Genomic DNA, 72,089 nt, shown 5'->3' with positions numbered 1-72,089 from the left:
ATGAGAATAGTACTACAGAAAATACCACTCATATTGGGTGTGACAGTAAATTGCACGGCGCAGACGCAGTGACCGTGGATCCAAACAAAGGGGAGGGAGCCAGCGTTTTTTTAACCATCTTCCCGTTCGAGAAATCAATTAAATTCACCTTTCGGGGACCCTTAGTGTTGTACGTGGCTGGGTGGAGGAAGAAACCTTCAATGACATCAACGGGACATGGCTAGCTTGGTATCCAACCTTGTGCAAATGGGAAGTTTGCGGTTGGGAAAATGGACTGTTTGCGGTGCATTAAAAGGGGAGTTTGATCTGTCAATGTCTGAGAAGCGGGCGTAACCCTTACACTACCTAATCGATACAACATCATATCTGATCGTATACACACACTGGATGTTTTAAACCACGTTGTTCAAAAAAATTTAGGATTCTTAGGTGATTTATGTCCTTTATGGATTAAAATCCAACTCTGCGTCAACTATGTAATTTTCCATGGGAGTTTTGCCATGGATCCCCCTCCGGCATGCCACAGTCCAGGTGTTAGTCCCCTTGAAACAACTTTTCCATCACTATTGTGGCCAGAAAGAGTCCCTGTGGGGACTCCCCTATTTCTAGGTTCATCAGGGGGTGTTAACAGTCATGGGTAAACCGTCATATTCAAATAGATATACTCATGATACAGAGGATGACACAGGACCAGAAACGCAGACATTAATGTGCATAGGACCGAGGGGACCATTGGATATACCCCACCTGTGAATGGAAGGTAGAAAGACATCAGGGTGGGAGCTTAATAAAAATTTACAGTTCCACCCCCTAGGTCTCTTTACTTACTTAATTTCCTAGGCAGTTAGATAACTCAAAGGCCCATTCAGATAAAGGCCAACACCTTTTCCAAGAAGCTGTAAAAAATATAGTATAAGGCTCCATTGATGCCAAGGTTATAACCTGCCAATTAGGATCACAAGGTCCTTACTCACGTTTAGTTGCGTTTTGGTATCATCCCGTGCCTCCTACTGATCACACACACTACATTACCTGCTTCCCTAAATACCCCATCGCCAGCTGTTCAAACTTAGCGCTGAAAAGGGCGCCGGGCAGGTCACTTCCTGTAGCGGAACGCATCCACATGCGTCACTTTCGGTCTATGGACCGCATGTGTATCCTGCATCCGGTCTTTGAAGCACAAGCAGTCGTCATATCCGTTTGATGTATCGCAGTCTCTGCTCACTGGTTCTAGCTGTTACTAGTGATGTCCCGAACTATTCGCCGGCGAACATAGCTTGTTCGCCGCTGCGGGCGAACATATGCGATGTTCGGTCCGCCCCCTATACATCATCATTGAGTAAACTTTGACCCTCTACCTCACAGTCAGCAGACACATTCCAGCCAATCAGCAGCAGACCCTCCCTCTCAGACCCTCCCACCTCCAGGACAGCATCCATTTTAGATTAATTCGGAATCTGCTTTCACAGTGAGAGGAGGGAGAGTGTAGCTGCTGCTGATTTAATAGGGAAAGCGTTAGCTAGGGCATTGTTCTGTGTCCACAGACTCATCTGCTGTAAGGACAGCGTCCTGACAGCACCCCAAAAAGCCCTTTTCAGGGCTGGTACATCAGTCTGTTTTTTTTTTTTTTTTTTCTCATATATATATATTGCAGTTGCCTGGCTGCCCGTGTGTGAGAGGCTGCAGGCTCAGTCATAGACAGCACTGTGTGCACAGTGCACACCATTCATACAGGGTGTGACAGAAAATACCTTGCAGATAAAAAAAATTATATTTAATATTTTTCTGTGATCTAATCACATTTGCAAGCCCGTGTGTCAGGCACCCACACATACTCTATTGTGTCCACTGGCTAGTGGCTGGCTAGGCCTGCACTCATACCGTTACAGGGTGTCATTCACCCAAATACCTTTCAGGAAAAAAAATTATATTTAAAATTTAACTGTGATCTAATCACATTAGCAAGCCCGTTTGTGGTGGGCAAACTTTTTTGTCAACTGAGCCAAATATCGCCAAAACCACGATTTAAATTTATTTCGAGAGCCACGTTTTTAAAACCTAAAATATTGTGTCAACAGTACCAGTGAGGACTATTGCCATATTGCAGGCCGCATATGGCGGGTCCGCAATACACGGGCACTGGCCGTGTGCAGCCCGCATCAAGGACCCATTCACTTCAATGGGTCCAGGATCCGGGATATGAGTGCTACAGTGTGCTTCCGTGGTGCTTCTGGCTGTGCCTACGCCCCGCAAAAAAGTAGCGCATGGGGGATATCTGTGGATGACGCACTTATGGGAGATATCTGTGGATGACACACTTATGGGGGATATCTGTGGATGACACACTTTATGGGAGATATCTGTGGAGGGCACCTATGGGGGATATCTGTGGATGACACATATATAGCATAAGATGCTATATAAGTGCCCTCCACAGATATCCCCCATAAGTGCGCTCCACAGATATCCCCCATAAGTGCCCTCCAGTAAGTAAAGTAATGTATTGGGGGGAAGGGAGGAGGCAGGGACACTTGCGGTGGGGCCGGTGCACACACCGGGGGCAGCTCCTACCTTTCTGCTGCAGGACATTTCGCTCCTCCTGGACCTGAGCGGCGGCCTCTTCACCACTCCCCACATGGCCGGTGTTCTGCTGAAAGTCCGCCGCTGCCCGCCCTTCTGCTGCTGTGCGCAGCGTGACATCTCACCCTCCGTCATGTGCCTCCTGCCCCGCCTGCCTGCTTCATTCATAAAGTGGAAGGAGCAGACAGACGGGGCAGGAGGCACATGACGGACATTTTGAAAGCTTGATATTTTGCAAGAAAGGCCGCCCACCCGCCAGCCCGAACCAAAGAGCCGCATCTAAGGATCAAAAGAGCCGCATGTGGCTCGCGAGCCGCGGGTTGCCGACCACTGCTCTATAGTGTCCACTGGCTAGGCCTGCACTCATACCATTACAGGGTGTCATTCACCCAAATACCTTTCAGGAAAAAAAAAATCTATTTTAAATTTAACTGTGATCTAATTACATTTGCAAGCCCGTGTGTGTCAGCCAGGCCCACACAGACTGTACTGTGCCCACTGCCCACCACTTATATAGAGTGGCACAGTACCTTGCACGCATAGTAACACTTATCTAATAAAAAATGACAGGCAGAGACAGGCCACTCCGCAGGGGCCGTCGTGTTCGTGGTGCTGTGATTTCCACTGGCCCTGGAATAATGCCCAGTGTACAGAGGCCACGTACCCTGAACCCCAAAAATTCGGAGAAAATAGTTGACTGGCTTCCGCTAAGAACCTTGACGCACCATCCTCCTCCAGCTCAGCTTTGGTCACCACTCTCCCGTCCGCCGCAACCACCACTACTACCGTTTCACTGGATCCCTCAGAGGAGTTATTTGCACATCAGTTGGATAAAATTAGTGATGCGCAACCATTATTGCCAGGGGATGTAGATAACAGGGATATGTTTCAGTCAGGCAGCATTACACATATGGACGTACAGTGTGATGATGATGATGATGTTGTACCCACTGCTGCTTCCTTTGCTGGGGTGTCAGATACAAGTGAAGTGGTTGATGATGACGATGTGTCCGTGGATGCCACATGGGTGCCTGCTCGAAGAGAAGAAGAAGAGGGGGAAAGTTCAGAAGGGGAGACAGAGAGAAGGAGCAGACGAGTTGGAAGCAGGGGGAGGTCGTCGCAAGGAGCTAGTGGCACAGTCAGACAGCATGTATCGGCACCCGGGGTCAGCCAGACAGCACGCCAATCAACGCATGCTGTTGCCACCACCAGAATGCCGTCATTGCAAAGCTCAGCAGTGTGGCATTTTTTTTGTGTGTCTGCCTCTGACAACAGCGATGCCATTTGCAACCTGTGCCAAAAGAAACTGAGTCGCGGGAAATCCAACACCCACCTAGGTACAACTGCTTTGCGAAGGCACATGATGGCACATTACAAACGCCTATGGGATCAACACATGATGACGAGTAGAAGCAGCACATAAGCTCAAAGCCACCATCCTCCTCCTGGTCCAGCATCTTCAGCCACGTCAACTACTGCTGTCCTCCTTGCCCCCTCTCAACCACCCGCCACTCCGCCTCTCACCTTGAGCAGTTCCATCTCATCTGCCCACAGTCAGGTGTCTGTCTCTGCAGCGGAGTTGGTGACACCGCCACGACTTGCAGGCAGGCCTACTGCCACCTCCTCTACTCCTCCTACTCCATCCTCTTCCATAACCTCCTCGGCTGAGTCCCCTTCTGCTGCGGCGTCTGACTGCACATCAACTGAACCCCCCCAGCTCCCCAGGGGCTATTCCACATCCCGGATACGACAGTGTCACGCTGTCTTGGGGTTGACTTGCTTAAAAACAGAGAGCCACACCGGACCAGCACTCCTGTCCGCCCTGAACGCACAGGTGGATCAGTGGCTGACCCCGCACCAACTGGAGATCTGCAAAGTGGTGTGTGACAATGGAAGCAATTTGTTGGCGGCATTGAATTTGGGCAAGTTGTCACATGTGCCGTGCATGGCACATGTGTTGAATCTCATCGTACAACGCTTTGTGTCTAAGTACCCAGGCTTACAGGACGTCCTCAAGCAGGCCAGGAAGGTGTGTGGCCATTTCAGGCGTTCCTACTCGGCCATGGCGCACTTTGCAGACATTCAGCGCCGAAACAACATGCCAGTGAGGCGCTTGATTTGCGCCAGCACGATACGTTGGAATTCAACACTCCTAATGTTTGACCGCCTGCTCCAACAAGAAAAAGCCGTCAACGAGTATTTGTATGACCGGGGTGCTAGGACAGCCTCTGCGGAGCTGGGATTTTTTTGCCACGTTGCTGGACGCTCCTGCGCAATGCCTGTAGGCTCATGCGTCCTTTTGAGGAGGTGACAAACCTAGTCAGCCGCACCGAAAGCACCATCAGCGACCTCATCCCATTTGTTTTCTTCCTGGAGCGTGCCCTGCGAAGAGTGCTGGATCAGGCTTTAGATGAGCAGAAAGAGGAAGAGTTGTGGTCACAATCACCACCAGAAACAGCCTTGTCATCATCGCTTGCCGGACCTGCGGCAACGCTGCAAGAGGAGTATGAGGAAGAGGAGTCAGAGGAGGAATGTGGCTTTGAGGAGGAGGAAGACCAACCACAGCAGGCATCCCAGGGTGCTCGTTGTTGTCACCTATCTGGGACCCGTGTTCTTGTACGTGGCTGGGGGGGAAGAACAGACCATCAATGACATCAGTGAGGAGGAGGAATGGGAAATGAGTAGCTCGGCATCCAACCTTGTGCAAATGGGGTCTTTCATGCTGTCATGTCTGTTGAGGGACCCTCGTATAAAAAGGATGAAGGAGAACGACCTGTACTGGGTGGCCACGCTACTAGACCCCCGGTATAAGCAGAAAGTGGCGGAAATGTTACCAAATTACCGGAAGCCAAAAAGGATGCGGCAGTTCAAAACCAAACTAAAGAATATGCTTTACACAGCTCATAAGGGGGATGTCACAGCACAACAGGAATCTAACTGGGGAAGAGGTCAAAGTAATCCTCCTCCTACCAAGGACAGAACGCTTTACAGATGTGGTGTTGATGGAGGACATTCAGAGCTTTTTCAGTCCTACACATCGCCACAGCCCTTCGGGATCCAGCCTTAGAGAACGACTCGACCGACAGGTGGCAGACTACCTCAGCTTAACTGCAGATATCGACACTCTGAGGAGCGATGAACCCCTTGACTACTGGGTGTGCAGGCTTGACCTGTGGCCTGAGCTATCCCAGTTTGCGATAGAACTTCTGGCCTGCCCCGCTTCAAGTGTCCTGTCAGAAAGGACCTTCAGTGCAGCAGGAGGCAGTCACTGACAAAAGAAGTCGCCTTGGTCAAAAAAGTGTTGATTACCTCACCTTTATTAAGATGAATGAGGCATGGATCCCAAAGGGACTGACAGTAGGGGATACGTTTAACTAACAAAAGGCCTGACATGCCTTGGCCTCAAAATGGTCCCCACGCTGCTGTATTTAATGTCTGCATACCGGATGACTTTCGTGAATTCTCCGCCACCAACTAGGGTTCAAGCCGCAATGTTTTAGTCACCTTTCTGCCTTGAAAACATAAATTTTTCCGTCCGCTGCTACAACAGTGGCTGCAACAATAACATTGTTTTTCAGGCATGTGTACATGCCAAATTTTTCTGGCCTTTGGTGCTGCACTATGGCTGCAAAAAACAAAACAAAAAAAAAGGCACATACAAGTGTCAATTCCCCTTTCGTGATCGTTACCTTGTTGTGGTGAAGGGGCTTGCGTATCACAATGAAGCGATCATCACCTCTATGAGTGTGTTGGCAATGTTGCCACACCCCAGATGATAAGGCCGTTGCTTCATTATGATCAGACCAAAAGCGATCCGGACGGCTGGATGTTTTTTTTATAGAAAAAACTAAAAAAAAAAATATTTTTTTTTTTTTAAGTTGTATGGGTGGGTTTTTAATACATAAAATAAAAAAATCATAATAAAGTCTCTTAATAGTTTATTAGAAATAATGCAGACAATTTAAAAAAATCCCCAACAATTCCAATACAAATCAAGTACAAAGCTCAGAACTAAATTATTCCAGGATGTCGTAATGATTCGTTAATTCGAAAATGGTTAATCAATTCGACACACTTCCCCGGATAGGGGACGTAACAGGGATTAAACTGATAGGAATAGGACTAGTTAAGACACCACTCAAACAGGGTGTCACCGTACATTGCTCCGTGCACGCGCAGTGCCCCAACTTGGGAGTAAGAGGACCGACCAAGCTGCTTTTCCTAAAATCAATTCAGTTTGGTGTATCAGAGTTTGGTCTGTCACTGTGAAGGCAGTCGAAGATACCCGGCCTAATTTTTTTTTCACAAAAGGCAATCCCACCCTGATATGGGAAGTAACAGGGATTAGACTGATGAGAACAGTACTACAAAAAAAAAGCACTCATATCCGGTGTGACAGTAAATTGCAGGCGCAGTGACCGTGGCGTGGATTCAAACAAAGGGGAGGGAGCCAGCAATATTTTAACCATCTCCCCGTTCGAAAAATCTATTTAATAAATGGACCCCAGATTGGGGACGTAACAGGGATTAAACTGATGAGAAGAGAGAACTATAGAAAATAGCACTCATATCGGGTGGGACAGTAAATTGCATGGCACAGACGCAGTGACCGTGGATTCAAACAAAGGGGAGGGAGCCAGCGTTTTTTTAACCATCTCCCCATTCGAAAAATCAATTCAATTCACCTTTCCGGGACCCTTGGTGTTGTACGTGGCTGGGTGGAGGAAGAAACCTTCAATGACATCAACGGGACATGGCTAGCTTGGCATCCAACCTTGTGCAAATGGGAAGTTTGCGGTGCATTAAAAGGGGAGTTTGGTCTGTCAATGTCTGTGAAGCGGGCGTAACCCTTACACTACCTGATCGATACAACATCATACCTGATCGTATACACACACTGGATGTTTTAAACCACGTTGTTCAAAAAAAATATTGGATTGTTAGGTGACTTATGCCCTTTATGGATTAAAATCCAACTCTGCGTCAACTATGTAATTTTCCATGGGAGTTTTGCCATGGATCCCCCTCCGGCATGCCACAGTCCAGGTGTTAGTCCCCTTGAAACAACTTTTCCATCACTATTGTGGCCAGAAAGAGTCCCTGGGGGTTTTTTCAAAAATTGCCCATTGAAGTCAATGGCGGTTCGCCCGTTCGCGAACATTTGCGTTCTCTGTTTGCGAACGGAAAATTTTATGTTAGCGACATCTCTAGCTGTTACTGGGGAACATTGCAATGCGTCACCTCCGTACCTTGGACCGCAGACATCGGCCACATCCGGTCCTTTGGAATGCATTGCGATGTCACATCCGGTCTGTAAGCCACATCGTTCTTGATCTGTCAAGTCTATTATCAAGGAAGGCAGCCCCGCAGCCCACACGATCCCAAACATTGATGCATGTTGCCCTCAGGCAATAAATGAAGATAAAAATATGGTGTGTTGAGGTCCATATTGATCGGAACATCAAACACACATTAGCACGATGTATAACACACACCAATGGCCATCCTTAGGAGGCAATGTTAAAAGGGGGTAACACATGGCTGGCTAGCTAGCATCCATGAGACAATAGTCGCAAAACCCTATGATACATATAGGTATATCATGTACCTGGGTATATAGCTAATGGCTTTTGTATCATGGAATTCCCTATTGTGTTAGCATGTCATTATTGCCCCCAGAGATAATATAACGATGAGATGACAAGTCAAATGTGTCACCATCCTGTGCCGAGGCTTCAACAATATTGCCACAGCAGTCAAGTATGGAGAAAGATCGCAGATTTATAGTCCAACGTACCCCCATAGAGGCGACAGACTCTGTGTGGCCATTAGACACAACACTATGTTAGTCACATAGCAGGGGGAGAGGGGTGTATATAGGGAAGGTAAGTGTGAATCATACAAGATAAACAAAAACATGTTTCTACAAATGGTGACTAATGACCTGGAACAACTTGAACATGTGTCTCAGGCCCTTGAAAATGATAAATCAATTACAATCAAACCGTCAGACAAGGGCGGTAACCTGGTAATCCTTGATCATGTGGCTTACCAGGTTATGTGTCTTGACCTCCTTAAGGATAAAGAAGGCTACAGGGTGCTGCCTGCGAACCCCTCGACTTTATTCTGTGATGATCTAAAAGACATCCTGACTGGAGCCCTTGTAGAGATGGTTATCTCCACGGCGGAGTATGATTTTCTCCTCCCGGTCCACTCCACCATAGCCACCTTCTATGGACTGCCCAAGGTCCATAAGGGCATCACACCGCTAAAAAGCCGCCTGATCGTCTCTAGGGTTAACTCGTTAACCCAGAACTGCGGCATATACATCGACCAGGTGCTGAGGCAGTTCGTTGTGTCCCTACCATCATACACGAGGGACACAATGGACTTCCTCAGCAAGATCAAGACGATCAGTGTGGACGTCGAATCCCTCTACAATCCCGCATAACAAGGGTCTCTATGCTGTAGATTACTTTCTGAAGACGAGGGATATTCACTGTAGAACTCATAATACCTTCATTCTCAGACTTCTCGAGTTCACTCTGACCCACAACTTCTTCCTTTTCAACTCACTTTTCTACCACCAGCTCAGGGGGACGGCAATGGGGAGCCCTTGTGCCCCCACTTATGCCAACCTCTTCCTGGGATGGTGGGAGGATGCATACGTGTTTCCAGATGCTGCTACCTGGTGGTCTGATAAGATCATCTTCTGAACACGCTATATTGATGATATTTTTGTAGTCTGGAAGGGTGGGTCAGAGGAACTCCGAGATTTTGTAAAGGTTCTAAATAGCAACGATATTGGTTTGCGGTTAACCTTTGAATTTGACCTATACACCATTCCCTTCCTTGATGTCCGCATAACAAAAGAGGGAGAGAGACTTACTGCGGGTATGTATAGGAAGGAAACCGCAACCAATTCGCTGCTACATTGGGAAAGTCATCATCCCACACCACTTAAGCGTGGTATACCGAGGGGCCAATACCTCTGTACCCGGAGAAATTGTTCTGAGAATGAGACATTCTATGGTGAAGCTAAGAAACTCCAGATGAGATTTAAGTAGAGGGGTTACCCCCAAACGGTTCTCGGGGGCGCTTTTCAGAATGCCCTGGACAGAGAGCGCACTTAACTTCTTGTTCCTAAACCAAGGACACAAAGTAGACAACAGCCAGTACGTCTCATATCGACTTTTGATTCAGCAAATACACAGGTGGTCTCGATTCTTAAAAGATATTGGCCTATCCTACACATGGACCCTGACCTTAGGGATGTGCTTACTGCACAACCAAGTGTCACATATAGGCGAGGGAGGAGTCTTAAAGACCGTCTGGTCCACAGCCACTATACAACACCAAGTAGGGATTGTAGCTGGATCGCAAGCCATGCGGCAGGTTTAGATGCGGCTCTTGCAAGGCATGCACTTTTATCTCTACTGCGAAGTCGATTACATGCTCGGTAACTGGGCACATCTATAAAATCAGGGGCTTCTATAATTGTAGGAGTAAGGGTGTGGTATACATATGTCAATGTCCATGTCCTATGGATTACATAGGAAAAATGATCAGAGAAGTCAGGCGGTGGCTATGCGAGCATGTGAACAATGTGGCCAAAAAGAATATCACTCCGGTCGCGTCACACGATAACGATGTCCATGGTGGCAACCCTAACTGTCTGAAGTTTTCGGTCCTGGAGACCATTCCCCTATCACCAAGGGGTGGCGACTAGGATCGAAAAATTCTCTAGAAGGAATGCGTTTGGATCCACTGGTTCAAATCCCAGGCACCCCTTGGTATTAACGAGAGACTTACTTTCTCGTGTTTTTTATGATCTGTGGGGGAGGATGTGCTCTCTCTTGATCTCTCTGATCATGAACAGACCTGCTCGGTGAAATATTGTAGCCAGGATAAAATAACTGGATACGAGAAGTATCCAAATACTGACTGTACAGCGTTAATTATCAAACACGTGCTCGGTGCTGCCCACCATCTAGAGCATGCATGTAGGTGAAATACTGTGTAACATGTTTTTGTTTATCTTGTATGATTCACACTTACCTTCCCTATATACACCCCTCTCCCCCTGCTATGTGACTAACATAGTGTTGTGTCTAATGGCCACACAGAGTCTGTCGCCTCTATGGGCCCACTATAATAGGGGGTACGTTGGACTATACATCTGCGATCTTTCTCCATACTTGACTGCTGCGGCGATATTGTTGAAGCACAGGATGGGGACACTTTTGATGCAGCACTTGTTATCTCGTCGTTATATTATCCCTGGGGGCAATAATGACATGCTAACACAATAGGGAATTCCATGATACAATAGCCATTAGCTATATACCCAGGTACATGATATACCTATATGTATCATAGGGTTTTGCGACTATTGTCTCATGGATGCTAGCTAGCCAGCCATGTGTTACCCCCTTTTAACATTGCCTCCTAAGGATGGCCATTGGTGTGTGTTATACATCGTGCTAATGTCTGTTTGATGTTCCGATCAATATGGACCTCAACACACCATATTTTTATCTTCATTTATTGCCGGCTGTCCGGCAACATACATCAATGTTTGGGATGGTGTGGGCTGCGGGGCTGCCTTCCTTGGTAATAGACTTGACAGATCAAGAACGATGTGGCTTAGACCGGATGTGACATCGCAATGCATTCCAAAGGACCGGATGTGGCCGATGTCTGCGGTCCAAGGTACGGAGGTGACGCATTGCAATGTTCCCCAGTAACAGCTAGAACCGGTGAGCAGAGACTGCGATACATCAAAAGGATATGACGACTGCTTGTGCTTCAAAGACCGGATGCAGGATACACATGCGGTCCATAGACCGGAAGTGACGCATGTGGATGCGTTCCGCTACCGGAAGTGACCTGCCCGGTGCCCTTTTCAGCTCTAAGTTTGAACAGCTGGCGATGGGGTATTTAGGGAAGCAGGTAATGTAGTGTGTGTGATCAGTAGGAGGCACGGGATGATACCAAAACGCAACTAAACGTGAGTAAGGACCATAGGCGTGCGCACGGGGTGTGCCTGGGCACACCCTAATAGGTTCGAATCGTCACCCCCGTGCTGCACGCTGCAGTTTCCCTGATTCTCCTGTGGCTCTGTGTGTCTTAATTGAATTCATTCATTTCGATTTCAAATACATTAAATTTACCCTGTCCCTGGGCTGCCTGCGGCCGGGGGCGGAGCTCTGACTTCCGGATCCAGCGGAGGCGGTGCACGCTGTGCGGCGCAGGCTGACGTCACACTAAGTGCCCTGCGCGCCTGTTTAGGTGAGGGCCTGGCGGCTGGCTGGATAGATTGGTATTCGCCTGAAGAATTCAGTTTCTGATTTTCTGGTGGTGGTGCCACCCTGCCACTGCCCAGCTGATCCAGTGACCTCCGGGAGTCGGGACCAAACAGTAGCAGCTGCAGCAGTGTGTATGTTTAAAAATGTAAAAAGTATGTTTACCAGTCCAGAGACACCAATAGGGTAGCAAACTAGAAAACATTAAAAACGTATATAAAAAGAAGTATGTTACAACTGTATGTCTACCTCCCCCCTCTCTGACAGTCTGTCCCACAGTGCTACCCCTCTGGCTCTGTTGTCCCATCCCTGTAACAGTATTAGGGTACTTTCACACTTGCGGCAGGACAAATCCGGCAGGCTATTCAGCCTGCCGGATCCGTCCTGCCGCAAGTGCCCGTGCACTGCCGTGCTACAGCTCCGTCCCCGTTGACTATCATGGGGTGGGGGTGGAGCTACGGCGCAGCACGGCAAAGATCGCAGGACTGAAAAGTCGGACATGCAGGACTTTTAGTCCGGCGATCTCCGGCCGCGCACTGCCGTGCTGCGCCGTAGCTCTGCCCGCCCCATTATAGTCAATGGGGACGGAGCGGCAGTGCACGGGCACTTTCAGCCTGCCGGATCCGTCCTGCCGCAAGTGTGAAAGTACCCTTACCCTGATTGATACCCTACCCCTCAGTTTAGTCAGAATATATATGATTATCTGAACCTTCTGAGGGGTATCAGGGAATTATACAGGGGGGTAGGGGGCATATAACTATGGAGGGCTATGCTATTATCCGATTTTATACAGGGGTAATAACTAATATATTACTCCTAGCCCCTGTATTATGTCCCTGATGGCCCTCCTCAGTTATATTACCCCTGTATAATGTACCCTGATACCCCTCAGTTTAGTTATATAATATAACTTAGGGGTATTGTGGTAAATTATACAGGGCGGCTTAATATAACTAAGGGGTATCAGATGGGTCGCGGGTACATTATTATACAGGGGTAATATAACTAAGGGGTATTAGAGTACATTATACAAGGGTAATATAACTTATATTACCCATGTATAATGTCCTTGATATCCCTCCTCACTAGTTATATTACCCTTGTATAATATATCCTGATACCCCTTAGTTATATTACCCCCTGTATAATTTCCCCGGATAGCCCTCCTCAGTCATATGTCATCCACAGACAGATCTCCCATAACAGTGTCATCCACAGATCCCCCATAACAGTGTCATCCACAGATCATCCATAACAGTGTCATCCATAGATCATCCATAACAGTTTCATCCACAGATCCCCCATAACAGTGCCATCCACAGATCCCCCATAACAGTGCCATCCACAGATCCCCCATAACAGTGCCATCCACAGATCCCCATAACAGTGTCATCCACAGATCCCCCATAACAGTGTCATCCACAGATCCCCCATAACAGTGCCATCCACAGATCCTCCATAACAGTGTCATCCACAGATCCTCCATAAGTGTCATCCCAAGATCCCCCATAACAGTGTGTCATCCACAGATCCCCCATAACAGTGTTATCCATATATCCCCCATAACAGTGCCATCCACAGATCCTCCATAACTGTGTTATCCATATATCCCCCATAACAGTGCCATCCACAGATCCTCCATAACTGTGTGTCATCCACAGATCCCCCATAACTGTGTGCACTTAGGAGAGACTGAAAGGAGACTAAAAGGAGGGGAAGATCCTTGAAAGCAAGCAGAGGGCGCATAGCAGACGACTGAATAGCTTCTTTGGAAAGTAAATTGTTTTATTATAGTGCTGAAACTGCTTAAAACTCTAAAGAAAAGTTTTCTCATGTCTGAAGCAATACCGAGGAAGTAAAACTCTTGAAAGCTTGTCTTTAAAGTATTAGGTTAGTACAATAAAAAGGTATCCCTGCATACCGCAATACTCGTATTTTGTAATCTTATTTATATATACTTATTTAGTTTTTTTTCAGTAGTATGATTAAGTGGTGAAAATTATTATTGCCCCCCCCATTTTTGACTGTGGTATCTTATGTTCCCCCACTATATATTGTTCCTAGAGTCACCACTGCGCAGAGGCGGAGTCACAGCAACGCTAGGGTAAGGCCGGCCGTGTCAGAGAGCAGTGCCAGAGCAGAGCCCAGCGTTTTCTCCCAGAACGGGTTCCGGGCGGCAGCCAGGTAGAGTAGGTAAGTTTAAAAATGATTTTTTTTTGCTTTTATGAGGCTGCAGTATTTTATAATATTTCAATCAGGGCATTATTAATTTACTTTCAGGGTCAGGGCAGCTCAGCTGTGTGATCTAACTTAAAGGGTCAAAAGTCTACTGCCTACTACTGATAGTTAGTTGAGATTCAAATACAGATTTTTCTGAATGTTTTAAACTTGGAGGATATAGACAGTCTAATATCCAGAAAACAGTAATTGTGAGATACAGAATTCCAAAATATGGATCGGTTTGTTATCAGGAAACCAAAAAAAGCCAATACCTCAGATTCTGTGGCTAACATGTGCCTGAGTATGTTGCTGATAAAAGTGCAGAAGATATTTCTGTTGGTTCCGATCAGTGCAGTTTACACTCAGAAAATGTACCAATTGATGACTCAGTGTGTAGCAGTGTATTACAAGCGTCAAGTCTTGATGAAGCTGAGGATGTTATTTCTTTTAGTTCAGAACAGAGCATTTCATATTCAAAGCCATCATCAGACATGCAAACTGATGAACCAGAACCAATGTGTAGTTCCAGTGAGTGCCAAGCGGCAGGTCATGACCAAACAGAAGACATTACAGATTTTTGTTCAGGGCTTTGTTCAACAAAGCAATCAAACATAGCAGCTGATGATCCAGTCTGTAGTATTCCCCAAAACAGATTTGAACGTCAGAATCGAGTAGCTAGAGGCCCTTATCAGCCACAACTGAGTATGTTTCCAAGAACTAAAATAGGGAATAAAGAAAGAAATTTTCAAAGTGATTGGTATGGAAAATACAGGTGGCTGGAGTATAGTCCAGCAAAAGATGCAGCATTTTGTTTCTACTGCCGTTGCTTTTCTTCTAATGATGCAACACAAAAAGGTCACGCTGATCCAGCCTTTAGGCCCCTTTCACACGGGCGAGTTTTCCGTGCGGGTGCGATCCGTGCGGCGAACGTATGGCACCCGCACTAAATCCTGACCCATTCATTTCTATGGGGCTGTGCACATGAGCGATGTTTTTAACGCATCACTTGTGCGTTCAGTGCAAATCGCAGCATGCTCTATATTTTCCGATTTTGACGTGACGCAGGCCCCATAGAAGTGAATGGGGTGTGTGAAAATCGGATGGCATCCGCAAGCAAGTACGGATGCCGTGCGATTTGCACGCATGGTTGCTAGGAGACCATCGGGATGGAGACCCGATCATTATTATTTTCCCTTATAACATGGTTATAAGGGAAAATAATAGCATTCTGAATACAGAATGCATAGTAAACCAGCGCTAGAGGGGTTAAAAAAAAAATAAAAAAAATTTAACTCACCTTAGTCCACTTGCTCGCGAAGCCCGGCATCTCCTTGTGTCTCCGCTGCTGATGAACAGGACCTGGGGTGAGCTACTCCATTAAATAGAGCTTAAGGACCTTCGATGACGTCACTCCGGTCATCACATGATCTTTTACCATGGTGAATCACCATGGTAAAAGATCATGTGACGTACCATGTGATGACCGGAGTGACGTCATCGAAGGTCCTTAACCTGTATTTAATGGAGCTGCTCACCCCAGGTCCTGTTCATCAGCAGCGGAGACACAAGGAGATGCCAGCTTCGCGAGCAAGTGGACTAAGGTGAGTTAAATTATTATTATTATTTTTTTTAACCCCTCTAGCGCTGGTTTACTATGCATTCTGTATTCAGAATGCTATTATTTCCCCTTATAACCATGTTATAAGGGAAAATAATACAATCTTCAGAACATCAATCCCAAGCCCGAACTTCTATGAAGAAGTTCGGGTTTGGGTACCAAACATGCGCGATTTTTCTCACGCGAGTGCAACGCATGACAATGTTTTGCACTTGCGCAGAAAAAATCGCGCATTTTCCCGCAACGCACCCGGCTCTTATCCGGGCAAAAGAAATGACGCCCGTGTGAAAGAGGCCTTATTGAAAAGGGATTCAGAAACTGGCACAGGGCTAATGAATGTTTTAAAACTCACCAACAATCAAAATCTCATATGCGGAGCACTTCTGCATGGTCAAGCTTTAGTGAAGGAAAACCTATTGATGTGTTACTAGATGAGAGCAAGAAAGTTTATCTATCAAAAAAAGAAGAAGAAAGGTACAAGAACAGAAATCTCATGAAGCGACTGATTGACATTGTTCGGTGTTTGGCAATAGGTGGCAGACCATTTCGAGGTCACAATGAAAAAACCGATAGCCACGAGAGAGGTTTATTTCTGAATGTTGTTGATCTACTAAAAAAATATGATCCTGTCATGCAAAGACATTTGCAAGAATCTCCTCGAAATGCTACATATCTGAGTAACCGCATCCAGAATTATTTAATTATGGCCTTACATAATATTGTGCAACAAAAAATTGTGTCAGCAATAAATGGAAAAATGATCTCCATAATTGCAGATGATACAGCTGACTGTGGACACCATGAACAGATGTCTGTTGTAGTACGATATTTTAATAATGAACAGCAAAGTCCAGTTGAGCATTTTGTTTCAATTCAAAGGCTCTTAAAAGTTGACGCCCAGTCTATTTTTGATCAAATAAATAATGTTCTTGAAATTATTAAAACTGACTGGTCATCAGTGATCTCTGTATGCTTTGATGGAGCATCTACTATGTCGGGATGCACTGCAGGTGTTCAGATGAAATGTAAAGAAAAAAACAATGGAATATGCTATGCACATTGTTTAAACCTTGTCCTAGTTGATGCATGCACCTCAAGTAGACAAAACAGAACAGTGTTTGACTTCTTTGGCATTATACAGACTCTTTATGCCTTCATGGAGGGAAGTCCTGTGAGACATGCTGTAATGGAGAAGATTTCTCAAGAAGTAGGAACTCAGTTGAAGACTCTAAAATCACTGTCAAACACAAGGTGGGCATGTAGAGCAGAAGCAGTGGCCGCAGTAAAAGAAAACTTTTCAGTTATTTTACAGGCTTTACATGAGATCATCGAATCAAGTCGCTTAGCTGATGCTAAAATAAAAGCAAGGGGCCTTATTTGTGAATTAAATTCTTTCAAGTTTATCTTTGCTCTGCACATGATGCACCCTATTCTCCAAATGGTGGTAAAAGTTAGCAAGACATTGCAAGCATCAAATCTCAACTTGCTTACTGCAATGACAGTGGTGAAAAGCCTGCGCAACTCCTTGGTTTCCATGAGAAGTGACCCAGATTATTTTCAGTCCATTTTCCATGATTGTGAAAAAAAGTGTGCCGAAAATAATGTCGCCATTCCCCCAGTTAGGAAGAGAAAACCTTCTGTCCTTCTTGATGAAGCAGCACAGTGTCAGTATCACTATAAAACAAAAGAGGAGCAGGAAAGGATCACTTCATTTTACCCACTACTGGATTCATTGATAACTGGTATTGACCAGCGATTTGAACAGGAGTCGTGTGATATTGTAACTGCAGTAGGAAAACTGCTAAGCTTGGAGATTACTAAAGGTGACATAGAAATCCTTGCCAACAAATTTAAGGTGTCGGTGAATGAATTGGAAGCAGAAGCCACACTGCTAAGGGAGTATGATGGACCTACTCCTAAAGGTTGCACCACAAATACCATCAAAGAGTGGCTGGATCGGTTTAAAGAATCAGATCGATCCAACACATTTAATGCTTTTTATAAGTGTGTTCAATGCTTTACAGTGTTACCAGTGACAAGCTGTTCATGTGAAAGAGCTTTTTCAAAACGGACACATGTAAAAACCAAACTGAGAAGTACAATGTCCCAAGAACGCCTGGATGCACTCATGTTATCATATATCGAGCAAGAATTGGCTTGGTCGGCTACCTATAATGAGGTCATTGAAGAATTTAAGTCCATAACACCTTCTGTGCGAGTGCGACGTCTTCTTCTCTAGAGCATAAAGATGAGGAAAAATTCCCATGTACCATGCACTTTGTGTAAAAATGTTTACTTAAATTTGCTACAGTTATAACAGCTTATTTATTTTAAATGTTTAAGTTAAACAATGTTAAATGTTTGTTTACATTGCTAAATGTATTTAATAAAAAAAAAACTGTTTTAATATGGTTTTTAAATGTTTTGTTTATATTGATAATTATGAGTACGACTGTACGGGTCTGTATGTATGTATGCAGAGTGTATTTGTGTGTGTGTATATATATATATATATATATATATATGTGTGTGTATATAATATATACATAGCGGCGAGCGGCGTGTGTGTTTGGGCTTTAGGGTGCACACCCTAATGAAATTGGCTGCGCACACCTATGGTAAGGACCTTGTGATCCTAATTGGCAGGTTATAACCTTGGCATCAATGGAGCCTTATACTATATTTTTTACAGCTTCTTGGAAAAGGTGTTGGCCCTTATCTGAATGGGCCTTTGAGTTATCTAACTGCCTAGGAAATTAAGTAAGTAAAGAGACCTAGGGGGTGGAACTGTAAATTTATATTAAGCTCCCACCCTGATGTCTTTCTACCTTCCATTCACAGGTGGGGTATATCCAATGGTCCCCTCGGTCCTATGCACATTAATGTCTGCGTTTCTGGTCCTGTGTCATCCTCTGTATCATGAGTATATCTATATATTATATCTATTTGAATATGACGGTTTACCCATGACTGTTAACACCCCCTGATGAACCTAGAAATAGGGGAAACGTGTCAGGGTCTATGTGAGAACTAACCTGGGAGTGTATTGCTATTGATGATGCCCCTGTGTTGGTTTTTCTATACGGTGTCATAGGTGATATCTACACCTCCACACCAATTGTACCTTTTTTATATTATCTACATGGGCTGTTGTCTATATAGGTATCAACTCACCTGTGACACAGAAGATATCCGTCTGTTTACAGGGTACCGTGGTATTGTGTTTTTCTGAGAGGAGGGTGTACGGAGGGCAGTCAGTCCAGGTACGCAAAACCGGGATCATATACCTCCAGTTCAGGAAACGAATCTTCGGGACCACAGGAGACTCGGTCGGCGTCCGTGTGGAGGAGGAGGAGGAGACACACGAGGCGTGCAGGCCGGAAGCATCGGAGATGCCGGCGAGATGGCGGGAGCGAGCCAGATGGTTCAGACACGCTCTCAGGTAAGAGCCCGTCGCTTATAATTAACCTGTCCTCAAAGTTTCAATATTGAACAAATGAATGCGCTACAGAAAGGACTTTCATTTAGTCCGTCTACTTCATTTGACTCTTTTCAATTTGATATTGATTTAAATCACTTTTTTCGTAAACTAAGACTAAAGGCACATTTTTTTGAATCGTCAGGAAAACCGCATGGAGTGCATGGTGTTGAGGAGGGACATTCTGGTATACGCCTTTCTGATTTGGGGCTCAAGATTAAGAGCCGCTTCATGCCCCCCAAGGGGTATCACCCGATTGAGACTTATATTCATCTAGTTAACAGGGACATTCAGAGCCAGTTGGATTCGATAAAGAGGGGTGAATTGCGTTTTTCACATAATGTGACATTACAAGAAAATATGGCTATTCGATCATTGATGGATGATAAAAGTCTTATTTTGAAGCCTGCGGATAAAGGCGGATCCGGTGTTTCGCATCAAAGATAAAATCATGCTTATAGCTAACCAATATTTATCCCTAGGGGTTATTGATGGAAAATTACATACTTTTTTGATCAATCATACACCGATTACCCCGGTTTTCTATATTTTGCCCAAAGTGCATAAGACCTTAATTGACCCCCCAGGGCGAACAATTGTGGCCTCTGTTGGCTCTATATTATCACCTTTGGCTATTGTGTTGGAAAAGGCCTTGACTCCTTTGATTAAAGATACAAGATCATTTTTATCTGATACACAGCATTTTCTCAACACAATAGCCGATTTGGAAACCGTTCCACCTGACAGTCTCTTAGTAACTATAGACGTGGTAAGTCTGTACACCTCTATAGATCATGCTACTGGTGTTGAAGCAGTGAGATCATTATTAGGTGGGAGTCATTACACCAATGATGAACAGGAATTTTTGTTGCAGTTATTGAAATTAGTATTATATGAAAACTATTTTATGTTTGAAGATGACTTTTACCTACAGAGGCGGGGAACCGCGATGGGGTCGAATGTGGCCCCGCCCTGTGCAAATGCATATATGTCACAATTTGAGGAATTAAAAATATATAACACCGTATGGTTTTCTAATAATGTCCTTATCTGGAAAAGATTCATTGATGACATTTTTTGCATATGGGCGGGGCCACATGAGACCCTTTTGACCTTCCTTCACCACCTTAACCATGCATATGAGGGTTTAAAATTTACATTGGTTCAGGATAGTGAAAAAGTGAGCTTTCTGGATACGTTGGTGATAAAGGACCAACATGGTAGGTTATCTACAGATTTATTCAGGAAGGATACTGATAGGAACAGCATTCTCCATTTCACAAGCTCTCATCCACCAGCATTGAAAAAAGCTATCCCTAAATCTCAGTATCAGCGAGTGCAGCGCATTGTATCTGACCCTGACATGCAACTTGTCAGGATGAATGAGATGACTCAGCGATTTGAACAAAGGGGTTATCCCCGTTCTATCCTGAGTCAAACACAAATGAAACTCACTGAACCTGATAAATCACCTAGAGATGTATCATCTAGGGTAGCACTAGTACATACATTTCATCCCTTTAACCAGAGATTGGACAATATCATTCGGAAACATTGGCCTCTGTTGCAGAAGGCTTAACCTATTATTGAAGAGTTCAAAAATCCACCATTGATATGTAATAAGAAGAACTCTAGTTACAGGGATAAATTGGTACATTCAGATATTGGAAGCACAAAAAAGACCCTGAAACAATCAGTATTAGCGACACAACGTAAGGGCACGTTCCCATGTTTGCACTGTTCCCAATGTTCCCATATAATCAGAGGTTCTACATTTTTTCATCCCCATAGTGGACGCCCTTTTTCGATTGAAGGTTTTTTCACATGTGAATCTACCAATGTGATATATTTGATAAAGTGTCCTTGTGGCCTATTATATATTGGGGAGACTACACAAACGATTAGGGATTGCATTGGGAAACATAAATCTACTATCCGTACTAAAAACTTATTGTTACCTATCCCATTTCATTTTGAACAGTGCAAACATGGGATAGCGCAGCTGAGGTTTCAAGTATTGGAACAGGTCAAAAGACCTAGGAGAGGAGGTGATCTGAAGAAGTTGCTGTTGCGCAGAGAGGCGTATTAGATCCATACGTTGGATACCTTACATCCCAGAGGCCTCAATAGGGATTATGAGATTATGCATATTTAGTAAGTTAACATTATACTTATATTTTTATTTTTCAGACTTCTAATATTCGGTGAGGGATCTAATACCTGGCAATATATGGCATAAAAGTATCTATAAATACATGCATATGTTTTGAATTGTTTCTTTATATATATATGTGATTGTGAAACATAGTCTGAGACACAGACTGTCAAGGAACCATGAACCAGACGTACAACAAGAGATGAGTGGAAATAAGAAGGCTTTATTGAAAATAAAGCTGTAAGGCAAAAGTCCAAACGGATGGCTAAACCGAAGCAGGGTCTTGCGAAACCAGAGATCAGGAACCAGAAGGGTAGTCAGACGAAGCCAGGATCAGGAACCAACAGGGTAGTCAGACGAAGCCAGGATCAGGAATCAGCAGGGTAGTCAGACGAAGCCAGGATCAGGAACCAGAAGCAGCAGCAGTCTTAGAAGCATGTGAGCACAGAAGGACCAAGCAGGGAACTGAAGCCACAGACCTCCTATATATATGAGCTAGGCATCCAGCTCCTCCCAGTGGGAAGGAGGAGCCGCAGGGTGGGAGGCTACAAGAAACCCAGAAACCAAGATGGCCGCCAGCACGTCAAACGAAGGAGAACAGCAAGGAGGTAAGACCATGACAGTACCTCCCCCTCAAGGGCCCCTCCTCCGCGGAGTAAGGAACGGTTTCTGAGAGAAGCGTGCGTGGAAGGCTCGGAGCAAGGCAGGAGCATGGACATCTGCGGAGGGAACCCAGGAACGCTCCTCTGGACCATAACCACGCCAATGGACCAAAAACTGCACCCGGCCGCGGACCAGGCGTGAGTCCAGGATATTGCTCACCTCATAATTCTCACGATTGCCCACTTGGACCGGACGAGGCCGAGGAATCGAGGAAGTGAAACGATTACACACCAGTGGCTTCAAGAGGGAGACATGAAACACGTTGGAGATCCGCATGCCAGGAGGAAGCGCAAGGGCATAGGCTACCGGGTTTACCCTGCGAAGCACTCGGAAGGGACCAACAAAGCGAGGCGCCAGCTTGGGAGTGGGCACTCGAAGGTTGAGGTTGCGGGTGGACAACCATACGCGGTCTCCGACCTGGTAGGAAGGAGCGGGCGCTCGTCTGCGATCAGCCTGGAGTCTCTGGCGCTGCGCAGAGACCTCAAGGGACCTCTGGATCTGTACCCAAGAAGCACGTAGGACGGAAAGGTGATCCTCCACAGCCGGAATATCCTGGGGAGAGAATACCTCCGGTAACACGGCAGGTTGGAACCCATAATTGGCCATGAAGGGAGACGTCCCAGAGGAAGAGTTCACCGCCGTGTTCCTGGCAAACTCAGCCCAAGGCAGGAGGTCAACCCAATTGTCTTGGTGATCGGAGACATAGCAACGAAGGAATTGCTCCAAGGCCTGATTGGATCGTTCTGCGGCCCCATTGGACTGAGGGTGGTAGGCCGAGGAGAAAGAGAGATGAATCCCCAACTGGGAGCAAAAGGCGCGCCAGAACCTGGACACAAACTGACTCCCCCGATCCGACACAATCTCCTTGGGCAAACCGTGCAACCGGAAGACCTCCCTGGCAAAAATCGAGGCCAACTCTTGTGCAGAGGGTAACTTCTTGAGAGGTACACAGTGGCACATTTTGGAAACCCGATCCACTATCATGAGAATGACCGTATGGCCTCGGGATGCAGGGAGGTCCACAATGAAATCCATCCCCAGGTGTGACCATGGACGCTCCCCGGTGGCTATGGGTTGCAAAAGGCCCAACGGAAGGTGCCGAGGGGACTTACTCTGGGCACAAACGGAGCATGCCGCTACATATGCGGCGATGTCGGAACGTAGAGAAGGCCACCAGAACGGACGTGAAACAGCCCAGGACAGCTGATTCTTTCCAGGATGCCCCGCGGCCTTGGAGTTATGGTAGGTTCGCAACAACCGAGTGCGCAACTCCTCAGGCACAAAACACCTGCCGTTGGGTCTCCCAGAGGGAGCACCAGATTGAGCCGCCAAAATCTGCTCACCCAGGGGAGAGGTCAGGCTGGTGCGAATGGCGGCCAGGATCTGATTCGGAGGTATGACCGAAGTCGGAATCGACTCCTCCCCGGACAGCTCGGAGTACTGCCGTGATAAGGCATCCGCTCTGATGTTCTTGGAACCGGGTAGGTAGGAGACCACGTAATTAAAACGTGACAAGAACAGAGCCCATCTGGCCTGACGTGGTGTCAATCTCTTGGCCTCAGAGAGGTAGGTCAGATTCTTGTGGTCCGTCAGGATGAGAACCGGAACCACCGAGCCCTCGAGCAAGTGCCTCCATTCTTTAAGGGCCTGCACGATGGCCAATAACTCCCTGTCACCAATCTGATAGTTGCACTCCGCGGAAGACAGTTTCCGGGAGTAAAACCCACAAGGAAGCAGAGGACCCTCTGGTGTTCTACGCTGAGACAGGAGGGCGCCTACTCCCGTCTCAGACGCGTCCACCTCGAGGACAAACGGCAACCCAGGGTTGGGATGCGACAGAATCGGAGCCGACACAAAGGCGGACTTTAGAGCCTCAAAAGCTTGGATGGCCTCGGGCGGCCAGACCTGGGGATTACTGCCCTTCCTGGTCAGATCCGTGAGAGGCTTGGCTAGCATGGAAAAGTCCCTGATGAACTTCCGATAATAATTGGCGAAGCCCAAAAAGCGCTGCAGGGCACGAAGACCACTGGGCTGGGGCCACTGTAAGACAGCCGAAACCTTCTCAGGATCCATGGAGAACCCCTCAGCGGAAATGATGTAACCTAAGAAGGTTACCTGGGATCGGTGAAATTCGCATTTCTCAAGCTTACCGAACAGCTTGTTCTCTCGTAACCGTTGCAACACTCGTCTGACATCCAGAATGTGGGCCTCCATGGATTCCGAATATACCAAGATGTCATCCAAATAGACCACCACACACTGCTGCAACAGGTCACGGAAAACATCGTTGATGAATTCCTGGAAGACTGCGGGCGCATTGCACAACCCAAAGGGCATAACCAAGGATTCATAATGACCGGTCCTGGTGTTAAACGCGGTCTTCCACTCATCGCCCGCCTTGATCCTTGCCAGGTTATATGCCGCCCTCAGGTCGAGTTTGGTAAAGACCGTGGCCCCTTTGAGGCGATCGAACAGCTCGGAAATCAAGGGTATCGGGTAAGCGTTCTTGATCGTGATGCGATTGAGACCCCTGTAATCGATGCAAGGCCTCAACTCACCGCCCTTCTTTTTCACAAAGAAAAATCCAGCCCCTGCCGGGGACGAGGATTTGCGAATGTGTCCGCGTGAAAGCGCCTCCCTCACGTACTCCTCCATGGCCTCATTCTCCGCTACCGACAGTGGATAGACTTTGCCACGAGGAGGAACGGCACCATATTGTAACTCTATGGCACAATCGTATGGGCGGTGCGGAGGTAGGGCAACCGCACGCACCTTATCGAATACATCCCGGTACTCCTCGTATTCAGGAGGCAACAGAGAGTCCGAGGAAGTACACAGCAACTTGACAGGCCCATGGATGCAACTAGCCCCACACTGCGGTGACCACGAGAGGATCTCGGCCGATTTCCAATCGAAAGTCGGATTATGCTTCTGGAGCCAGGGGTACCCCAAGACCACCGAGTAGTGTGGAGACGAAATAACCTGGAGACAGACCGACTCTCTGTGAACGGCACCAATGGCCATCCCCACTGGAAGGGTCTCATGAGTCACGTGTGGCGGCAGAAGGGGTCTGCCGTCTATCGCCTCAAGAGCCAGTGGGGAACCTCGAGGCTGCAGAGGAATGGAATTGGCGGCAGCGAACACTCTATCAATGAACAAACCACCAGCACCAGAGTCCACCAACGCCTGGGTCGTCACCGAGCCCCCGACCCAGGAGAGGACAACAGTAATCAGTGGTTTGTCAACACGGGAAACCGGGGACGAGGAGACTCCACCCAAGATCTGCCCCCGACAGGATCTCAGGTGCGAGCGTTTCCCGGACGGTTCGGGCATGCCAACCGAAAATGCCCACCGAGACCACAGTACATGCATCGGCCCTCGCGTCTCCGGAGTACCCTCTCCCCCTCGGACAGGCGAGCAAACCCCAGCTGCATGGGTTCACCCCCAGACAAGTCATCCCCAGGAGGCGTGGGAGGAGAGGGAGGCACGGGTGGGACAGCAAACGTAGGCGCCAATCTGTTAGAAGGCCTCCGCAGGCTCTTCTGAAAGGAAGGTCTCTCCCTGAGTCTGGTGTCAATCAAAATCAGGAAAGAAATAAGAGACTCGAGCTCCACAGGTAGGTCCTTAGCTGCAACCTCATCCTTCAAGGCATCCGAGAGACCATGAGAGAAAGCAGCGACCAGAGCCTCATTATTCCAGCCCACCTCTGCTGCCAGGGTACGAAACTCAATGGCGTATTCAGCTACGGATCGTGAACCCTGTCTGATGGACATAAGGAGCTTTGCAGCAGAGGCAGCACGAGCCGGCACATCGAATACCTTCCGAAGAGAAGCAACAAAACCGGAAAACTCGGCAACCACCGGATTGTTGTTCTCCCATAAAGGGCTGGCCCAGGCCAAGGCCTTGTCCGAGAGCAGCGAGATCAAGAAGCCCACCTTTGATCTCTCAGTAGGAAAGGCATGTGGCAGCAACTCAAAGTAAATGCCCACCTGGTTAAGGAAACCTCAGCACTGAGTTGGCTCTCCCCCAAAGCGCTGTGGAAGGGGGGCAGAACCGGTCATACCCCGAAACACCGCAGGCGCAGCAACAGGTGTCGGGGTAGACTCTGGCGCAACAACCGGAGCGGCAGTAGGAGCGGGCCCAGGAGCGACAACCGACCCATCGGCAACGGAAGCTAAATGAGCCGTGCGTTCAAGCAGGGTTTGCAACGCCACAGCGAACCGACCCAACAGGTGATCCTGCTGATCAAGTCTGGCAACCAGCGTAGGTAGCGAGGATGGCCCTGTACCGTCAGAATTCATGGCTTGGTCCTAATGTCAAGGAACCATGAACCAGACGTACAACAAGAGATGAGTGGAAATAAGAAGGCTTTATTGAAAATAAAGCTGTAAGGCAAAAGTCCAAACGGATGGCTAAACCGAAGCAGGGTCTTGCGAAACCAGAGATCAGGAACCAGAAGGGTAGTCAGACGAAGCCAGGATCAGGAACCAACAGGGTAGTCAGACGAAGCCAGGATCAGGAATCAGCAGGGTAGTCAGACGAAGCCAGGATCAGGAACCAGAAGCAGCAGCAGTCTTAGAAGCATGTGAGCACAGAAGGACCAAGCAGGGAACTGAAGCCAAAGACCTCCTATATATATGAGCTAGGCATCCAGCTCCTCCCAGTGGGAAGGAGGAGCCGCAGGGTGGGAGGCTACAAGAAACCCAGAAACCAAGATGGCCGCCAGCACATGTCAAACGAAGGAGAACAGCAAGGAGGTAAGACCATGACAGAGACCCACTTATAGTGTTAATGATGGGTGTTTCTTTGTTAATTATGGACCCCTCTCATCATCTGTGTGGATAATGGGAGTAGGTGAGGTTGTCATAAGGGGAGGGGTATATTCTCTTATATAAACTAGGTCATTATGTATACCTGTACCTGTTGATGAAGGCATGCTAGCCGAAACGCGTCCAGGATTGTGGACATTTCTTTGTTGAAATAAATATCCGATTGATTGATTGAAGACACGACTGCTGGGACTCTTCCTTGAATATTCGTGGATTTATTCCTATCCCGTGCAACGTGCAAAATAGAGTGAGTGCCGACTATTTTCTCTTGAGTCCAGGTACGAGGACAGGCAGTCTTCACCACCAGGGTACATCCCTGGGCTGAGGAACTATTCAGGGCGAGTGTAGGGACAGGCTAGACACATCCCATCACACCCCATCAGAGAGAGGCGTCTCCCTTTCCCTTCCTCTGATAGGCTGCCGGCCTAGTGCCTGCAGCCTATCAGAGGCCGGCGCAGGCGGCGCGATGCCGCCTGAGCCATACAGTGTGGGACACAGGCCAGAAGAGGCCTGCATCGCATCACTGACATGGAGGTAAGTATGTGGTTTTTTTTATTATGTACAATACTTTTACTGGCGGGATCTGTTATTACTGGCAAAGGGGGGGCTGTTATTACTGACACAGAGGGGCTCTTATTACTGGGGGCTGTTATTACTGGCACAGAAGGGCTGTTATTACTGGGGGCTGTTATTACTGGCACAAGGGGGCTCTTATTACTGGGGGCTGTTATTACTGGGGGCTGTTATTACTGGCACAGGGGGGCTGCTATTACTGGCATAGGGGGCTATTATTACTGGCACAGGGGGGGCTGTTAATACTGGCACATGATTTGGGGCACTATAGGGGCATCTACTGAGGCCACACAGAAGGGGTATTTTATATGGGCTCTCTGTACAGTACAATTTTATACTGGGACACATTATGGTGGGTACTATGGGGAAGGGGGGAGAGGACTACTATGGGGTCATCTACGGGGGGCACTAAGAAGGGGTATTTTATACTTGCAAATTATGGGGGACACTGAGGGCATCTACTGGAGCATTTTATACTGGTACATTATGGGGGTCATTTACTAGGGGCACTATATAGGGGTATTTTATACTGGCACATTATGGGGGCACTATGGGGACATTAGCTCAACTGGGGGCATGACAAGGGGGTATTTTTTGCACTGTCACATCATAAGGAGAATTATTACTACGGGGGGGGGGGGGGCATTATGGTGGGCTTTATTACTCCCCCATGGTATGACCCCCTAGTAGCAGCACCAGCCTCTCCCTGCTCTGCTATCCCTCTGCCCCTTCTCCAAATCCTTATTATGAAATCTTTCTCATTAGAATAAAACACAACATCAGCTCCGCCGAGCCCCCGGCCAAAGTGTGGAAGTGGTGTCCGAGATCCCTAAGGGACAAGCCAAGTAACTGTAAGTTTTCATGTGAAATATGTTTGTTATACACATATAGCCTACACTGTGGAGTCTGTTCTATAAGCACCATTGTTTTGTGGCGGCGGACAGAAAATAATCTGAAAGTGCCCCTCCCGAGACCAGGCTCTGGATCCGCCACTGCGCTGCCCTGTGTACACCAACCTTCTGAACCGTATCAATGGTTGGTTACCCTGTTTAAACATTTCTTATATTTTCTATCATTTGTTTCACAAGATTTTTTTCACTGGTGAATCACTAACGTGGTGTAATTTTATTAGTATAAGTAAGTAAAAGTTATGTTTTAAAGGGTCAACTCTGCTGGAAAATTCTAGATTCTATGATCCCTCTATAAAGTATTCATTAATTTAGCTGGACATTTATGCATTATAGATGATTCATTTCACATGTCTTTGGTTTCATAGTATCACATACGGACCATATATTGTCGACTTTGTTGATTGTTATAGATATACATATACCACATATCCCTCTAATGATTCACCCATATACCATACTTGTGATATACTTTTGTATTGATTAATTGGGGTTTGTCCTTCGATATTATGCTACACCTGACCTATCTATTGATTGGGGCTGGCTTATAATATTTAGCGATAAATGGCATTAATGTCATGATGTGCTTTAGGACCTGACCAGGCCGACCATGTGATGTGTGGGTGGTGCCCGAACTGATGACCAACAGTGACGTGGCGCAACGCGATTGGAGCGTGAGCGTTCACATGACTGAAGGCGGGGCTTCCTATGGGCAGCTGGCAATGATGCGCATATGCATAGCGCCGCCCGGCTGACACCGCTTCATACTTGGATTTTTCTGTCTAGGAAAAGATCAACCATTTCCTTGATAACTACATTATGCCCCAGGTAGAATGTCATCTTGTTCTGCATGATCGTTACTTTGGGTGTTTGTCAGTGGAGCTGCACCGCAAGTGACATATGGTTGTGTCAGAGCAACTGATGTCACTTCTGGTCTTTACCACAGGATATCTCATTCCATCGCATGTGTAGAGTGTCTGACTAATCAAAGGGGTATATAAGACTTAGAAGCACAATCCATGTTTATCCCCTAAAGAAGCGACAGCGAAACGCGCATCGGGATCAGGATTTATTGGTCTGAATTTATTGAGCAGCTATCTCTCCCACGTTTATCCCCATTCCATGCACTTTATTATTATCCATTGACTTGGTACCTACTTGGCATTTGTCAGGGGTAGATGAGATTTACTGCATTTATTATATTGCTACATTACCAGCCGTCCAGTGTCATTCCTGTGTCTTCACTGCCATATATATGTTTTTTATCATCATGTTTTGCATGTAACAATAAAGATTTGGTACTTTTTACATTTGAACACGGCTGTGTTGTACATTTATAGGTGTTTATCCATTTCAATCTTTAGCTCACAGCCAGTATTGCCTTTGGGCGTTATCTTCGATTAGTGTTGTGAGTGTCCTATTCTTGTCCACAGCTGCAGACAAGAATAGGCATTTCTATAGGGGTGCCGGCCCGGTGTTTTGCGGATCCGCAGAACACTGCGGACAGGTGAATGGACCCTTAGGCAGAGCCCAGACAGGTAGGTGTTTATTTTGCGGTGCTGGAACCTCACCCAGTGACAATATAACTAGGTGCTCATCTGTATTACAGAAGAAACAATATAAAGCACCCTGTGGACTTAGAACCCCTGCTGTCTGAGAGAAGTCTTTCATTGCCGACCCCCTGTGAGAAAGCGATCCCTTACAATATATAGAGCGATAAATATCTAAATATATTTAGTGATTGTTGTTTGTACGATTTATTAATTAATATATTTATATCTTTGTTTAACAATGCAGAGCAAACTGCCTGGTCTTTGTCTTTTGAAGGGGTCATATCCTGCCCTTGTCCCCACTATAATAAGCTGATACTTTTTACTAGCTTTCAGGTTAGTTCAGTTACGACACAAACTGGTTTTTACCTTGCATGGCCATATAAAAGCAAATAGGCTGGGGGGCCGTGAGAAAGAGCAACAAATTGGCCAGCAGAGGTCAGTAGCCTATCTGCTTATCAGAAATATATGTATGGTATGTTGACATTTTAAATCCAAGGGGACATGCCTTTAGCTATGGGGAACTCCACTTTACTCTTAATAGTACTTAGAGTTAATAAGGCCTTATTTGTGTATTCACATGACAACCCTAGAAAAAAAAACCTTTGGTAACAATTGTTTGCATAATGTGGCTTGCTTTATTAAGAGATAATGTGTGATGCATGAAAAAGGAAATAGAGTTTTAATTTGACTTTAATTTCCATCACAGCACCATTTGACAATCTGGAGGAGCAAGGGCCTAATACAAGCAGCTCCACTGACAAGGAGCAACCTGCTGTCTGCACAAATTCACCACGTCCAGAGCATGGTGATGATGAGTTCAGCACCCAGGAGCTGGCCAGTCATCCCCAACACCAGAAGGAATCTTCCGCTGTGGAAGCAGGAGGAGGACAGCCTTTGAGTCCAGAACCACAGCACAGGCAGCGACAGCGGAGAGGGGGTGCTAAGGCATATCCTTTATCTCCCTCAGATACTTGAGCTCTGCTTTATAGTCAGGTGCTCGAGTATTTGAGTGAGGGAAGGAAGAAGAAGATGCTCCGTGGCATAGCTCCGCAGATCATAAAAATCAGGGTTTATGTTAATGTTGTATGAATAAATTTTAAGCCAAAATGATGCTTTATTTTTCATAAATATACATTTTAAGTGCCAATATTCTGTCGACCTCTTCATTACATATTGTATATATCTTTAAATATGACAAACAACTTTTGTGTGGGTGAGTGAGTCATACTCTTACTGAAATTTAGACTAGCTTGACGTTGGTAGATGGGTCCGACACACGTGTGCAGAGAGATTAAATTTTTCATGTACAGTATAGTAGTTATAGTACCACTTTAATCCAGATGATTCCCTAGTTATATGTATTGTTTGCATATATAACCGTGCGCTGCCAAATTTTGTTTGCATACTGACATAGCATCAGCTATGATATCACCTTAGTACAAGACACAAAGCACATCTTCTTTTTTAGATCAGGGAGCACACTACTACCCCCTGAGGAGCCGGAACCTACAGGCATAGCGGTAACACAAGACTCCCCTCTCCACCTAGAAAAACGGGTTATAAATCTCTCTGCCCGCGTACTCTCACAAGCAGAACTCAAGCTGCTGGGACGCGGATTATCGTTTGTCCCAACAAACAAATTTGATATGTTTAGGTGGACAAGGGACCTCCATCTTTTCGCCCGTAGGTTAAAATGGCACAAGTTTCATAAAAACATGGATAGGAAGGAAAGTCGTGAATTGGGTGTCCCTGTTGACATACTCAAAGACGTCCATCTCCTATTTAACCTCGACCGTATGCCACCCAATACTGAGGGACTAGGACCCTTTACACTTTTAAAAAATAAAAGTGTCAGGATGCCCCCGACGGGTGACGTATCCTGTGTCGACGTGTTTTTACAACATGTCACCACAGAGCTATCAACCATTCACCGTCGTCCGCCTCGCTTCAACTGCAGTAGGGAGGAGAGGTTGGCAATCACGGAGCTGGAAAGCGATAAGAGCATTGTTATCAAACCCTCCGATAAGGGGGGCAACATCGTTGTGATGGATGTGTTAGATTATAAAAGAATGTGCCTATCTATCTTGGAGGATGGGACGGGGTATGAAATACTTACCAGTAACCCCACCCCCAACCTACAGGGGATTCTGAAGTACATTCTTGTTAAAGCAAAGGGAGCCTCTTTGATCAGTGGCGATAAGTATGACTTTTTGTACCCTCTCCACCCGGTCACGGCTACCTTTTATTGCTTGCCTAAAGTGCATAAAGAGACCACCCCCATGAGGGGACGCCCGATTGTGTCAGGGGTGGGGAGTCTGTCCCAAAATTGCGGGATTTATGTGGACAAAATACTGCGCCCTTTTGTAACATCCTACATCAGGGATACTGGAGACCTATGTATTGAACCACACTGGTTCTTGACCTCTGTGGATGTGGAGGCTCTTTACTCCTCCATTCCACATGAGCAGGGTCTCGCAGCAAGTAATCATTTCCTCAAGACTAGGGGCCTACAATTTAGGCAACACAACACCTTCACTCTCGAACTGCTAAGGTTTATCTTGGTGAGTAACTTCTTTCAGTTCGACGGACGTATCTACCACCAACTCAGGGGCACCGCAATGGGCAGCTCTTGTGCGCCATCATACGCTAACCTGCTCCTGGGCTGGTGGGAGGAGTCCGTGGTGTTTGCCGAACCGCCACCATGGTTTGCCGGCATGATCGCTCTGTGGTCACGCTACATCGACGATATTTTCGTACTGTGGAGCGGACCAGAGAGCGATTTTGAAATGTTTGTCTCTGAATTGAACACCAACAGCTTTGGTTTGAGGTTTACCTCACTGATTGTTGAGGATCGCCTCCCGTTCCTGGATGTTGTCATCTGCAGGGACGGGAAGGGCGGGCTCAGCACTTCGATATACCGCAAACCTACCTCCACTAACTCCCTCCTTAGGTGGGAGAGTTGCCACCCTGTGCCTCTTAAGAAGGGTATTCCAACCGGACAGTACTTGAGACTGAAACGCAACTGTTCCGAGTCCAGCGATTTCAGACGCCACGCAAAGAATCTGAGATCAAGATTCCGGGAGAGGGGGTACCCTGATAGCACCCTTAGAGTGGCGTATGAAAAAATGAAATTGCGTACGCGGACTGAACTCCTCCACCCGTCAACTAGTGGGGTGAAGGAATCTCAAAGTACTGTCCGGGTGATTGGAACCTTTGACACAGCGGCCACCCAGGTAAGGCGTGTCTTAACGCGACACTGGTGGACACTCTTGATGGACCCAGACCTCTCGGAGGTGTTGAATCCTAGTGTCTCACTGACCTTCCGGAGAGGCAGGAACCTCCGTGACAGACTAGTGCACAGCCACTTCTCTCCATCAACAAAACCGCCGACGTGGCTGAACACCTCTGTGGCTGGGTGCCACAGATGTGGACACTGTAGTTTTTGTGGTAGTCTCTCACAGGGAAGGTCTTTTGTTGGTGAACCATCAAACACCGTCTATCAGATTAAGGGCTTTATGAATTGCCGCACTACTGGCGTGATCTATCTGGCCACCTGCGTATGCGGACTTCGCTATGTGGGCAAAACCTTTAGGGAATTGCGCAAACGCATGGGGGAACACTTTGGGGACATTCAAAATAATAAAGATACCCCCATACCACATCATGTGCAGACATTCCATGACGGACGTACTTCAGCCATCTGTTTTATGGCCATAGAACGGGTGCCTAAACCCATGCGGGGGGGGGAGACTGGAATAGGCTCCTCCTACAAAGGGAGTGTTGGTGGATTTTTACCCTGAACACCGTTGCCCCCCATGGCCTTAATGAGCAACTAAATTTCAGTTGCTTTCTCTGAATGCCCTTTCTTCTCTCTTCCCTATCCCAGTATAGGGGCTTCCAGACATTTAACCCCTGTGGATTTGTGGTCCAATAGGGGAACGGTAGGCACATACTGTCACCTTCCCCGTGTATATGAGGGACGGGTTGGGTGGGATCTTACCGGACCCAAGAGCAGTGTTTTCTGCTCCCCTCCCCATATCCCCGTCTGTAATTTACACTCCTTATCATTTGGAGGCTATTCTCTCCCCCCGCCCCCGCCACCCCGATATGGGTGGGGGGGCGGGTGGGAGAAGGGAGGATGCAGCCCGTGGGAGTGGCTGTTCATGCTCCCTTATTCCTGTGTGATGCCGTGCCGTCTGGGCAAATGGCCTTATCCGGCCCACCTCGCTATTAGGGATGGTCAGTGTGCCTAATGCCCTGGTCACGCGAGAAGTGGCCCCCGTGATAGTTTTTCACCCTATTTTGGGCGCAGCGTATTGGTCACCTGGCGTGGCAGTACGTTGGTGCGCCCCATCTGGGCCCTTGTAGCGCAGTAGTACGCGTCTGCGCATGCGCGAGTGTTCCGGTCATGTGACCGGATGACTTAGTCTATCTACAAGGCGGAAGCACGCCTGTGCGTTCCACCTTGAAGCGCACTAATGTACCTCTGCGCATGCGCGTTTTCTCCGGTCACATGAACGGATTACCTTCTCTATTCGTTACGTCATCCGGAGGCGCCGGATGACGTCTGGAGCATCACAGTCGGCCCTACAGCCTTTAAAAAGGGGCATTACACGCCCCAGCAACTGCCGGTCACCCCACCACAGCGGATACCACCACCCTGGGTCCTAGTCTGTTGGTGGTCCCTGAAGCCATACGCCGACCGTTGCCACCCGTATATGTAAGTGACTAGCCTTCCATGGCCTATGGGGACAGATACTATGGGGGTTTATTTTTGTTATGTCACGCTATTTATTGTACACTCTGTATGTTTTTGTTATCTGTAGACTCAGTCAATCTGCCTGCAGTGTCCCCTGATGAATCCTGGGTTTTCCTGGGAGGAAACGCGTCGGGACGTATTAGTACCACCATCACTCTACTCCTCAATCAGGTTTTTGGTGGTGGGGTTATTTTTAACATTGTGTATACTGTATATTTGTATAGTGTATGTTGTCTGTCATTTCGGACAGCTTGTGCTTTCCCTGTGTCTAGGGCCTTGTTAGGGTCATATACACAGGACGAGAGTTCCAGTCGGGGCCACCCCTTGCAGGGTTTTTTGGACCCCGTCCTGTGGATTATCAAGTAGGGCGGACCAGGTCAAGTAGGGAGGCAACAGGGCTAGTTTACCTTCACTGACATAGCCGCGCCTGGCCTACCGCTAGTGGTCCAGCCCACTATACACAGTACACCTAGACTTGACTGGTACATTTTTTGTACCCGTCGTTCTACCAGTGTACCCTTGTGTGCATGCTGTACATGTTGTTTGTCTGTAGGGGCTGGTTTTATCTCCCTATAATCAATAAAATTTGACTTTTTACTTAGTTTACTGCCCCTCTTAGTTTTTACCTTAGTACAAGACCCTACTGAAGATCAGCCAGTGCATACCGTTGTTACCAGTGAAGCTGCAAGCTCTTCTGCCTGCAACATTTTAGATGAAGCTGTTTCTGATGTCACTGATAGGCTACCTATCCTGTGACTATTTCAGACCCTAAAATCAAGAGATTCATTATCTCACACGGCCCTTGCTCCAGAGATAACAACAGTGACAGAAGATGTCAGATATTATAGCAGGATTACCCAAACAGGACAAACTACCTGTCACATGTCTATGTTATTCCCACTGTGTATTGTGAGCCACGCCGCTTGTTTGGAGATTAGAAAAAGCAGGGCTTTTAACCAGCATGGCCCAAGGGTACTAATAAGTGGAAAAATGTAACTAGAAAAATCAAAACTCACAAGAGCTCCAATTCCCACCATGATGCTTGTATGGTATATGACCAGTGGAGAAAAAAGGGCACTGTTGATGAGGAACATGAAAGGCAAATAATTCAACAACAAAAACTTTTGGAGGCAAGGTCTACAAAGAATTGTAAACGTAATGTTAACCATGTCAATGGCCAATCTATCATTTTGTGGGCATCTGGAGCCCTTAGGCGAGCTTAATAATGATAATTTTGTGTGCATAAGGCTACAAGCACACGAAAGTTGTTTTTTGCCGTGTCTGTTCCGTTTTTTTTTTGCGGATAGGATTCAGACCCATTCATTTCAATAGGTCCGCAAAAAATGTGGATAGCACACTGTGTGCTATTCGCATCCGTATGTCCGTTCAGTAGCCACAAAAAACATACAGTCGTGTGCATGTAGCCTAATCCAACTTTTAGCAAGGTACGATTCCATTCTAAAAGAACATTCAAATGCCACAAAGAACAATAAAATATCTCCAAATACCCCAAATACAAAATGAAATAGTGTCAGAAATTCAACAGGCACAATTCTACTGTCATCTCGGACACTACACAAGACATTGCAAAAGTTGATCAACTAAGCCAGGTTTTCCGGTATGATTCTTTTGCTAGAAATGAGAACAGCAGAGCAACCAGTGAGAAAATTCATAAAGCATTTTGGGGATTTCATGCACTGAAAGATCTAAGTGCTGCAGGCATAGAAAATGATATCATTGACAGCATACAGAGGAAAGGTCTAACATGATGCGTACGATGGAGCAGCAATAATGCGTGGCATATACTCAGGAGTGCAGGTCTGAATTTTAGAAAAATAACCAAATTCTCTTTATGTGCACTGTGTAGCACAAAACCTTAATCTTGTATAGCAAGATACAATGTCAAACATCAAACAAATTGCAAATTTTTGGGATGTTGGGCAGATAAATATACATTTTTTGCAGACAGCATTAGACGGTGGGATATACTTTGCTCTTTCACAACTGAATCCACCCTGACATTGAAGAAGATTGTCATCCCGCTATGAATCCCTGCTTCCATTACGTTTCTATTTTCAGGAGGTGACTATCAAAAACCATTCTTACTTTAACAAAAAAATAAGAAAGAACAGGCAGCACTGCTAAAAAAAGAATGTAGTCATTTGAGCTCATATTTTTAGTAGTTGTCCAGACAAAAATTCTGGAAAAGATTGATGCAGTTTCAAAAGTTCTGCAAAAAAAAAACTCATGGACTTGTCTAAAACATCCACGTTGATCAAAAATGTCGCAGATACTCTGGTCCAATTCTGGAATCAGTTTCAGAAATCAAAACCAACTGCAGCATCACATGCACAATAGTGGGGCATTTCACTTGAATTTCAAAAGAAACGGATCCCCGAAGTCAAGCGTCATTTTGATGAATTGGCAGTAGATGAGCGATTAAACGATGCTGAAAAACATTTTAAAGTGACAATTTTTTGCCCATGATTTAGATATAACATCTCAGCTTCTAAACAGGTTTAAAGGGTTTCCCATCTCAGACAATGGAGGTATATCGCTAGGATATGCCCCCATTATCTAATAGGTTGCAAGTCGTACTTCTGGGACCCTGCAAGTATACCGAGAACGGAGCCCTAAAAGTGGTGGAGGGCGCCCTCTATTCATTTCTATGGGGCCGGCAAAATTAGCCGAGCGCTTGCTCAGATCTTTGCATTGGCTCCATAGAAATGAATGGGAGCAGTTGGCCGCACAGGCATTTTTAGGAGAGGAGCGCTTGGTGGTGGCCGGACCCGGGGAAACAGGAAGTTCCTCAGGCCACCGTCTTCCCCTCTCTGTTCTCGATATAGATGGGACCCGCACCTATCCGACAATGGGGACATATCCTAGTGATATGGCCCCATTGTCTCAGATTGGAATTCCCCTTTAAACGCCCCCGGACCGCCTAACGCAGGATTGCGGTCCGGAGGCGGCAGCTCTGCGCAGAGTCACGCATATACGCGTCATGCTTAGCCGACCCGCGCTTAGCCGACCCGCGCATCGCGGGCCGGCAAAAGTTAGAGGGGGGTCACGTCACCAGCCTGCCAGCCAATGATCGTTGCTGGCAGGCTGGCGATTTTTAAAATCTCCATTCAGAAGCCAGTTAACACATCATATTTGTAAATATGATGTGTTAAATGGCTTCCCTGCTCCTCTGCTGGTCCTTTTCGTCGGTTGGTCTCAGCAGAGGAGCAGGCATCACAGTAAGTAGCACCAAACACTACACTTAGCCCCAGATCACCCCCTATCACCCCAATTAACCCCTTGATCACCCCTTCTTGCCCCTGTCAATCACTAGTGAAAGTGAAAAAAGTGATCAGTGTAAACTGTCACATTTTTTTTTCACTGGTATTGACTGTTAGGTTGTTTAGCGATCGTTTAGCACCCATCCCACCGCACTGCAGTAACTTATTCGCTGATTAGCGTATCGCTAATCAGCTTTTGTACTTTTATAGTATCTGTAAGTGATCAAAACTGATCACAGTCAGATCTATAATAGTATTAGTGTCACCTTAGTTCGCCCTCCACCCAAAACGCAGTGTTTGCCCGATCAGGCCTGATCGGTCGCCCACACGTGCGTTCACCCACGCCCGCCCCGCCGCAGTGACAAATTTTTGAATTTTTTTTTATCACTGCACAATCACTTTACACGTGCTGCAGCGATAGAAAAATCAGTTTTGATATTTTTTATCAACCGCAGCGGCCTCCGGTACTTCGCTAGCCTCCCATTTGTAAGACAGGCTTGCTTTTTTTCTTGGGTAGTCTCAGGGAATACCCCTAAATTTAGTAGCCCAAATGTCAAACAGGGGGTATTCTTCTGAAGAGGCCTACATGCTTCTGACCCAGTCGGATGAGGAATGGGAACCCTCATCTGATGAATCCAGCGGGTCAGAATACGAACCTGTAGAAAGCAGTGGCTCTCTGACCCAAAGTTCGGACGAGGAGGTTGAGGTCCCTGATACCACCAGACGTACCCGGCCCCGTGTTGCTAGACCACAGGTTGCGCAGGATCCGCTTCAAGGGCAGCAGAGTGGGGCTGGCGCTGTCAGATTACGTGGTGAGGCATACACCAGCAGCGCAGCACTGCCGTACAACATGGTGAAGTGGCGAGCACCAGAAGGGCAGTTGAAGCTGGTACGGTGGCACGTGCAGTAGTTACCCCGTCGCAGCCACCGCACAGACAGGCCCGTAGACCCCCTAGATTCCCTGAGGTGCTGGCAAATCCTGATTCGCAGTCCCCAACTTCAGCCGCACCATTAGTTCCCCCTTTCACAGCCCAGTCTGGAGGTCGGGTTGAGACAGCTCAGATCGGTTCGGCCCTGGGATTTTTTGAGCTGTTCTTGACTGCGGAGCTCTTGGACTTAGTTGTGGCAGAAACAAACCGGTATGCCACTCAATTTATATCCGCCAACCCGGGAAGCTATTATGCCCAGCCTTTCCGGTGGAAACCAGTCCAAGTTTCCGAATTAAAAACATTTCTGGGCGACATGGGTCTAACCAAAAAGCATGAATTGCGGTCATATTGGTCCACGAACCCAATTCATCACATGCCCATGTTCTCTGCTACCATGTCCAGGGCACGATTTGAGGCCATCCTGAGTTTCCTGCACTTTAGTGATAACACTACCTCCCGTCCCAGAGGCCACCCAGCTTTTGACCGGCTCCACAAAATTCAGCCCCTCCTAGACCATTTCAACCAGAAATTTGCAGATTTGTATACCCCTGAGCAAAACATCTGCGTAGACGAGTCCCTAATACATTTTACCGGGCGCCTTGGCTTCAAACAATACATCCCAAGCAAGCGCGCCCGGTATGGGGTCAAATTGTATAAGCTCTGTGAAAGGGCCACAGTCTATACCCACAAATTTTGGATCTATGAGGAAAAAGATCAGACCCTGGAGCCGGTCGGTTGCCCTGACTACCTGGGGAGCAGTGGGAAGACAGTCTGGGACTTGGTGTCACCCTTATTTGGCAAGGGGTACCATCTTTATGTGGACAATTTCTACACAAGTGTGGCCCTCTTCAGGCATTTGTTTCTAGAACAGATTGGCTGCTGTGGCGTCGCGCGGGCTTCCCCCAACGGCTCGTTACCACCCGTCTTGCAAGGGGGGAGAGGGCTGCCTTGTGTAACGAAGAACTGCTCGCGGTAAAATGGAGAGACAAGCGTGACGTTTACATGCTCTCCTCCATTCACGCAGACACGACAATCCAAATTGAGCAAGCAACCAGAGTCATTGAAAAGCCCCTCTGTGTCCACGACTATAATTTGCTCATTGGAGGGGTTGTCTCCGTATTTAGCTTCCCGACGCACCAGACGCTGGTATAAGGTGTCTGTATATTTAATTCAATTGGCTGCATATAATAGTTTTGTTCTCTACAGTAAGGCTGGGAGAACAGGATCCTTCCTCAAATTTCAGGAAGAGATCATCGAGAACTTCCTGTATCCAGGAAGTTCAATGGCCCCATCCACCAGTGTAGTTAGCCGTCTACACGAGCGACATTTCCCCAGTGTCGTTCCTGGTACCTCAACCCAACCGTCACCCCGAAAAAGATGTCGTGTCTGTAGCAGGAGTGGAATAAGGCGTGACACCCGCTATTTCTGTCCTGACTGCCCTGACCACCCTGCCCTATGCTTTGGAGAGTGTTTCCGGAAGTACCACACACAGGTACACTTAGCATAGGGATTGCATCTCAGAGGACAGGCACACAGGGCTATTAGGGCCCATTCACACACAGCTGCTGCAAACCTCTCCTTTCACCTGGGCGATTTGCGCTTTGCACATTGTCCCATGGGGAAGGAGAGGTTTGTCCTATAAAGGTAAAAAAAACAAAAAAAACAAACAAACACCAGTAAGCAAAAAAGTTAACGTTCAGTTTCAAAAGTTAAATAAAGTTTATATGTTCTGTTCTAAAGTTATTATAAAGTTAATAAAATTTATTGCGTTGCGGCCTGGTTTTTTATTTTTTGTTTTATTTTTTTTTACCTTCCAGGTGGACCAACCGATGAACCAGCTGCAGCACTGATGTGCATTTTGACGCTGTCAGATTACACACAAGTCAGTGTATGCGGCGCTGCAAGAAGAGATTTCTCCTCTGCAGTAAACTATACGTTTGCCGAGGCATATGAGCTGAGGAGGCAGCGGTGTTCATATGCTTTGGCAAACACTTTGTATATATTAAAAAAAATTCTAAAATCCCGGCAATGATTTATTCATCCACATCGATTGATCTTAATGGAGAAATCGTGTTTGCCAGGGCATACGAGCTAAGTGGGTATGGATGTTGGGCGGAGCTCCTATGTCCTGGCAGACGCCTTTCCCCTCCTTTTTTTTTTTGGGCAGACATTTTTTCATTCACATTGATTGATGTGAATGAAGAAATCTGTGCCGTTCATTTTTTCTTTCAGCCCAGAGGCTGAACGAAAAAAAAAAATATCTCATTACCCGTATGCTCAATATAAGGAGAATAGCAGAAACTCCTAATGCTGGCCATACATGTAATGATTGCGGAGACCCTCAAATGCCAGGGCAGTACAAACACCCCAAGGTATTCGCTGAGGGGCATATTGAGTCCATGAAAGATTGAAATTTTGGTCTCAAGTTAGCGGAAAGGGAGATTTTGTGAGAAAAAACTAAAAATAATCAATTTCCGCTAACTTGTGCCTAAAAATATTTTTTTCTATGAACTCGGCATGCCCCTCATTGAATACCTTGGGGTGTCTTCTTTCCAAAATGGGGTCACATGTGGGGTATTTATACTGCCCTGGCTTTTTAGGGGCCCTAAAGCGTTAGAAGAAGTCTGGGATCCAAATGTCTAAAAATGCCCTCCTAAAAGGAATTTGGGCCCCTTTGTGCCCCTAGGCTGCAGAAAAGTGTCACACATGTGGTATCGCCATACTCAGGAGAAGTTGGGGAATGTGTTTTGGGGTGTCATTTTACATATACCCTGGGTGAGAGAAATATCTTGGTCATTTTTTTTTTTTTTCTTACAAAGTCTCATATTCCACTAACTTGTGACCAAAAATTTAAACTTCCATGAACTCACTATGCCCACCACGAAATACCTTGGGGTGTCTTCTTTCCAAAATGGGGTCACTTGTGGGGTAGTTATACTGCCCTGGCATTTTAGGGGCCCAAATGCGTGCAAAGTAGTTTGAAATCAAAATCTGTAAAAAATGGCCAGGGAAATCCGAAAGGTGCTCTCTGGAATGTGGGCCCCTTTGCCCACCTAGGCTGCAAAAAAGTGTCACACATGTGGTATCTCCGTACTCAGGAGATTTTGGGGAATGTGTTTTGGGGTGTCATTTTACATATACCCATGCTGGGTGAGATAAATATTTTGGTCAAATGCCAACTTTGTATAAAAAAAATGGGAAAAGTTGTCTTTTGTCGAGATATTTCTCTCACCCAGCATGGGTATATGTAAAAAGACACCCCAAAACACATTGCCCTACTTCTTCTGAGTACGGCGATACCAGATGTGTGACACTTTTTTGCAGCCTAGGTGCCCACATTCCAAAGTGCACCTTTTGTATTTTACAGGCCATTTTTTACGCATTTTGATTGCAGACTACTTTGCACGCAATTGGGCCCCTAAAATGCCAGGGCAGTATAACTACCCCACAAGCGACCCCATTTTGGAAAGAAGACACCCCAAGGTATTTCATGATGGGCATAGTGAGTTCATGGACGTTTTTATTTTTTTGTTACAAGTTAGTGGAATATGAAACTTTGTAAGGGAAAAAAAATAAAAAATCATCATTTTCCGCTAACTTGTGACAAAAAAATGCTATAACTTTTACCATTTTATTTTTTTACTCAAACATTTTTTTTTATCAAAGACATGTAGAACAATAAATTTTGTGAAAAATGTATATATGGATGTCGTTTTAAAAAAAAAATTACAACTGAAAGTGAAAAATGTATTTTTTTTTTACAAAAATTTCGTAAAATTTCGATTAATAACAAAAAAAGTAAAAATGTCAGCAGCAATGGAATACCATCAAATGAAAGCTCTATTAGTGAGAAGAAAAGGAGGCAAAATTCATTTGGGTGGTTAGTTACATGACCGAGCAATAAACAGTGAAAGTAGTGTAGTGCAGAAGTGTAAAAAGTGGCCTGGTCATTAAGGGTGTTAAAGCTAGGGGGGCTGAAGTGGTTAACATAAGGTTGGTATTCTTGCTTTACAGTCACCATATTGTCTGCAATCACGCCCTGGTTACGGTATTCATGCCACGTCTTGTCATCCATGTCTCACGCCTGTTTACGTTATTCAGGCCACGTCTCGTCATCCATGTCTCACGCCTGTTTACGCTATTCAGGCCACGTCTTGTCATCCACGTCTCACGCCTGTTTACATTATTCAGGCCACGTCTTGTCATCCATGTCTCACGCCAGTTTTTGTTATTCAGGCCACGTCTTGTCATTCACGTCCCACGCCTATTTACGTTATTCAAGCCACATCTTGTCTCTTTCACGTCTCATGCCTGTTTACGTTATTCAGGACACGTCTTGTCATCTACGCCCCACGCCGGTTTACGTTATTCAGACTACATCTTGTCTCTTTCATGTCTCACTCTTTCAGAGTCGGTTCGGCTTTACCATTGGTGATTCTGACTCATCTGATGATGTGGGTAAAGCAGCTTTTTTAGGACCTCCGCTACTCAGCGCAAGCGACTGTGCCGTAGGGAGGGGGGGGGGGAAGGAAACATCACAGACCCCAGAAAGAGTCTACCTCCACTGTATCAGAAAGCCAACAGGGGTGCGCGAGGGAGGACGACGACGAGACACAACAAGCCATAATGGATAATCTTGTTGTGAACATTTCAGCAAGTACATTAACCATAGATCAATTAAAGGTACTGGGATGTGGTTTGTCCTTCTGCCCTGGACAGGGGAGAAACTGGTTCGATTTAGAACTGGATTTTTATATAGTTTCTATCGATTATTGAGACTTAAAGGTGAAGGTGGTGACACCGGTATCTGATATGGGAGGCGGTGCTGATTTTGCATTAAAAGCATTGGAATAAAAAAAAAAAGAGTGATTTTGCACCTCCCCGTAACAATCATGTTGTGGAGGCGTACATAGATAGTGTGTCATATCAAATTGACCGATTGAGAGAGAGTGGGGAAATGGGGGCCTCTGTGAACCTGACGAGGGGAGAGAGAGGCACTCAGACAGTTGGAACAGAATAAGATTCTGACCATTAAACCGGCTGACAAGGGAGGGGCAGTGGTGGTGATGGACACGATAGGCTATGAACGGGAGGTGCATAGGTAGTTGAGTGACAGTGAGGTGTACATAGAGTTACAGAAAGATCCTAAGTGGGATATTATGCGTATCTTGGAAAACATCATCGGGGGTGCCCTAGTGGAGGGCATCATCGATAAGGATGTTAGCGAATTCCTGATGATTAAGCATCCGGTCACCCCTCTGTTCTATGTACTCCCCAAGATTCATAAGAGCCTTGTCGATCCCCCTGGACGCCCGATTGTGTCGGGCAGGGGGTCGATTTTCAGCAACACGGCTGTATTTATTGACAGGGTGTTGCATGTCCATGCCACCAGCGCCCCTTCCTATATTATGGATACCAGCCATTTTCTGTTGAAATTGAGGGATTTGAGTTTGCCCTCTCATCCACTTCTCGTCGGCTTTGATGTGGTCTCACGCTACACGTCTATTGAGCATGCATTTGGATTGGATGTCGGCAATGTGGCCCTGGCCGGCACCGGGCTCTCCCCGGGTGGCCGTAGGTTTGTCCTACAACTCCTAGAGGTGGTCCTGAGGCAGAATTATTTTCGCTTTGGGGACACCTTTTACCATCAATTAGGTGGTGTGGCCATGGGGGTCTAACGTGGCGCCCACCTATGCCAAAATGTTTATGGCGGAGGTGGAGGACAAACGTATTTATAGGTCAACCATTTTTGGGGGGGCTCTGTGTTGGTGGTGCTACATCGACGACATCTTTGTGATCTTCGGTGGTTCCTGAGATGAACTGCAATTATTCTTTCAGCACCTCAACAACATGGTACCAGGTTTAGAATTCACCATGACGGTCTCTCCAGCTGAATTACAATTCCTGGATGTGATGGTATCCCTTAGAGATGGGGTAATTGCGACAGATATCTATCAAAAACCCACCGATAGCAATAACTTGCTAAAATCTGATAGTAACCATCCTCGACGGATGGTGGAGTCCCTACCCTGGAGACAATTGTTGAGCGTGAGACGGGTGGTATCTGGAGAGGAGAGGTTTGACACAAGAGTGGAAGAGATGGGGAGGAAATTCCTGGATAGGGGTTATCCGCGCAAGCAAGTGGAAAAGATGAATCAAAAGGTTGGGGCCGTTGACCGTGAGTCCACGCTCCAAGGGAGGAAGAGAGACAGGGATCAGAAACGTATCCCTTTTGTATCCACCTATGGTGCCCTTAGTGGAGAGATAGCACGCATCATACGGAAGGAGTGGCATATTCTACAGAAAGGGTTGCGCACGATCGTTGAGTTTGAGAGTTTCCCCATGATGGCGTACAAAAGAGGTGCCAACTTACGGGATAGGTTGGTGAAGACAGAAGCTGGGGATGCCCGTGGGGATGGACAAAGGTATCTGGCGCCAAGGAAGTTAGGATGTTATCCTTGCCTTGGATGCTGCAACTGTGGCAATATGGTGAAAAGAGATACCTTTGCCCATCCCTATAGTGGTAAAATTTACAAAATCAAAGAATTCTTTACATGCAGATCCAGTGATGTGGTGTATATAATCACATGCCCTTGTGGTCTCATCTACATAGGTGAGACCACGATGGAGGCCCGTAAACGGATTAATGCCCATAAGAGCAATATCAGAAGGGCCCAAGTAGATAAGCCTGTGGCTAAACATTCGGTTAACCAGCTTCAGTTCCGGATCATAGATTCAGTTGGTCAATTGAGACGTGGGGGCGACAGGGATCGTATCCTTTGCAGAAAGGAACTGAAATAGATCTTCGAATTGAAGGCACTACAGCCTTTTGGAATGAATATTGAGTTTTATGTGGGGAATATATAGGTGATCCTAGTGTGACATTATCTGTATAGTGTTTTTTATTGATACTGTTTTTGACACTAATTTTAGATTCACGTATGTTCACTGTGTGTTATACACTAAACACTACGCATGACCCACCGGACTGGAGAATCGGCCCCCCTCTATAACTATGAGTACATTTAAGATTGATGGCGTTTGGGAGGATGATTCCTTTTTATGCAGTAGAAATAAAGGCGGGCGGTTCTCTGCGCGTCCCTGGCAATGGCGCGCAGCCTGGGTGAGAAGTAGGAGGAGTTTCAGCGTCACTGATGATCGCTTGGGCATATTAGTCTGCGATCATGTGACGAGGGACGGACACGTGAATGAACAGCTGCTCCTCCCTGACATGCACACTAGCTGCCGAGGGACGCGCTGGAAGCGTGCAGCATAGAGGTATGTGTTGTATTAGGTTTTATTCTTCACATATGAGAATATTGATATTTATGAAAAGTGCAATCATATGTACAGTATACACTCTGAGACACTTTGAATGATTATTAGAGTATATAAGTATGTGATTGGCCACGCCGGTATATGTAGGTGTGGCTTATACTATTTAAACAGGATCTTTTGGATAACACTTGGTGCTTGATAAAGGCTATGGAGTAGCCGAAACGTAGCAAGTCTTTTTTACACGTTGTTTCATATTAGCAGTTCCCAATAAAGGGACTCTTTTTTTCACCGGACATGCTGCCTCCGTTATTACTTATTAGACTCACGCCTGTTTACGTTATTCAGGTCACATCTTGTCATCCATGTCTGGACATAGCTCGGTCATGTCCGCGGCCTGTCTTTTTTTTCAGACCTCATCTTCCTCATATCCATGTATCCCGCCTGCATCCGTCATTCAGGGCACTCTGTTTTACGTGCACAGCCTGGTATTATTATTCAGGCCACGTCCTTGTCATCCTTGGTCTCACGCCTGTCACGTTAGTCAGGCCACACTTTGTTCTCTTATCCAACTTCGTCTGTCCTCCTGGTGGCCTAACCCAGGCATCGTGTTTATTCGTCTACAATCTTGCTCATTGGTCATAGGCCTCTCCGCTAAATGTTTTTCTTTTGTCTCAGTAAGGAACCGATTCCGGTAGCGCCGCCACAAATTCAGGTCCTGAGTGCCCTCGTTTAATCTGGTTCACCAGTGGCAATATCAGGTACTGGTCCTCTCTTTACCTAAGTTCGACCATTCGCGGAGCCTTGTTACGTTTTTTCACGTCCTGGGCTCTTGTTAACTCCAGGCGTTCCTCTTGGGCAGCAAACGCAACACGACGACTCGGGTTTCAGGGCCTAAATGTTTCAGAGGTGACGTCTTGTTTTACCCCAAACACTAAAAATTCTCTCTCTTTCAGCTTCCAACATGTCACGTCATTCTGAAATTGATGACACCGCTTCCATTCCGGAATCCCTGGCATCCACCCACGCTAGTGTGGGGTCACTCCGGAGCTGGACGGTCCCCAAAATCATAGCAGAGTTGAACAAAAGAGGGATTCGTTACCCAGCTTTCTGCTCGGAAAATAGAGCTATACCGACTCCTGGTGTCTGAGTCCTCTCCCTTCAGAGAGCAGGTGTCAGTGTCGACAATCCAGGTGTCATTGACACAGCTTCATGCCACCATCAACACCTTAGCAACTTCGATTTCAGACATCCAGAACAGGCTGTCGGCAGTGGAGTCCAGAGATCTGCCTCCAAGCCTCCCCATCCCTCCTCTCCCAGTCGCTTCTATGTCCCAGTCCGCAACCCCAGGTAGGGTTCCCGACTTGTCCCAAGTAGCCCTGTCCCATTTTGTGGACGACAACATCAAACGGGACATCTTGGAGGGAAAGGACATTAATTTGGCAGCAATTCTCATTGCCACCCACGACACGGTTGAGAATCGGACCATTGCTTGTGAAAATGTGTCAATAGTTCTCAGGTCCAGGGATGCAAGATTAAACAGAAAAGTTTCCATCCCAGAATTCGTCCTGGCATTTAGCATGTTCAGGGACATAATCTGCTCCGCCTGCTACGAAAGGCGCGAGGAGTTAGATTTGTACTTATGCCACAGGTCCGTGACCCTGTACAAGTACGGAGGGTACGCATTTTATGATTACCACCGCTCCTTCTCGGCCAAAGCCGCCGCAGCCCTCGTCCATTTCCAATGGGTCCACTAATTGGGCATCCCTGGACATGGAGCTCTTTTGCCGGCATTTTGCCGTGCTCAAAGCCCCTGCTTGCTCTTCATGCCAATCGATTCTGCATTCCTCCAATTGGTGCCCAAATACCAGCCTTCCAATGTCCCAACCTAGGCCCGCGGAAGGCACTTCGGGGTCCCAGCCAAGACACAACACGGGCACGGACAAACTGGGTCGCCCTATAGTCTTCCTAGGCAAGTCAGGTTTGCTACAAATTTAACTTTGCAACCTGCAATTACAACCAGTGCAGAGTGCTCCATGTCTGCTCCACTTGTTTCAGGGCCCACCCCCTGTCGGTTTGCCCAAATATAACCGCCAGAAACAAGTGACTAGGCGTGGTCAACGTGGACCTGTTAGCCGCACTCCTCCACGACCATCACAACCCCCACCAGGTTCACTTCTTAATCAAGGGTTTCACAGAGGGTTTCCACACTGGTCTCATGGTCCTTCCTCAGTCTTCCTGGGAAGGCCCTAACCTCAGGTCCGCAGTTTCTGATGATGCTTCGGTGGGTCCTCTTATTCAGGCGTAGCTGGAGAAGGGTTTCCTCATTGGGCCTTTCACTAGTATTCCCTTCGACTATTGGAGGATAAACCCCATCGGCACCAGAAAAAATTCTAATAAAAAAAGATTAATCTATGACCTCTCAGCTCCTCATGGAGGCCATCTCTCTCATTCTTCTGGCAGGCCCAGGGGCTTGGCTGTCCAAGGCAGACCTGGGGGATGCCTTCAGGTTGCTACCCATCAACCCACAACTCTGGAAATTCTACGGCTTAAAATGGGATGGCTTGTACTATTTCGCCAACCCCCTCACCTTCAGCTCCAAAAAGCAGTCCATGGCTATTCGATCAGTTCGCACAGACGCTGCACTGGGTACTGGTTAACCACTGCGATTGCCCCATGGTCATCCAGTACCTGGACGACTTCCTGTTGATAGAACAACCCGACGCCACACCCTGCAAACTCGACAGTCACAACATCCGTCGCCCCTTCCAAAATAGAAGGACCCTCAACTACCATCACCTTCCTCGGCATTGTCTTAGACACCCAAAAGATGGAAGCGAGGTTGCCTGAGGACAAACTGTCAAAAATCAAGGAAATCATTTCCAGATTTGTGGGTTGCAGGGTCGTCTTGAAGCAGGAATTACAATCCCTGCTGGGTATGCTGAACTTCGCCGCCAGAATCATGCCCCAGGGAAAGGCCTTTTTATCCAGATTGTTAGATCTGCTCCCAACAGCCACAGAGCAGGACTCCCCGATAGTTCTGGACACCCAAGCAATGGCCAATTTATCCATGTGGAATTCCTTCCTGACCTACTGGAATCTCCTGATCTCCTTATTTGTCCACCAATGGCGTCCCTCTTCTCCCACCATTTTTCTGACACAGCCGCCGCCAAAGGTTTTGCGGCCATCTACAACAACCAGTGGTTCGCAGGCCAGTGGCCTCCCGAAATCTCTTCTCTCAGCGAGTACCTCTGATCCTCCCCCCTCCTAGAAATCTACCCGATCGTAGCGGCCGCACAAGTTTGGGGCAGGCAGTAGGCAAATTCACCGGTGACATTTATCACGGACAATCAGACGGTACTGGACAGAATCACCAAGGGCAGGTCAAAATCACATCACATCATGCCTTTTGTCCGCAAATTAGTTTGGCTCTCCCTACAGCACAATTTTCAGGTATTATGCAGACACAGTGGTGTCCAGAATTCAGCGGCTGACGCACTGTCACGCTTCCATTTTCAACATTTCATCCAGGTCATGCCTGAGGCGGAGCCAGCAGGAATTTCCCCTCCAGAGTTCAACACCCTACACATGGACTAATGCAAATCATTTCATCAGCCAAATCCCTCATACAATACAATCAAAAATCACTGTCGGCCAACACAGCTAGAAATTACAAAACCGGTAGGGAACAGCTTCCAGAAATTTTCACTTGCACAGATAGGACCACCTTTTTGATGGTGTTTTTAGCTTATTGTCACCATCACCTTAAACTTGGCTATAATTCCATCAGATTGTACATGGCAGAGGTGCAATACTACTCCACCCTAGAAGGCGATATTCGCGTCCCCCGCAATCAAGGCCGTCCTTAGGGGGATTCAAAAAAGTAGCCAACCCTGCACTCCAATCAGACAACCAGTTTCAGGGGAGCTGTTTAGGAAGCTTTCCAATTCCCTAGACAGCAACACTTTCGGGCTCCATCTCAGCACCGTGTACCAAGTCATATCATCCGCAAAATGGGACGTTGGGAATCATCTTGCTTCAGCAGGTACATTCCCAATCCGCATCAGAAAATTTCAGAAGTTTTCCGCAAGCTTGCGTTGTAAACCATGTACCATTCAATAAAAATCCAAAATCCACCTGTCATATATCTTCTATATAAAAATAATCTTATCCTTCAGGCGGACATAAACACGCCTCTAAATGCTTTTTATCAAGTATCTGAATTTGATTTGTGCAAGCAGTGAAACAAAGGGACAATTGTATATGCAAAAATAGATAATTGATTATTATAAAAACTAAGAATATAAAAACAATACAATTGCAAAACAAATGATGAAGTTACAAAATAACACCCAAAATGTACCACACGGTGGTGTTAACACACCCCTTTCTGATCAGCACAGTATGATTTAGTGATTTATGACAGCCAGTGTCATACTTTTAATAAACGGACTCATATACCAAGAGAAAATTAGGATCTTCTGTTTATCAAAAAGGCTATAACAATAAAACATGGATATACAGGAAAATAACTGTTATCTCTTGACTCTGTTTTCCTATGACCAATCAAAAATATATTATATTAATATGATAAAATATTCAGCTCGGCAATCAGACTAAGGAAAATAACTTTCCAAGGGTTTTAGTCCTCTAATCAAATAATTTTCTGATCTTCCATTAACAATAGGCATCTTTGCTAAGAGAATAATCAGCATTATGGAGGCACCTAACACTATATATTCACACAGTATGGGAACTCTTGGCTATATACCGAGATATATATCTTATTAATATCACGAGTAGTAAACAAAATATACGTTACCGGGTCAAAGGTAGACAGATTTCAGATGGGACCAGTTCTGAAGAAATTTCCTAGTAAACCCCAAAAAATAATCCCAGTTTCTTCTGGTAAAGTTTTTCTTTTTGATTGAATGAATGGATGGATGGATCTATGGCTTTATATGGATCTCTTTTGCTACTCCGCACACAAGTAATTATTCCCCCCCCTTATCTCAGAATTATCCCCTTTATATTAGGGATTCCCAATCAGGTAAGGTGAGTGTATTTGCATGCTAATAACACCATGATGTAATATTAACTCCTAATATGGTATAGAACAAATAATGAAATAATATAATATTGTCCATCTGCCTCCAGATGGCACTGCGGTACTGCAGATGAACATCACAACTTTTAAGCATTAAAATTAAATATCTAATAATACGTTCACATGAACTCGTTGACCTTTTAACATACATCATTGAGGAAGGTCTTTCCTGACACTTTTAATTACCTATATCCTGGACTTGTTGGAGTTGGCTATCTTCTCCTATCTTTTTGAAATATAGGTTGACTTGATAAAAATTTTATATCTTTGATGCTTGGCATCGGAACTTGTACATTTCACTTATCTACATCCATGAAAAACTATTGTTTTGAAATAACATTTACTCTTGCTCAGAAATCCAATTAATATAAACTTACTTCAATGTTTCTGTACCTTCTACAAGTACAGACCAAAAGTTTGGACACACCTTCTCATTCTTTTCATGACTATGAAAATTGTAGATTCACACTGAAGGCATCAAAACTATGAATTAACACATGTGGAATTATATACATAACAAAAAAGTGTGAAACAACAGAAAATATGTCATACTCTAGGTTCTTCAAAGTAGCCACCTTTTGCTTTGATTACTGCTTTGCACACTCTTGGCATTCTCTTGATGAGCTTCAAGAGGTAGTCACCTGAACTGGTTTTCACTTCACAGGTGTGCCCTGTCAAGTTTAATAAGTGAGATTTCTTGCCTTATAAATGGGGTTGGGACCAATAGAATAGACTGTTAGAATTTGTATTATGGCAAGAAAAAAGCAGCTAAGTAAAGAAAAACGAATGGCCATCATTACTTTAAGAAATGAAAGTCAGTCAGTCCGAAAAATTGGGAAAACTTTGAAAGTGTCCCCAAGTGCAGTGACAAAAACCATCAGGCGCTACAAAGAAACTGTCTCACATGCGGACTGCCCCAGGAAAGGAAGACCAAGAGTCACCTCTGCTGCGGAGGATAAGTTCATCCGAGTCACCCGCCTCAGAAATCGCAGGTTAACAGCAGCTCAGATTAGAGACCAGGTCAATGCCACACAGAGTTTTAGCAGCAGACACATCTCTAGAACAACTGTAAAAAGGAGACTATGTGAATCAGGTCTTCATGGTAGAATATCTGCTAGGAAACCACTGCTAAGGACAGGCAACAAGCAGAAGATACTTTTTGGGCTAAAGAACACAAGGAATGGACATTAGACCAGTGGAAATATGTGCTTTGGTCTGATGAGTCCAAATTTGAGATCATTGTGCGACGCAGAAAAGGTGAACGGATGGACTCTACATGCCTGGTTCCCACCGTGAAGCATGGAGGAGGAGGTGTGATGGTGTGGGGGTGCTTTGCTGGTGACACTGTTGGGGATTTATTCAAAATTGAAGGCATACTGAACCAGCATGGCTACCACAGCATCTTGCAGCGGCATGCTATTCCATCCGGTTTGCGTTTAGTTGGACCATCATTTATTTTTCAACAGGACAATGACCCCAAACACACCTCCACGCTGTGTAAGGGCTATTTGACCATGAAGGAGAGTGATGGGGTGCTGAACTAGATGACCTGGCCTCCACTGTCACCGGACCTGAACCCAATCGAGATGGTTCGGGGTGAGCTGGACCGCAGAGTGAAGGTAAAAGGGCCAACAAGTGCTAAGCATCTCTGGGAACTCCTTCAAGACTGTTGGAAGACCATTTCAGGTGACTACCTCTTGAAGCTCATCAAGAGAATGCCAAGAGTGTGCAAAGCAGTAATCAAAGAAAAAGGTGGCTACTTTGAAGAACCTAGAATATGACATATTTTCAGTTGTTTCACACTTTTTTGTTATGTATATAATTCCACATGTGTTAATTCATAGTTTTGATGCCTTCAGTGTGAATCTACAATTTTCATAGTCATGAAAATAAAGAAAACTCTTTGAATGAGAAGGTGTGTCCAAACTTTTGGTCTGTACTGTATGAAGCACAAAGATTATTACTACCAAGATGCATAATTTTACATTTGTCCACATTCAACCTCATTTGCCAAGTTGATGCCCAATCACTCAGTGTTCAAGTCAGCTTGTAGTTTATGGAAATCTTCCACAGACTGTACAGTTCTACACAGCTTAGTGTCATCTGCATAAATAGATATGGTGCTATTAATCCTGTCCTCAATATAATTAATAAAAAAATTAAATAATAAAGGGCCCAACACTGAACCTTGGGATACACCACTTATAACCTGGGACCATTCTGAATAGAAAGCATTGACCACAACTCTCTGGACACGGTCCTTCCAGTTTTTAATCCAATTACAAACTATACTTTCCAAGCCAATAGACCTTACTTTACTTATTAAGCATCTATGAAGGACAGTATCAAAAGCCATTGCAAAATCCAGAAACACTACATCCACAGCCGCCCCTCTGTCCAGTCCACTACTCACCTCCTCATAAAAACAAATCAGGTTAGTCTGCAGCAACTTGTGTCCTTGGTAAACCCATGTTGGTTATCACTTATGATATTATTTATAGTTACATACTCCTGTATATAGTCCCTTAAGAGTCCTTCAAACATTTTTCCCACAACAGAAGTTAAACTTACACTTTCACCTCCTTGGCCACGCAAGGGCTAAGTTCACTTTGACCATAGAGAGTTACTCCTTTTCTTTTTCACATTGTTTTTTAATGAGAAATAAATAAAGAATAACCTTTTAACATACATACACAAAACTTTCTTTCAGGCAGTGAATAGTTTTCTAAGGTGGAACATAAACCTTCTGAACTTTGCGCAGTGATTAACTGCTATAGGTGTACCACCACCAGTGTGGCCGTGTAGGCTTAGTGTTACTCATTGCCAGCTAGGTTTTCTATAAGTACTTGCTGTCATCAATATTTTTAAGTCTGAAAAGATGTAAGAAAAAGAAAAAAAAAGGCCTCTATGACGGGACACCCATAGTAGCTAGCTAATGACTAAATCTAAGCTTTTTAGTACTGATACATATACATAACATATAAACACAGGTTTGGCATCAGGCTATCAAATTTACCTATGCTGACACACAAAAACAAAAAGTAGAGTCCAGCTCAATCTTGTAGCAAAGAGGAATACTTTATTGAAGCGATAAAAACTTCTGACCTTTAGTTTCCGGTCCTTACTCCTTGTCCAGAGTTGTCACATCCACCTTTAGAAAGGAATTAGCCGGCAACACTACACTTCTTGCCATCCGCCACATGTTATAAGGAATATAAGTTATCGATGTGGACACAGCAAGTGTATTTGCTGTGATCACACTAAAGCAGGCAGGTTTTTAGGATCCACCACAAAGAAAAAAGAATGAGAACAAATCTTATCTAAATTGTAATACCAAATTATGTGAACTGCAGTATGTTGGATGTACAACTAACCCTATCAAGACCAGAATCCGCAAGCACATCTCAGATGTACCGCACTACAAAAATCGCAATGAGTCGGCCACCAGTTTACACTTTGCGGTGGTGACACATCTAAATTGTGGGTTCAGGGCATTAAGAGGGTTACAGTCATGCCAGAGGTGAAGATTATAGGAGAAAGTTACTTAACAGAGAGGCTTTTTGGATATTTCAGCTTGATACATGCCATCCATTGGGTCTGAACAAAAGGCATGATCTTATCCTACAGTACTAAGATAGGACCCCCACTGATGACTTATTATAATTTTATTTTTTATATCATAAACCACTGTTTGCTGTATATATATATATATATATATATATATATATATATGTATACACATATTATTGTTGTTTTGAATTTAAATGGTGCTGTTGTAACTTTTTAAAAAGGTGAAACATGCGTTTTGGATTGCACACTGGGCTCACTAATCACGGGAAACATTGAATCAGGTGTTTGGTGAGCTTATAGGGTGCAGCAAGTTCAGTTTTTTAAATTTTTTTAATAAGTAAAAAAAAAAAAAAGGTGTCATGAGTAAGGACCGAAAACACATAGACGATACTGTCCTGTACAGGAAGTTTTTATAGTTTCAATTAAGTATTCCTCTTTGCTACAAGTGAGCTGCGTCCAGGAGTTGGTTCCGTGCTCGTGGCAAAGAGGAGCAGGTGAGAGCTGCTGTCACAAGGGTGTCAAGAACCACGCCTTCCGGGGTCAGGAAGTCGCAGCGGGTGGCTGCGCGCTCTATGTAGAAAGATAGGGCTGTTTCTTTATGGTAGCTTTCTGGGTTTGATTTGCAACCCTTTTTGGCTCACTCAGGGATCCATAGCTCCTTCTCCTCAGCTGTTCCTTGTCCAGCACTCCCAACCTCCTTATATTCCCCTCTCCCACTTCTCTGGTTGCCAGATATAGAGCTTCCTGTCTGGACTTCCATACTGACCCACTGGAGCTGTGTTGCTGCGTTTCCTGGTTGTTGTTCCAGAACGTTACCCTCCGGATCCTTGTTGGGCCTTTGTGGTCTGCTGTTGTCGCCCACCTGGGATTATATGTTTGTCTGTATTGTCTGTCCTCTCCTTGGTGTTTTCCTCTTAGTGTCAGTGGTGCGGACTAGTGATCCCACCGCCCCATTCATTACATAGGGCTCATCTTAGGGAAAGCCAGGGTTTGGGCACGTGATCGGCGTACATAAATGTTTATGTATAGAGCAAGATTCAAAAGTCTATGATAATGTTAATCTAAACTTGTTAACTATCAACTCACACCTACCTAACATCAGTAAATAGATACATTTTTGGATGCTCCCAAGCATAATTTGTGTTGGGACACCACTGTAGTGTTTGTAAAAGTTGCTATTGAAATATTTACTGTAAGATGTCTCATGAAGACCATGCAGACAGGTTGTATTTTTACGCCAAACAAATATTTGAATAGACATATTCTCTTCCTTTTATGTATGTGACAAGATCTCTTTAATAAAATTCCAGATTCAGAACTATTTTAATTCTACTTCAGCACTGGATAGCTCCTTAATACACATGGGTTGTTGAAAACAGAATCGCTAGAACCATGTTTTACCATGTAGGCCAACATTTCTATTGTGGAAACAGCCATTGGTAATGTGACCTGTTGCAAAAGTATTTGAACATTCATTTCGGTTTTGCTCATGTCATTGTGACAACCCTTGTTTTAACAGGGAAATTATTTACTCGGCTCCTTGAAAAAGACTGACTAGAAGCCGTTGCATAGACATATTTCTAAATATTAAGAGAGATAGGCTCAGGCCCCTCCTCCTGCTACAGAAAGGGAGCATATCCTTGCAGCCTTTTCTGCAGTGGGGAGGAGACGCCGAGAGGTAGGAGACAGACAATGGAGGGAGGTGATCTGCCAAGCATCATTCGTTACTGCTTGGTTAGATTGTATGATCAGAACAGTCGGACAAGGGAGGACCTTCTTTATTACATCAGGCGGCTGGAGGGGGCGGTGCTGCCAGATAGCTGTAGTCAAAATGCTCAGTTCCTCCAAAATATCACTTCATTGCTGGACCAAGTGAGTCCTCAGATATTTCCTCAGGGCAGGTCTGTACTAATTCGGAGTATTGAAGGTTTTTAGCTCTGTATAGTATATACAAAAGAAAAAAAAGGAGCTGATAATGGTAGGGCTGTTAGTACATCCAATTGACCAGCGGTAAATATGGTCGAAGCTAAGTTAAATATGGTAAATGAGCTCAGTTCAGTCATTGCTGTGCCCTTGTTTATCATTTTTAAAGATTGTCTATGTACTGGTACAGTGCCAAGTGACTGCCGCAAGGCAAATGTGGTGCCCATATTCAAAAAGGGATCTACAGTCGTGGCCAAAAGTTTTGAGAAATACATAAATACTGGAAATTAGAAAAGTTGCTGTTTAAGTTTTTATAATAGCAATTTGCATATACTCCAGAATGTTATGAAGAGTGATCAGATGAATTGCATAGTCCTTTTTTGCCATGAAAATTAACTTAATCCCCCCAAAAAATTTCCACTGCATTTCATTGCTGTCATTAAAGGACCTGCTGAGATCATTTCAGTAATCATCTTGTTAACTCAGGTGAGAATGTTGACGAGCACAAGGCTGGAGATCATTATGTCAGGCTTGACCTGTTAAAAGGAGGGTGATGCTTGAAATCATTGTTCTTCCATTGTTAACCATGGTGACTTGAAAAGAAATGTATGCAGCCATCATTGCGTTGCATAAAAATGGCTTCACAGGCAAGGATATTGTGGCTACTAAGATTGCACCTCAGAAACACAGAGAAAAGGAGCTCTTAGTACCAAAAGAATAATACATTTTATTATTATTTTATGATTAAAATAACATAAATAGAAAAAGCAAATGAATGTGATGCCGTTTAAACATGATAAAACAAGAGCGGAGGACAGGAAAGAAAAGCGCCACTCCAGGAGGGAAGCACACAGGTCAAAAAATACAATATATCTATAAAACATGGGAATAAATGCTGGGTACAGTGCCCAACCCATGCAAGAATAATGAGACCAATAGGTGCCAGGTGAGACAGTGGTCAGCACATACACTCCCAATGGCAGTAAATGGTGTGCAGACACAAGTAAAGGTGGAAATATGCTGCAAGCCAACCAGTAAGGGACCAGGTGTATATAAACAACAGGGTCATATAGCCTAAGGAGAGTAGCAGAGGACTAGAGTTCACCTAAAGCAGACCGTGTGCAAAAAGACCCCTAAGATTGCACCTCAATCAACAATGTATAGGATCATCAAGAACTTCAAGAAAAGAGGTTCAATTATTGTTAAGAAGCCTTAGGGCATCCAAGAAAGTCCAGCAAGCGCCAGGATTGTCTCCTAAAGAAGATTCAGCTCCGGGATCAGAGTGCCACCAGGGCAGAGCTTGCTCAGGAATGGCAGCAGGCCATCTGCACGCACAGTGAGGCGAAGACTTTTGGAAGATGGCCTGGTGTCAAGAAGGGCGGCAAAGAAGCCACTTCTCTCCAAAAAAAACATCAGGGACAGATTGATCTTCTGCAGAAAATATGGTGTATGGACTGCTGAGGACTGGGGCAAAGTCATATTCTCCGATGAAGCCTCTTTCCGATTGTTTGGGGCATCAGGAAAAAGGCTTGTCCGGAGAAGAAAAGGTGAGCGCTACCATCAGTCCTGTGTCATGCCAACAGTAAAGCATCTTGAGACCATGTGTGGGGGCTCACTCACAATTTTGCCCAAAAACACAGCCATGAACAAAGAATGGTACCAAAACACCCTCCAACAATCCAACAACAGTTTGGTGAAGAACAATGCATTTTCCAGCACAATGGAGCACTGTGTCATAAGGCAAAAGTGATAACTAAGTGGCTCGGGGACCAAAACGTTGACATTTTTGATCCATGATTAATTGAATTTATATCGTGGCTCACCCGTATCTGCTAATCTGGTAAAGGTGCACTATTTTTTGGATGAATCACCTATTCATCCAATATAAAGGCATATGAAAATATAAATAAAAAATAGGCACTCACCAGCTGGTATGTCTATAGTAGAGAGTTTATGTTCATTAAAAAATATAAAACATATATTATATATTTAAAATCCTGTTAGACAGTATAAAATTGTGCTGAACAATATAAAAATTATACTGAGGTCCGGGATCCGCTTACATAGACAAATTCATGAATGAATAATCATAAGTTCAAACTATGCAAGAATTGATAATCTTATACAATGTGCTCTGGTTATGAATTGACAGTGTTCTGTGACTGTAAAATAAGAATATATAAGTGTTCTGTGAGAAAGTGCAATTCTCCTGTAAAAAAGTCCTCCTGCAAGGATTTATAAAGGAAAAAAAACTTGCAATAAAGACTTGTGAAAAGATCTTGCAATAATTTGATATCTTCTTATAATATAATTGATTTTTGCATATGAGCTATGTCCAGTAATGCTGTTATAGTGATGTAAATCCTCCAAATGCACCAGCATATAAAGTCCACACTCGTAGTGAAGCAAGGTATGGATTAGTATGTAACTAAAGATCGGGTTTAGTGGATGGGGCGTCCCCCTCTTCCTCAACCCTCTTACCTTGTCCAAAAAACTAGGATTTTGAAAAGGTCCGGGGGACCCCGGAGGGGGAAGTAATGTCAAAGAAATGTGGGGAACTTGATGAATTCCGATGTATGTTTATGTCCTTAATGAATAATCTATAAGGGACAGTTAAGGAGGACAAGGGAAAGTAGAATTTATAAAAAACGCATCCAAAACGCATTAAAAACGCATATGCGTTTTTTTGAGTTGGATGCGTTTTTTGGCTATGTCTCTAAAACCGAGATGTAGAGTATAATGAGAGGACACCTACATATAAGCAGAGGATGATGTTTCCAGTCTGGTGACTTCTGAGTCAATTGTTATTACTCTTATTATTCTTATTGCTCTTATTAGTATTAATTTTATGAAGTTTTAAATTATATGCGTTATATGTAATAAAAATGTACAATTTATAGCCTATAGAACTATATAGATATGTAGATAGGATCTACTGAGGTTACAAGAAGCCAAATTGCAATAGTATAGATCCATGCCGGGTTTTTGGTGGGATCTATGGAAACTAGAGTATTTAAAGAAGGGGGTAGTAACATTCGCATTATAGCCACTGAGGAAGAGGGAGACCCCTCGAAACGCGTCTGGCTGGTCCTGAGAGCGACAAACTACCCACCTAAACCCGAGCAGAATTTGAGTGACTATCGCTCACTAGAAGATCTATGCGCTGACCTAGACGCGAGTGAAATAGAAGCCAGCTAAAAGTTATCGCGAGACTTCGCGACTCCAGCTGAGTGCTTCCTGGATAGCGAGACGCTGCTACACCACGTGGAACGCTGAGACCAGAGAGCACGAAACAGCATATATACAGTATCGGATTAAGTGATACAAAAGAACTCAGCTGAACTCCACTAAACCCGATCTTTAGTTACATACTAATCCATACCTTGCTTCACTACGAGTGTGGACTTTATATGCTGGTGCATTTGGAGGATTTACATCACTATAACAGCATTACTGGACATAGCTCATATGCAAAAATCAATTATATTATAAGAAGATATCAAATTATTGCAAGATCTTTTCACAAGTCTTTATTGCAAGTTTTTTTTCCTTTATAAATCCTTGCAGGAGGACTTTTTTACAGGAGAATTGCACTTTCTCACAGAACACTTATATATTCTTATTTTACAGTCACAGGACACTGTCAATTCATAACCAGAGCACATTGTATAAGATTATCAATTCTTGCATAGTTTGAACTTATGATTATTCATTCATGAATTTGTCTATGTAAGCGGATCCCGGACCTCAGTATAATTTTTATATTGTTCAGCACAATTTTATACTGTCTAACAGGATTTTAAATATATAATATATGTTTTATATTTTTTAATGAACATAAACTATCTACTATAGACATACCAGCTGGTGAGTGCCTATTTTTTATTTATATTTTTGATCCATGGCCTGGAAATTCCCCAGATCTTAATCCCATTGAGAACTTGTGGTCAATCCTCAAGAGGCGAGTGGACAAACAAAAACCCACTAATTCTGACAAACTACAACAAGTGATTATGAAAGAATGGGTTGCTATCAGTCAGGAATTGGCCCAGAAGTTGATTGAGAGCATGCCCAATCGAATTGCAGAGGTCCTGAAAAAGAAGGGCCAACACTGCAAATACTGACTCTTTGCATAAATGTCATGTAATTGTCGATAAAAGCCTTCGAAATGTCTGAAGTGCGTGTAATTATATTTTACCACATCACAGAAACAACTGAAACAAAGATCTAAAAGCAGTTAAGCAGCAAACTTTGTGAAAACTAATATGTGTGTCATTTTCAAAACTTTTGGCCACGACTGTAGGTCTTCTACATGTAATTATAGACCAGTAAGTGTGATTTAAGTTATGGGAAAAATGTTTGAAAAACTCTTAAGGAACTATATTCAGGAGTATGTGGCTGTAAATAATATCATAAGTGATAACCAGTATTGGTTTACCAAAGATAGAGGTTATCAGACTAACCTGATTTAGTTTTACTAAGAGGCGAGTTGTAGCCTGGACAGAGGGGTTGTTGTGAACATAGTGTTTCTGTATTTTGCAAATGCTTTTGATACTGTCCCTCATAGACATGTAATAGGTAAAATAAGGTCTATAGGCTTGGAAAGTATAGTTTGCAATTGCATTGAAAACTGACTGAAAGACCGTGTCCAGAGAGTTGTGGTCAATGATTCCTATTCGGAAGTTTCCCGGGTTATGTGTTGTACCCCAAGGTTTAGTGCTGGGTCCTCTATTATTTAATTTATTTTTTAATGATATCGAGGATGGGATTAATAGCACCATATCTATTTTTGCAGATTTATGTAGTACTGTGCAGTCTATGGAAGATGTTCGTAAAATACAAGGTGACTTGGACACTCTGAGTGATTCGACATCAACTTGGCAAATGAGGTTCAATGTGGATAAATGTTAAGTTATACATCTGAGTAGTAATAATCTCTGTGCACCATATAGGGGATATATAACACTGGGGGAGTCACTTGTAAAGAAGGATTTGGGTGTCCTTGTACATGGTAGATTAAATAGCAGCATACAATATCAACCAGCTGCTTATAAGGCTACCAGGAACTTGTCATGCATTAAACGAGGCATGGACTTGTGGGACAGGGGTGTAATATTACCACTTTACAAAGCGTTGGTGCAGCTTCATCTAGAATATGCTGTTCAGTTCTGAGCACCAGTCCACAGAAAGGATGCTTTGGAACTGGAAAAAGTACAAAGAAGAGAGACTTAACTGATGGAGGGTCTTAGTTATGAAGAAACAATAAAATAATTAAATTTATTTAGCCTTGAGAAGAGATTTATAAGGGGGAACATGCTTAACCTATACAAGTTGGTAAGGCTGATTAGTCAGCCTGCATTTGTGGGAGGGGCGGAGGCTCTTCATATACGAGCCACACCCTCACTCTCAGGGGCGTGTTCTCAGGTGCACAGCTGCTGCTGGGTGTCATTAGCAGACTAGCTTCTCTAGTGGTAGGATTCTTAGTTTGCAGCATGGAGCTTGTTATTTTGCTCTCTGCTACTATAGCATGCACACACAATACTACGTAAGTAGGTTGGGTCGGGGCCGTCTCTCTTGGCCGGTCGGAACCGACTTTGCTAGCGAACGGGAGGCTTCGCCTCAGAATCTACCTCAGGTTTGGGGCTAAATACTTCTATTTCTTTTCAACTTTGTTTGTTGGTAATAGGAGTTAGTGCCTATAAATCTTACAAGTTTTACTTTGCTTTGTTCGTCTCGTATGAAAAGTCGGTTTGCTGTAAAGGAAGAGTTACCCGGGCTGCACGTGACGTCATGTTTGGAGATCGGACACAGCGTTTATTGTTTAGGCCTCTTGCTGTAGCTGTTCCTTGCCACGTGTCTCTCCCTCCCCCCGCTACCACCATCTTTAGACTTCACGTATTTCACTGCTCCATGTACTTAAAAACCCTGCCGCTATCCTCAGCGGCATTTATTTCATGTCTTATGCTGCATCCGTACGTCTTTACCGTCCAGCACTTTCCTACTCTTGGTTCGTATTCACTCAGATTGGTCTCACATTGGTTCACCTGTTGGCTGTTACATCTCATTCCGTCCCCGGCTGGCAGCCAGATCCGTATTACACGCCTGTTATTACATGTTGTATACTCGGCTTACAGCCATAGCTGCTACTGTTACTCCGTTTTCATGCTCTGGACGCACCACCCTGGTGTTCACACCTTGCTCCACTCGCGCGTCAACTGGTATACCATGTTTGCTCTGCTCTCTGTGAGAGCTGTGTTTACACGTCCACTGTCACAACATGTTCATACTAGGCTTGTTTCAGAGCTGCATTCATGTTCACTGTTACATCATGTTTATGCTCCACTCACATTTAGAGCTGCTATTCTACCAATTTCATTCTCTGCCACACCCAGAGGTGCATTCCCACTACGCTGTCAAATCATTTGTTGCACTCCATCCACGACCAGAGTTGCATTCATACGTCTATCAGCATATCATGTTTGCTCTACTCGCACCCAGAGCTGCGTTCACACGTCCTATGCTACTACAGGTTCTTTCCAGGCTCATTTCAAGAACTGCATTCACGTCGCTATTACATCTGTTATGCTCCGTTCACAACCAGAGCTGATGTTATACCAAATTTCATGCTCTGCTTATACCCAGAGTTGTGTTCACACTTCTACTGCTACACCAGGTTGTATACCCCACTCGCCAAAGCCGCTTTTCATGTCTGCTGTCACATCAAGTTAATATTCCATTCACATCCAAAGCTGCGTCTGCATGTCTGCTTTTACATCTTGTCCTATACTCCATTCACTATTAGAGCTGCGTTCACGTGTCTGCTTTCGCATCACGTCAATACTCTGCTCACTTTCAGGTTGCATTTATACGTCTGCTTTATACCATGCTTTTCATGCGCTACCCATACTCGGAGCTGCGCCCACACTATGTTTTTTTTAGGTACCACTCACATCTAAAGCTCCATTCACCCATTTGTTGTTACATCATGTGTTGTACTCTGCTCCCACTCAAAGCTGCATTCTCCTGTTCTTTGCTACGTCATGGTTTTACTCAATAATCTCACCGGGGCAGTCTTCACCCACCGCTCCGGTACCTCTCTCCCGACAAACAAAACTGCGTTCTTTTCATGCTTACGTTCCCTTCCTCGGTGGTCTGTTACATTCCATAGGCCTACTTTTCTGTTTAATCCTGGTTCATAATCACTCAGACTGGTCTCCTTTTACTTCTGGTTCGTATTCACTCAGATTGGTTCTCTTGCCCAGTTCACCAAACAGCTCCTCACCGGAGGTCAGTGGCCAATAGGAGTAAGTTTCCTGCTATGTTTTCACAAGCTGTTCATTTGTTTGTCACGATAAGAGACTTCTCTTGGCGAACTTGCAATGCCTCAGGCTCTTGCTTTTCTCCCATCTCGGTTTCAATTTCATGTTTACGTTTCATGGTTTGCGTGGTTAGTGTTATGTATGCACGTGCTTCAGATTACTAATGTCTATATTTTCAACGCCTGTTGACAGTTATGTTCCTTAGGCCACTTTCTGGCCAATCCAATCATTCAAGTCGCTGCATATCCCATCAGGTCTGGCTTACGTTTTAATTACTTATCGTCACCGCAACGTCATCCCTCTGGCTTCGGGGGCCCCTATGACTAATCCGGCCTCATGGCTCCGGGGGGCCCCATGAAGGTTTTTCATGTTTTGTTTGTTAGGGGTACGACATGGTTGTAGGCTGGTTAGTGTCCCAGGTTTGCGGTTGGAGGGGGTCATGGTTAGGCGAGTCCCCAAGGCATTCTGGTGCTGCGTAAGTGGTTTATTTAAAAAAAATCCTAAGAGGCTCGCACGAGTAGCTCTTTGCTTATAGGACCTCACGATTGGCACCGACACTTGTAGTTCGCCTGGCCATCTGATACTTTTTTCCGCCATAAGAGACTCGCACGCATGGCTCCCGCCATAAGAGACACTCTGGAGTGGCTGTTGGCCTAGAGGATTTCACAATTGTCATCAACATTGGTAGGTCATACGGCCATCTGATACTATTTTCCATGGCACACCTTTCTGAAGTTTTCTGTTGGTCATTCATATTTTACAGATTAGTACTTGCGGTTCATTTCAGCCTCATTTCATTAAAGAGGACCTTTCACTCGTATACAAACTAAAAACTAACTATATCTGTGGGCAAGGGTCCCCATGCACTTACTAGTATGCCTGGGCGCCGCTCCGTTCGCCCGGTATAGGCTTCGGTGTCTCAGCTCCGTCTGTTGTATTGGACTGATTTTTTGTAGGAGGCGTGTCCCTTGCTGCAGTGCTGGCCAATCGCAGCACACAGCTCATAGACTGGCTAGGAGCTGCAGCAAGGGACACGCCTCCTACAAAAAATCAGTCCAGTACAACAGACGGAGCTGAGACACCGGAGCGGCGCCCAGGCATACTAGTAAGTGCAAGGGGACCCTTGGGCGCCCCTCTGCCCACAGATAGAGTTAGTTTTTAGTTTGTATACGAGTGAAAGGTCCTCTTTAAGAAGCTTTACCCCATGTCTTTGTCTTTCTAGGTTATCGAGTCCCGGTTGATTACTAATCAATTCTTAAGGTTCGCTGCCCGGCTCCATGGGCCCCTGGTGGTTGCTTTGGCCCCATGGCTTCAGGGGTCCGACCAATGGTTGTCTGTCCACCTGGGCAGCTAAGCTTTTGGTTTTGAATGGCTCGCATCTTTACCTGCTTGCCAGCTTATGTTATTTAGGTTTCATTTTAGTTAATGCCCGTTATCTCCATTTTCAGGTCATGCAGTTAAATTCATGTTGGCGGTCACCTTCCACATCGGTTAGGTCTCGTTTCTAACAATATTTCGCCTTGCATGTTATTCAGGCCACGTAGTTTATCTTGGGTATCGCCTGCCACATCGGTCAGGCTCATGGTTTAATTTCACCTGCACCTTATTCAGGTCACTTATTATAGTTAGAACTTCTTGAGAAAAAAAAAAATAAATAAAGAAACTCGGCCCCATGTCTTCGGGGGCCCGATGACTGTTTTTAGTCCTGCTGGGCTGATTTGGCCCATATGTATCAAATACATATCTGCTTCCCTAAATTCCTAATAATCCATGTTGATCGCTTACTTTATGTTTTGACCGCAAAATGGGCCGGTTCGCCCTACAGCATCATTGTCATGTCTTACGCAAATATTTTGTCTTGCTTTAATTATTCATGCTTCGTTCAGGTCCTGCCAGAGAAGGAACAAGTAGATCAATTCCCTCTAGCATTTCAGTCTCTGACCGTAGTCGATCATATCTTGTCAACCAGGTTCCCGCGCAAAGTCATTGCCTTTTTACCACGACCAGGAATTCATTTTCGCAGGTAGCTTTATTGCAATTGCATTCCTTCACTCATGGGAGGGCATAGACAGAATCTTGTATATTATGGCTTCGTAGCTTCTTGCCGCACTAACCTCAGACTCCCTACAACCACGTTGAATCAGACAAGGTCCAGCATTTCCTCACGGTAGAAGATTCAGATAGTAGGTCGGTCTTCACGTCTCAAGTGTTAAAACAATTCTCAGGGGCACACAGTAGAACAACACGCGGACCACGGCTAGCATATAGCTGTTGTCTGGGGAACTATTCAAGGATTCTCTTCCTATCTACATAGTTCTTTTTGGCCCTCATTCCTGCCTAGTCTAGGCAGTTAGGTTTTGGTCCCACGATCTCCTGGGGCTAGGGCATTGCCAGTACTCGCACTAGAACCAAAACTTTACAAGGTTCAGTTGGTTTTCATGATCCATTTCACAACGTACTCCCGGTCCTCCATTCCGCTTCGGGGCAGTATCCGCAATATTGAGCATTATGTCTCTGGCCTTGTCATCCACAAGATGGGTTGTAGGTCTCCTTCTGGTCTTGCCTCATACACCCTGAATTTTCGCTCTAGATCCCTGACGCCTTGCAGTTGGCTTGGGGAATAGTTTGCACATGCCATTCGAGTTCCTTTTCTACCCTACTTGGCTTGGTTTTTGCCTACTTATAGGCCTACCCGTGATCATGGCTTAGGGCACACAACAAGCCATTTAGTCAAGTTAGCTAAGACACGCCTAGCTGGGTTAGGTTGTTCCCGTGGTTTCTCTCCCTAGGGTTCTTCGGATATCTCTTGGCCGTAGCCATGACCACAAGTTAGTAAGGCAGATTAGTCAGCCTGCATTTGTGAGAGGGACGGAGGCTCTTCATATACGAGCCACAGCCGCACTCACAGGGGCGTGTTCTCAGGTGCCCCACCCTCCCTCCCTTATCTTATCATTTCCACAGGGTATGCCCACTTATAGGCCTACCCACGATCATGGCTTAGGGCACACAACAAGCCATTTAGTCAAGTTAGCTAAGACACGCATAGCTGGGTTAGGTTGTTCCCGTAGTTTCTCTCCCTAGGGTTCTTCGGATATCTCTTGGCCGTAGCCATGACCACAAATATATAAATGGCCCTTTGACACAGTGAAGGAAATTGTCTGGGAAAACAGGTATTTTCCTCCCAGTGTGTGCTGCTGGACTGATTGGCGGCCAGGTGGGGTCAAACACCGGACCGGGGTTTTGGCAACACCTAGTTGCCTTTAAAAAAGACAGCTGGGATCAGCAGAGGGGATCTCTGTGTTGGGATCTGATACCCGGGTGTAGGGGTAACAGGCCTCCTAAAGCCTGCTTATGGACTTGACGAGGCAGAACTGCCAGCAGGGTGTGAACTAACACCCAGGAGATAAGGTGACTTTCTTGCTTTAGGAACTTTTCGTATGTGTGAACAAACACCAAGACTGCAAAGGGACTTGCGTTTTGTGCTATACCTTATGTGTGAATAAACACTAGAGTTTAGCTTTACAAACTGTTTTTTTCCTCTGTACTGCGTCCGCTTACCCTGCCTACCAGAACGAATCCCTACAGGGCCATACAAAAAATATACTGAAAAACCGTTCCATGTAAAATGCCCTCAAAAGACAAGGAGGCATCTCCAGAAGCGTCAAAGCTTCTTTACTGTAAGAACTGTGAATCTGTGGAATAGACTTCCTCTGGACATAGTCACAGCAGGAACAGTGGACACTTTTAAGAATTTGTCTAAACCCTTTTTAAAAGTAAATGACATTAATGCTTAGGAAAATGTGTAGAAATCTGAATCTCACTTTTTAATGGGATTATGTCTTTTTTTTTCAACCGTATTACCTACAGTCAGGTCCATAAATATTGGGACATCGACACAATTCTAACATTTTTTGTTCTATACACCACCACAATGGATTTGAAATAAAACGAACAAAACGTGCTTTAACTGCAGACTGAATTGAGGGTATTTACATCCAAATCAGGTAAATGGTGTAGAAATTACAACAGTTTGCATATGTGCGTCCCACTTGTTCAGGGACCAAAAGTAATGGGACAATTGGCTTCTCAGCTATTCCATGGCGAGGTGTGTGTTATTCCCTCATTATCCCAATTACAATGAGCAGATAAAAGGTCCAGAGTTCATATCAAGTGTGCTAATTGCATTTCGAATCTGTTGCTGTCAGCTCTCAAGATGAGATCCAAAGAGCTGTCACTATCAGTGAAGCAAGCCATCATTAGGCTGAAAATAAATAATGCAAAAACATTAGGCGTGGCCACAACAACTGTTTGGAACATTCTTAAAAAGAAGGAACGCACCAGTGAGATCAGCAACACCGGAAGACCACAGAAAACAACTGTGGTGGATGACCAAAGAATTCTTTCCCTGTGTGTCAAAGTCAACAATCAAGAGAATACTTCACCAGAATGAATACAGAGGGTTCACCACAAGTTGTAAACCATTGGGGAGCCTCAAAAACAGGAAGGTCAGATAAGAGTTTGCCAAACGACATCTAAAAAAGCCTTCACAGTTCTTGAACAACATCCTATGGACAGATGAGACCAAGATCAACTTGTACCAAAATGATGGGAAGAGAAGAGCATGGAGAAGGAAAGAACTGCTCATGATCCTAAGCATAGCACCTCATCGGTGAAGCATGGTGGTGGTAGTGTCATGGCGTGGGCATGTATGGCTGCCAATGGAACTGGTTCTCTTGTATTTATTGATGATGTGACTGCTGAAGAACTCATTGGACGGCGCTTCACAGTGCAGATGGGACAATAACCCGAAGCATACTGCAAAAGCAACCAAAGAGTTTTTTAAGGAAAAGAAGTGGAATGTTATGCAATAGCAAAGTCAATCACCTGACCTAAATCCGATTGAGCATGCATTTCACTTGCTGAAGACAAAAATGAAGGGAAAATGCCCCAAGAACAAGCAGGAACTGAAAACAGTTGCAGTAGAGGCCTGGCACAAGGTATGAAATCCAGCGTCTGGTGATGTCTATGCGTTCCAGACTTCAGGCTGTAATTGACTGCAAAGGATTTGCAACCAAGTATTAAAAAGTGAAAGTTTGATTTATGATTATTATTCTGTCCCTTAACCTCTTAAGGACACAGGGCGTACGCCCTGATGTCCTGGTACTTAAGGACAGCAACCCCTTCTTTCGATCCTCCACAGTGCCATCTGGCAATAAAAGGTAGGTTAGGGGCAGGGTAGGGAAAGGTTTAGTTCAGGCAGGGAGACTTTAGGGAAAGTTAAGGTTTTTAGTGTTGCATCATCCTCTTAGGGTGTCTGGGGTTCACAGCACAGCTGTGTGACCCTAGACCACCCCAGGGGTGCTGCAGCTTGCCCCCCTTCACCCTTTTTTGGGGGGCACAAGCTTTTCTTTTTGCGTACGCTGACAGTGGCCGGCACTCGTTAGTGCATCGCCCTTCGGACGGCTGATCAGCGAGTTAGAATTATTATTATTATTTTTTCAAATTCTTTTGGGCTCTTTAGCTAAAAAAATAAATAAAAAATCATCACGGCCTCCCTACCCACCCCCTCCAGGTACCTATCCCCAGGGGTGAGACCCGTGCCCTTACCAGTGGAAACCTGCTGCTAGTCAGATATAAGGACAAGAGGCATGTCCTTGTACTGTCCACAATTCACGGTAACGGCATCACCCCTGTCCCTGTGCGAGGTACTGCGGCAACGGTCCTCAAGCCCGATTGTATTGTCGACTACAATCTGTATATGGGAGGAGTTGATTTCTCTGATCAAGTCCTCAAGCAATATAACGCCATGCGCAAAACGCGAACATGGTACAAAAAAGTTGTGGTCTACTTGGTACAGGTTGCCTTGTACAGAGTGCGTCACAGGAGGGGAATATGGAAGGACACCACTACTCAATGTGACACGTGCCCCGATCATCCGGGCCTCTGCATTATTGGTTGCTTCAGTGAGTACTACATTTATAATCCCCTTTTCCATTTAGCCACTGACAATCGATAAAAAACAATGGTTCTCAGACTTGACACCCCAAAAAATTTGTTCAAAAAGTTTGTAAAACCAAAACAATTTCACAAAAAGTATACAAATTAGGTATCACCGCGTCGGTAATAATCTCCTTTTTAAAAATACCTTATGACCTAACCCCCCAGATTAACACGGTCCCAAAAAAAAATAACGGTGCAAAAAAAGAAATTTTTGAAATTTCATCTCCATTTGTCAATAACTCTTGTGGAGCACCTAAAGGGTTAACATAGCTTGTAAGATCAGTTTTGAAAACCTTAAGGGGTGTAGTTTCTTAGATGGGGTCACTTTTAGGGAATTTCTACTCCAGGGGTGCATATCAGGGGGGCTTGAAACATAAAAATCAGCCCTCCAAAAACCACACGGCGCACCTTTCCCTCTATGCTGTGTGGCCGTACAGTAGTGTACGACCACATATGAGGTGTTTCTGCAAACGGCAAAGTCAGGGCAATAAAGATACAGTCTTATTTGGCTGTTAACCCTTGCTTTGTTGGTGGAAAAAAATTGGTTAAAATTGAAAATTTGGCAAAAAAATGATATTCTGAAATTTCATCTCCATTTGCCAATAACTCTTGTGGAGTACCTTAAGGGTTAACAACGTTTGTAAAATTAGTTTTGAATACCTTGAGGGGTGTAGTTTCTAGAATGGGGTCATTTTTGGGTGGTTTCTATTATGTAAGCGTGACTTCAGACCTGAACTGGTCCCTAAAAATTGGGTTTTTGAACATTTCTGAGCCTTGTAACTTCCCAAAATGATCCAAACATGAAGTAGACATATAGGGAATGTAAAGTAATAACTATTTTTGGAGGTATTACTATGTATTATAGAAGTAGAGAAATTAAAACTTGGAAATGTGCCATTTTATTTTAAAAAATTGGTAAATTTGTATTTTTTATATAAATAAAAATGATTTTTTTTTTTAACTTCATTTTACCAGTGTCATGAAGTACAATATGTGGAAAAAAAAAACAATCTCAGAATGGCCTGGATAAGTTCAAAGCGTTTTAAAGTTATCACTACTTAAAGTGACACTGGTCAGATTTGCAGAAAATGGCCTGGTCCTTAAGGTGAAATAAGGCTGTGTCCTTAAGGGGTTAACAAGTGGGAGGCACATATGCAAACTGTTGTAATTCCAACACTGTTCACCTGATTTGGATGTAAATACCCTCAAATTAAAGCACATCTTGTTTGTTTCATTTCAAATCCATTGAGGTGGTGTATAGAGCCAAAAATGTAAAAATTCTGTTGATGTACCAATATTTATGGACCTTACTGTAAGTAACCATGAAGATAAATGTTTCTAACTGATTTTGGAAGCGAGCACCACGGAAAAGATGTGACTGTCCAGGCAATTGTGGATTGCATTTAAGGGTTAATGTTGTTGCAGAGGTGTGGTGCTGGTGCAGTATTGGTTCTATGAGGTGAAGACTATGTGGGTATCTCTTCATTAGTCCCGCCAGGAATTCGGTAGATAAGACTTTTAAACGCCCAGGTGACTCAGATATAGATAATGAAAAAACAATTCCTCGTACCATCAGAAACTGGCTACAAGATTTTTCAATATTTGCTAGCACCCTTTGCGATTGTTTTCCCTCTCTTTTCCTATGCAGACATGATTTTAGGGGCCTAGAAAGTGTAGGCTGGTCCAGCTGATCCCACTTTTAGATGTAAAAATTCCGCCAGCTGGCCCTGCAAGCAGACCAAACAGAAACAGTAGTTCAAGTTTCATTATGTAACATCGTTTTGAAGACTTGATGGAACAATATTTAGCCCCTGGCACTCTGAGAGCCTATTCAAATTCTTGGCTGTGATGGCTTTATGTCAATAGTACCGAACAGGTTATCCGTCATCACGATAGCAGTTTGATTGTTACGCTTGCTCTACTGCTGAAAGCCATGCGTTCTCAGGGATGTTCTAGGGTTGATTCAGCTAAGACCCTGTCAGATTTATATTTGTCAATTGATGGACTGGAAAAGCCTAAGTACCCATTTCCTCATTAAAAAGAT

This window comes from Bufo gargarizans, chromosome 2, assembly GCF_014858855.1.
Source record: "Bufo gargarizans isolate SCDJY-AF-19 chromosome 2, ASM1485885v1, whole genome shotgun sequence".
Classification (NCBI taxonomy): Eukaryota; Metazoa; Chordata; class Amphibia; order Anura; family Bufonidae; genus Bufo; species Bufo gargarizans.
The sequence above is the reverse complement of the archived record's forward strand: the minus strand, read 5'-3'. Positions refer to the sequence as shown.